This window comes from Chlorocebus sabaeus, chromosome 23, assembly GCF_047675955.1.
Source record: "Chlorocebus sabaeus isolate Y175 chromosome 23, mChlSab1.0.hap1, whole genome shotgun sequence".
In the NCBI taxonomy this organism is placed as follows: Eukaryota; Metazoa; Chordata; class Mammalia; order Primates; family Cercopithecidae; genus Chlorocebus; species Chlorocebus sabaeus.
This window is the reverse complement of record NC_132926.1, coordinates 78,263,266-78,335,354: the sequence shown is the minus strand read 5'-3', so window position 1 is coordinate 78,335,354 and position 72,089 is coordinate 78,263,266.

The window sequence follows — 72,089 nt, the reverse complement described above, 5'->3', positions numbered from 1 at the left end:
GATAATTTGATAACATAACAAAGATTTATTATACATTTTTCTTGAGTATATTACATGTAGTTAAAACTGATATAGAACCCTTAGGATGCATTTGTAGGTAACTAGTTACATATCCAATCTTTCTGTCTCTCTATCTAGTCTTGGAAACTAAAAATACAGAAATATGCACCTTACTAAAGACAAAAGAAGCACAACCATGCTGGAATGCAAGAATTTGTACAGATGTTAAGAATGTGCTTCAGCCTGGTTCTCACATTTAAGAATCAACTGTAAAAAATAGAGAAAATTCTGAAGTGTATTGTCGGGTTCCTAGAATAAAGTATAAAGTGGAGGCAGAAAGGAGATGAAATGGGGGAAATAGAACAGAAGATGAAAATAAATGCCAAACTTGGAGGCATTAAGATAATTCCGTAAGCATATTGTTTTCTTGAGGTTAATTCTCATTTTTGTTAGGACACTTTGTCTTAATAGCAAAGTGTTGATTGATCATTTTGACCCTAATTTCTATCCTGAGCAAATGTCACAACCACAAAGGCAAATCGCAGTTTTTTTGGTGGGTGAAAATAATCCAGATATGGACCAGCATACTCTTGATGCTTGTATTTTTGTGTTAGAATATGTTTGGGGAATGCCTGTGTTTGCGAACCCTATGGATATCTAACCACGTTCTTTGCCATGATATTCGACAATATGTTGCTAAAGATGTCTGTGAACCAGTGAGAATTATCTCATTTTTATTTTCAATGCCTGAGGACAGCAAAGAAGCAAAGATGACTTATAATAATGTTCTGTACCCAGGATTTTTGAAAAACACATACTTAACTACATAATTGGGTGACTTCATTTAGGGAGGAGAAATTAGCACATTTTATTTAAAAAAGAATGTTCCAAGGGCAAACAAGACTTTAATGAAAATTCATTAAAACATTTTTTTAAAGTACTTTAAAACGTATTTTTTAAAAGGTACTTTAAAAAGTCCTTGGGTGGAAATATACTTATTTCCAATACAAGCACCGGGTGGAAATATACTCATTTCCAATACAGACACCTCTCTGGCATCATTACATCAAGACTAAAGGACCATTTGAACCTCTCAACCACTAAGGGGAACAGAGACTTGAGCTGAGTAAAGTGAACAAATCGCTCCACTTTAGCAGATTTTTTAAAAATCAGACTTCTTTCTAAGGTTTTAAAACAAAGTTTCAGAGTTTGTCTCTCTCATGGGTTCCTCTGTAGTGTTTTTCCCCTTTCATTCTTTCATCCTGAGTGAGTAGTAAGTATATACTTTCATAAATCAGTAGTTTTTCACTTTTATGCTCCAAAATCAGCTTTATGTATGACACAACAGAGGAATGAATATTGACTAACACATTAGCATATATCAGCAGCTCTGATTAAAAGCAATCATTGTGTGTATGTGAGAGAGACAGAGAGAGAGAAAGACATTGTTATAAATATTTTTTCTAAGCATTTTAAAAGGGAAAAATCGTGGAACTATTTGTAAAGCATAAAGAAAAGGTCTCAAGAAATAAAGAAGAATTAATTTGGAGCAAATTAATTTGACCCACTTCAACACCATGCTGGTAACTCTCCTCTTGATATTGCTAGCAGGAGAGTCTTTTTCTATAGAATGCTTAAAGTAGGATGTCCTTGTTTTAGATTGCCTATGGTAAGCAAACATAGAATCTATGGACTGATGAAACATCACTGTCTGTGACCTCATCTAAAAGGGTCAAAAAGTTTGTCAAATACTGAATGGAAGATCTTCTTTAGCCATATGGGAAATTCCAGAGCTTCCCCAGCTTTATCTTTGCCTCTTGATTCTGGGGAAGACTTCTAATTCACATGTGTCTCATTTGATAATCCAACCCTCTTTGTTGGTTCAAAAATAGCTTCCATTTATAATATAACTAAATTTGACAACATTATATATATGTGTGTGTGAGTGTGTATTCTCATTGAATTTTCACAAGAACTGAATCATTGCCCTCACTTTAGAAGAGAAATGACTGAAGCTCTGAGAGGTTACTAACTTGGCTTCAATTATACAGTAAGTGGTAGAACCTGGTACCATGCTAGGCCTCTTTGGGACAAATGAAATATAAAATCTGGTTTCTGGCTTCTTGCAATAATCCTCCATCTTTCATGAAAATGGTATTCCTAGTCCCTGCAAATAACCTCAGACTTAATACAAAGAAAGACAAGTACAAGGTTGCAGTAGTAGTAAGAGAAAAAGCAATTTAGTGCTGTGCATACAAAAGACTTCTTTCTGGAGGACGGCTAGTTCTGGTTCAGCATGTTAGAAGCCACCACCTCATCCCACGAAGTTAAAAGCTGAAAAACGTAAAAATCAATAGCTCTTTTTAGACCCATCAGGGAAGTGACGTGCCAAGGAAAAACTGCTGTCCCCCAAATCTGACAGACAAACAGGCAGATACAGACAATCAAAACTTACCTGAGGAGAACCTACTAATAGAAATACAGAGCGAACAATGCCTTGATAGAAAAATCAGAACTGTAATTGACACATTGCTATAGGCTCAGTGAGGGCAGATCTGAAGTTTGAAACTCCAGGGGTGCCCAGTCATAGGGGAGGACCCACACATTTGTGAGTTTTACCTCCAGAGGCTCTACCAGGTTCTCACAGTGGATATTCAAGAACAATACCCTCATAGTTTTGAAAGAAGTAGGGAAAAGTAATAAGTAACCATTTTAAAATACAATAGAGCATTTTGCTTTTCTTAACACGTCTGCTTTCAGGAGAAACTATTTTATCAGAGTAATACTTACTGAGTTTTTAGCAGAGCCTAATCTCCCCACGGAAAGAAAAATATCTAACTCTAGTCACCTGTAGTCATCTTCCTGACCTAAGGGGGGAAAATGTCTGAGAATCATGAGTAACGTTAACAGTCCAGGGTCATAGTCTTAATAAAAGACTGAGACTTAATCTTTGAACTGTAGAATGCTCCCTTCCCTCCTCCGCACCTTACCACCATGTTACTAAAAGCCCATTTATAAAAGTTTCATTTCCCTGTTACATATCGTCCACTTTTCAACAAAAGATTCCAAGGCATGCTAAAGGGCAAAAATGCAGTTTGAAGAGGCTGAACAAGCATCAGAACCCATGTCAGATATGACAAAGAAAGTTCAAATTATTAAATCTGGAATTTCAATAAAAAACAAAACTTTTTTTTTCAATTTTATATGACTTTATCTTCTTCCCTTTCTTGGCATATCAATTATACTTCTTTTTTTCTTTTTTTTTTTCTTTTTTAGGGTTTGTCCTAGAGTTATAAAGGCAAAGAGCAGACTTCAGAGCAAAGAAAGATATCAGGGATTTAGAAGGAAATTACAGACTACTTAATGATAAAGGGGTCAATACTCCATAAAGACATAATGATCCTTAATATATGTGTACCTAACATCAGAGTTAAAATATAGGCAAAAACTTGTAGAACTGCAAGGAGACAGGGATGGATGAATCCACTATTATAATAGAAGACATCAACACCATTTTCAAACCCAGAGGGTAGAAAATCAGTAAGGACATATTTAAACTCAACACAATCAATGGACTACTTCATCTCACACCAGCAGAATATACTTTCTTCTAAAGCTTACACAGAATACTCACTAAGATAGACCAGATTCTGGGTATAAAAGTCAATTTCTTTTCTACAAATCAGCAATCAGTAAGTATAACTTAAATTTAAAAGACAGTACTATTTACCTACTACATTACTATTTAGCACTCCCCTCCCGGCAAATTAAATACTTAGGTATAAATCTCAGGAAATATATACAAAGTCTGTATGTGGAAAACTACAAAGCTAACGAAAGATATCAAAGAAGAACTAAATAAAGAAATATTCCATGTTCACGGATAGGAAGACTCAATCTTATCAGAATGTAATTTCTTCTCAAGTTGATCATAGATTCCATGCAATCCCAGTCAAACTTCCAGCGAGTCATTTTGTGGATATTGACAAACTGAGATGTATAAGGGAATAGAATAATTAAAATGGACATTGGAAATATTTTCATGCCATATACTCTGTAGTGGCATAAATCTCAGTCACAAAATCAGAGGTGATTTAACTTCACTTTACCTTTATAACTTCACTTTACCTTTATAACTTCACTTTTTACAACTTACTCCAAGCCTCTTTTTACTGAGTAATAGAAATAATCTGTCAATGCTAATTGTCATCCCTCCTTTGAAGTTGGTTATAAGTTCAAGGGGACTTTTAACAACTTGAGCAATGCACTGAGATTGGAGCACCCTTTGGTGCTTAATATTTGTTGAGCTGTACATCTCATTTGATCCTTGGTCTTTGTGGGATTTTTTTCAGGCCATTGCTGTTTTATGCCTTAAATTTGGCTAATAGTCCTCATAGGTCCTGCTGAATCCCAATTCTAGGTTTCTTCTCTTCCTGAATCATTCTGTCAGGCAGTGGAAATTGTGAGATTGTCTGAGGTCCATTGTCCTCAACCCATCATGCAACCATTGCTCCTTTGTCATGTCTAGTGTGCAGGGATATTCTGGGGTCTTCCTACCTCTCCAGGATCTACTGGGAAGTGACGTAGTTTCTCTGTAATCTGGACTTCTCCACAACTGTTTAAAATTATTGTTTTGCTCCATTCTGTGGTCTTGGTCTAAGATGAGGAGTGTGGCTAATGTGCAGGCATCTTTCTTAGGGACATACCAGTATCTGAGCTCTCATTGTTTTTTCTCTTAATGGAAGTAGAAAACTTTACTTTTACTTCTTATGTTTGTTATATCCTTGATGCTTCCTAAAGCTTGGGCCATTGACGCTCTAAAGTTTGTTCCATATTCTTCTGCTATGCTAAACTTTTCATGGAGGCCAAGACTACGCAGACCAAATGCAAAATGTTTTAAGAAGTAACAAGGATAAAAGAAATGATATTATAATTTAATATTCTTTCACCATCTTTTACATAAAGATGAGGGAAATGAGAACTGTGGAGATTTGAAAAGGAGGTGAAATCAAGAAGTACAGCTAAGACTAGCAGGTGGGTAGTTCAACTTTTTCTCCTTCTATGATGCCACAGTACCACTCAAACTCCAAGGACAAAAGAAAAATGTTATAGTAACAACAATAATAAAAACAGGTAACATTTATTTATGACTTACTCTGCTGGGAACTTTTCTAATGAATATTTGTGAATTATTTCATTGAACCCTCACAGCTCCAAGAGGTAAATATATTTCTTCATTTTACAGGTGGGAGAACTGAGGCACTAAAAGGAATATTGACGTGCACAAAGAGAGGCAATAGGTGTCTCCAGCTATAATACCATGCTACCCTGGTTGTGTGGTTGTACTAGTTATTGGTGGTTTCTGTTGCTTCATAACAAATTACCCTGAAACTTAGAGCTGAAATCAATAAACATCTTATACAGTTTCAGTTAGTTAGAGATTTGGGAGCAACTTAACTAGATGTTACTGGCTAAGGGGTTTTCATCAAATTGTAGTACGGTGTAAACTGAGTCTGCAGTCACCTGCAGGCTTGATTGAGGCTGATGAATTCGATTCCAGAGTGAGTGAGTTGCTCACATGCCTGATTAATTTGTGCTGACTGCTGGCAGGAGGCCTCAGTTCTTTGCCATATGTCCCCCTTCATAGAGGTGCTTGAGCTTTTTTGTGACATGGTGGTTGGCTTCCAAAAAGAATGATGATCAAGTAAGAAAGAAAGAGCAAGAGTGAGAGGCAGAGAGAGAGGGAGAGAGAGAGCCTTCAATATCTTTTATGATTGCTAGTAACTTCAGGTTTTATCCCTCTCAAATCCTTATATTGGTACCCAAACCTTTGATAGAATAGTATTAGGAGGTAAGGGATTTGTAAGGTAACTAAGTCATGAGGGTTTAGTGTCCTTGTAAGAAGATAAAAAGTGCTAGTAGCCCTCACTCTTTGCCATTTGAAGATACAAGATGTCAGCTGTCTGCAACCTGGTAAAGGATCCTCACCAGAACCTGACCATGCTAGCACCCTGAACTAGAACTTCCAGCTTCCAGAACTGTGAGAAATAAGTGTTTGTTGTTTAAGGCACCAAGTCTATCGTAATAGTTATAGCAGCTGAACTGACTAAGACAATAACCTTGACTAGGAGTTATACACTGTCACTTCTGCCATTTTTATTTGTTAATTTGTTAATTTCACTTAGTTTGTTAGAAGTCAGTCACTAAGTCAAGCATATATTCATGGGTAGAGCAACGAGTCTTCGTCTTTTGAAGGGAGAAATATCAAAGAATAGGTGGGCATATTTTAAAACCACCACAATAGGTATTCTACATTTATCATGAATATTGTAATTTAGTCCAATTTAACTTCTTGCTCTTTACATGTATGTGTGAAAAATATAGCCACATCCAGGGTGGCTATATTATGAAAAATAAAGTGTATACAATTGAATCCACCAACAACTTGGGCTACTGTTGTGGCATAAAACAATAATAGCTTGGATGTTTGCTTTATTGTGCTTGGGAATTGATTTCTTAATTTATAAAGATAACAATTTCCTCTGCTTTTATTTGTGGCTAGTTTTTTTTTTTTTTTTTAGTGTGTGTTGTTGTTATTGTCCTTTTTGAGATGGAGTCTTGCTCTGTCGCTAGGCTGGAGTGCAGAGGTGCAATCTTGGCTCACTGCAATCTCTGCCTCCTGGGTTCAAGAGATTCTCCTGCCTCAGCCTCCTGAGTAGCTGGGACAAGAGGCACATGCCACCAAGCCCAGCTGATTCTTTGTATTTTCAGTAGAGACGGGGTTTCACCATGTTAGCCAGGATGGTCTCCATCTTCTGACCTGGTGATCCATCTGCCTCGGCCTCCCAAAGTGCTGGGATCACAGGCTTGAGCCACTGCACCCAGGCTTGTGGCTGTTTTTAATGGTGTTTTTCATTTTCCCCCTTGAAATATTGAAGTCAGTCTCTGTGGTACATTTGTCATCCTTGAGTTACATTCATAGATAAAGTGCGGTTTACAGCCTCCAGCTCTACATGCATGGTTCAAATTCCAGTCTTACCACTTAAGAATTTTGTGATTTGGGGATATTTAAATAGTTTAAGTCTCAATTTCCTTCTCTGTAAAATGTAGACGATAATCGTGCATATGCCATGTGATTGTGATGAGTAAATGACGTACCTGCATGCAAACTGTTTAGCACAGTGCCTGACATGTAAATGCTCAATACAGGTTATTTGTAGTGTTGTCATTTTTAAAACGTAGAACAAAACTGATATACAATGACTTTTTTTTTTTTTTTTAAGTAACTGACAAATGACATAAGACCACCAACTTCTTTCACATGGGTATCATGATATTTAAATATGTTCCCTTTTAGCAAATGAAGCTTTAAACTTATCAGTTATTAAACACATGATTTTCAAGCACCTCATCTTCAAAGAATTTGTCCATATTCCTTTGGGATCAGGCCAAATGGCTTAATTGATTTCACTATTCCCCCTTAAGGTCACTTGGTTAATGACAATAAAACACTTAATTGTAGTAGAGTTGCAGGTCAAGCTTCCAAGCTCACTCCTGTTTTACTGAGAATTTGCCTCTTGCTTTCTCTTTTCAGTCTTGTTCTCTATTAAGTCAGATCTCAGATGATTGTGTTATCAATCACACTAGCAACACTTAATATTTCCAATAATATGATCAGAAAACAATGTATATTCTTCTGAGATAAACTTCTGCAGCTGTTTTTATTGCACATGGTAAATAAAGCAATATGCAAATACCTGGGTTGATAAGTAGAATGTACCAAGAGGTAAAGTTGACTGTCTTTTGTAAATTCAGGAAGTATTCAAATCACTTAGTTACTGGGCCTTTTATGACTATGATTCTTCCATTGAATCTCTGGAAAGGTAAATAATTTAATTATTTGAATTCAAATCAGGGTGTGCTTGTCTTCTCTTATTATGAATATCATCATTATGTAGTGCCAACACTGGAATATTCTGTTTTATGGAAAGTAATGAATCATCCAGTTATCTATGAAGGTAGAGTATGACAGATGTGACAGTTCACAGAAGATTCCGTCAGGTAATTTGGCTTCAATTTACCTCGACCAGCCCAGTTCAATGCTTAAAACTACTTATCTCTTTAGCATATAAATGGGCATTATTGTCCAAAACAGGTTATGTAACTTTTTCTATCTAGGCTGTTTTTCCAGGGAATATAGAGGAAAGAAAAAGAAGACATTTTCCTTTGGTTGTTTTGTGAGGATTTTCAATCCTGGATGTGCTTCAGAATTATCCACAGGTCTTTAAAAGATTCAAATGCCAAGGCTTCATCTTAGACTTACTGATTTGGAAAATCTAGGGACAGATGCACAAGTTTAAAGATCTCTTTTGCTAATTTTAATACACTCTTAGATTTAAGAACCATCACATATGCTGAAGTTTTAATTGAGAAAAAAACCCAGCAGTCACTTTGCAATTTTCTTTTTCCTAAAAGTATAGATTAGGAATTAATATAATACCCAGTACACACTAAACAAGCTCTGTCATGGTAGATATTTTGCACAGAGCTTCAAAGCTTGTGTTAAAGGAAATAAGGAAGCTGTAACAGAGAACTGTCTGTTCTTATTACTTGGGTTAGAGGAATTTCCGGAAAAAGTTCTGTTCCTAGAGGAAATCTAATAAACCAGTTCTGAGCTGCATTTTATTTTTACTTTTACGTTTTACTTTCCGACAAACTGATTAACATTTCAAGGTTTTTCTCCCCCTCATGTATGATTTTGTAGACTTCATTGACTTATGATTCAAACATAAAGTTGTATGTGATTGCATTTTTGTGATAAACTTTGTGTTTACAATTTACTGGATTCTCTAATCTTTCGCAGGTCATTTGCTAATTTCAAACTGTAAAATCTCAGAATATAGTCTCTGCAAGGTGGCTCAGGTCTGTAATCCCAGCAGTTTGGGAGGCCGAGGCAGGCGGATCACGAGGTCAGGAGATCGAGACCATCCTGGCTAACACGGTGAAACCCCATCTCTACTAAAAATTCCGAAAACAATTAGCTGGGCATGGTGGCGGGTGCTTGTAGTCCCAGCTACTAGGGAGGCTGAGACAGAACGATTTGAACCCGGGAGGCGGAGCTTGCAGTGAGCGGAGATCACGCCACTGCACTCCAGCCTGGGTGACAGAGCAAGACTCCGTCTCAATACAAAAAAACAAAATCTCAGAATATAATCTGTCACATTAATCTTACACTATATTGAAACTTCCCTGGGGGCAGTTACTTACAACTATGTTTTGCTTATAACTCTACATCTAGTTATTATGTTTATATTGCTTAGTATAGAACAATGCCTGGCATATAGTAGGAGTTTGTTTAATATCTACTGAACGAATAACTTCCCCAAATCTGCCCAATTTTTCACCTGTTACTCTATTTCTTTTGGCCTGATAGAAATGATGTGGGGCATGTTTTATTATAGCAGATATGTGTGTGTGTGTGTGTCTGTGTGTTTTTGGTGTGACCACCTAGTACTTTTTAAAAAAGAATTTAAAAAAACGTAAGCACTGAGAATTGAATTCTCCACTATTTCCTTTGCTATATCACATTACAACACCTCCCTGAGATGTGGTTTTAAGTATTGAAGTTGAAATGTTAATTAGTTTGTTTTTATGAACTGGACAAATTCTTTAAAGCCATCGCCATTCTGCTCCTCGCAATAAAAGTAGCCATTTCACAGTTATATTTTCTGATGCCAGGCTACATGTATTTAACTCTGGAAAAACATCTTAGTTTTTGTGAAAGATGGTTTAGAAGAATTAAATATGTGCAAAGTGAATGATAGCAGCAATAAAAAATTATTTTTGGAAAACCTGTCTTTATTAAAAACTAGTTTTTCAGCAGAAAATAAGACACGTGTTTTCTAGCAGTATGTATGAAGCTTTTAATAATTTTTAAGTGACTTTGCATATTTTATCATGTTTACAGCACATTTAATCCTCAAACATCTAGGGATAAACTTGAAACTTTATACTTGAATGATTAAAGAAATGGAGAAAGGGTTGTGACTTTCTTCCTATAGTTAATAGTTTTAATAATATCTACCATTTAATGAGTGATTGTAATATATCATGAATTCTGCTACTTGATTTATACATATCATCTCGTTTAATCCACTCAGCAACCCAATAAAGTAGGTATTATGAATGAAGAAACTAAAGCTCAGGGCACTGGCTTACTGAAGACCAGATCATAAGTGGCACAGTAAGTAGCTAGGTTTGGCACCCAATCCATTGGAATTGAAAGTCCCTGTTCTTAACAATACCACTATGCTCCTGGTGCTTAATTGCAATTTTCCTAATAACAAATACCTTTTTTTCCCCATTATATTATGCTTTCTTTTTATGACAGCAACCATAGACCCAAATCAATGAAGACAATGTAAATGTGCCAACCACATTTATGAATTGTAGATCTTAAACTAAATAAAGCATTATAAATTTTATACAATAAGTATTAATGAATTTTTGATATTTATTATTGATAAATACTCAAAAATTATTATTATTTGATGGGATTTACTGTTTTACTGCCTCCTGGCTTGCAGAACAATATTCTGAGTGTCGTTTAAATTGAGATTTGTTATTTTATAAACTGTTATTCACAGAGGACATACATTCACTCTGGCTAAATAATATCTTGCCTCTCTCAGAAGCATACACTTATTCACAGGTATAATTTTTAAAAAATTATTGGCCAGGTGCGGTGGCACATGCCTATAATCCCAGCACTTTGGGAGGCCGAGAGTGGGGGATCACGAGGTCAAGAGATTGAGACCATCCTGGCCAACATGGTGAAACCCCATCTCTACTAAAAATACAAAAATTAGCTGGGCATGGTGGCATGCGCCTGTAGTCCCAGCTACTCGGGAGGCTGAGGCAGGAGAATGGCATGAACCCGGGAGATGGAGCTTGCAGTGAGCCAAGATCGCACCACTACACTCCAGCGTGGCCACAGAGAGAGACTGTCTCAAAAAAAAAAAAAAAAAAAATTCTTCTGGAGGATGGTGACACAAGTAGCTAAGGTCATGAGAACATCCACAGAAGAACATAACCTTGGAATGGCCAAATATTCTAGTGTTCAAGAAAATCTACCTTTTAAAAACAGTCCTCACATTTATCCTTTACACCATGCATGGCTGGAATTGTAGTGCTTCTGTAAATGTGTTGTTTCTCTTAGTCCAATTTACTGGCCAGATGTCTGTGTCATAAAACCACCATCACCACCGCCACTCCTGGTACTAATTAGCACCCTGTTTGTCAGCCTCAGTCCAGTGGTGGGGATGTGAGTGGTTATAAATACTGTAATACCTTCTCACCTGTGAAAGTAGCCCTTCCAAAGACAAAGAAGAAAGTGCAGCGGGCGGGAAGCCTTCATTATTGCCACCTGAGCTGTTCCTTTCTCTGGACAATTTCAAGCCTAAACATCTGTTCTAAACACTACGTTTATTAAACTAAATAACAAAATACATTCATCTGTATATAATAGTCCTCCCAAGGGATACAGAATGGGATTTCCCTCTTTCTAAAGAAAGTGAAACAGTTGACAGAGTCTTGTGTCTGTTTAATGTCAAGAAAAGCAGCCTGGGAAATGGGAAAGGAACTTATTAGGAAAGATTTTTTCCCCACTTTGACCGTGGTATGACTGTTGCTGAAGATATGCTTATGTGAATTCTCCTACAGTTTTTAATTACTGGGTTAATTGTTGGCAGGTGGGTAAGAGTTCTGTTACATGTAATGTTTAATTGTTTATCCTTTGCTCTTTGTTAGAAATTGAATGCATTTTGGAATGCATTAGTTTGAAAATGAGACTCAAGAGGTCTGCTGTGATAATGTGTTCTTTTCCCTGCTAGAGGACAAAATAAACTCAGATGGTATCGTCCTAATTCTTGCAAGGTCAAAAACTTTCCTTATAAGTAGAAATCGCATGACTACTAATAAATATAGAGGCCATCCACTTAACATTCTTAATAAAAGTAAAGAAAAAGTCAGGTAAATATAGCCATCTTGGGTGGATATAAAAGCCCATTATAAAGCCAACAGAAAGGGTATCAAATATTTTAACTTTTCTCCTCCCCTTTCTTATGACAGTTACAACTTGACCCTTACTCTTTCTCTCTCTTTTCTTTCTATTCCTCCTAGTCTCCTAAAGACTTCATCTTGGCCGGGCGCCGTGGCTCAAGCCTGTAATCCCTGCACTTTGGGAGGCCGAGACGGGCGGATCACGAGGTCAGGACATCGAGACCATCCTGGCTAACATGGTGAAACCCCGTCTCTACAAAAAAAAAATACAAAAAATAGCCGGGCGAAGTGGCGGGCGCCTGTAGTCCCTGCGACTCAGGAGGCTGAGGCAGGAGAATGACGTAAACCCGGGAGGCGGAGCTTGCAGTGAGCTGAGATCCGGCCACTGCACTCCAGCCTGGGCGACAGCGCAAGACTCTGTCTCAAAAAAAAAAAAAAAAAAAAAAAGACTTCATCTAGATTTTGAATGTATTTCCCCCATCACAAGGCTCTCAGCACTCCCATACCCTATAGCCTCAATGCTCTACAGTCCTAAAACTCCAGCAAGCTCTAGACCTCAAAGGAAGTGAACTGGCTTTTAGAAAAGGGACTGGAAGAATGAAAAAGTCTAAAAGGTTTCAGAGAAGTAAAAATAAACTGGTTATAGGTATAGAGAGAAAGACCAGTCAAAGATGCGATTCTAGGTTGGGCATGGGATTGAACTGTTGGTGTGGAGGATAGCACTTAAATGAAAGAAGAAAGCTAAGAAGTGTGGAGGATAGCGCTTATGGAAGATGAGAGATATGTTTGATGAATATTGGAAGAACATATGCTTTGAGGATGTTGATGGAGCATTCAAAATGAGGGAAAGAAAGGAAGGTTTAGTACTCATCGATCTTGTACTTACATTAGTGATGTCTGCACTGCGCCGAGGGTGATTACCAAATGCCTCAGCAGACACATTATTTTTTATTGTGACCCATATATGATTATATATTTCTTATTGTGACCCACATATGATTATACATTTATGGTACACACCTGACAACTGGCTCACCTGTTGAATATCTAAATGACAAACGAGAGCCTGAACTTTTGTAAAAACACACCCTTGGTGTGAAATGCAGCAAAAATACTGTGTCATGTGAATTGCTACTTTGAGTGTGACAAAAAAGACTTTTATTTGGGCATGTTAAACAAGGAGTGCTATATTTCATTTACAAAGAATTTCTAACTATGAGTTTTATGAGCTCAATAAGGAGGCCAAGTTTTTCCGCAATAAAAGTTATTTAGATTGATTATTTGGATTGCTAACCTATTGTAAAGTGGCTTCTCTTTTTTTCTTTGTGACTGGTTATAGATGCAGAGAAAACTTAGATAATCTATCCAGATCTTTCTCCATCAGACCAACATTGACCATTAATTAACATTCCCACATATTTCCTCCTGTTCAGTTTGAAATGTCTCAAGCTCAATCCTTTGGTATCTTTCTCCATAAGTTTAAAGAGCACCTGCATATTATACTTCAGTTTAAGATATTATTTATTGAATCTTCACTTTAGTTTTATTTCAGTTATCACACATGTATGTTTTCCTTCTTCCTAATATAACATGGTATGCATTTGGGTATATCCGTATTAAGTACGATGAATAAATACTATATGAAACTGAACAGGCTGGGCGCGGTGGCTCCCGCCTGTAATCCCAGCACTTTGGGAGGCCGAGGCGGGTGGATCACGAGGTCAGGAGATCGAGACCATCCTGGCTAACATGGTGAAACCCCGTCTCTACTAAAAATACAAAAAATTAGCTGGGCATGGTGGCAGGCTCCTGTAGCCCCAGCTACTTGGGAGGTTGAGGCAGGAGAATGGTAGGAACCTGGGAGGCGGAGCTTGCAGTGAGCTGAGATCAAGCCACTGCACTCCAGCCTGGGGGACAGAGTGAAACTCTGTCTCAAAAAACAAAAAACAAACAATAAAAAAAACTGAACAATGTAGTATACTTTAAAAATGTATATCCAATTGACAAATACCATATATAAAGGTGCACAACATGATGATATGTATACATATTGTGTAGTGTTGCCACAATTAATTAAATTAACACATCCATCACCACCCATGCTGTATCTTAGAACTCTGGCCTTATTTTACAGCTGAAACTTTATATTCTTTGACCAGCATCTCCTGATATCCCCCAGCCTCCAGCCTCTAGTAACCACTATTCCACTCTGTTTCTATGAGTTTGATTTTTTAGATTCCACATATAAGTGAGATCATCCAGTGTTTGTCTTCCTATGTCTGGCTTATTTCACTTGGCATAATGTCCTTCAGTGTCATCCAAATTTCACAAATAGGAGGATTTCCTTTTTTATGGCAAAATAATATTCCATTGTGTATGTATTCACACACACACACATTTTCTTTATCCATTTTTCTGTTGATGAAAACTTAGGTTGTTTTCATATCTTGGCTATTGTGAATAATGCTCCAGTAAACATGAGGATTCAGATATCTCTTCAAGTCATTAATTTTATTTCCTTTGACTTTATATAATACTCTTACCACTTTTTCATTTTTACACAGAAGTGGGAAGGAGAGAGCTGGAAATATTTAGTGAACGAACTCTTGACTATTTCAAATGGGTTTAGAATTCAGGATTTAAAAAAAAATAATTATCTCTTAAAACTTTGAAAGTGTGATCCCCCTAAATTTGCTTTCCATTATTCCTTCGAAGATGTTCAAAGCTCCTTTAATACTAGATCTTTAGTTTATGACTTCTTCCTCCTCTCTGGAAGCCTATAGAATCTTCTTTTATCTCCTGATGTTTGAATTTCAATGAAACATTTTGTTGAGCTGGTCCCAAAGGCCTATTTGATTGGAAACTTGTATTCTTCATTTATGAGAAAATTTTTTGATATATTTCTTTAATGATTTTCTCCCTTCTGTTCTATCTTTCCAGAACTTATATTATTTGGATATTAATAACAGTTTTCTTGATATTTTCCTTACATGGTATGATTTATTTCTTTCAAGTTGATTTTTTTAAAAAATATTATTTTGTTTTCCCTCCTGTTAGCAACTTTTCTAGGATGTCCTTTCACATTTCCAAGGCAATAAAATGCTAATTGGAAACTCTGAACATTTGGATGAGGTTTACATCTGGGTACCTTACTCTAGATTGACTTGGCTGAGCTGTTTTCTTTGGAAACCCCTGATACCAATATCTTTTGGACTCTCCTCATGAAATGTCCAGACTCCCATGACAAGTATCATCTAATTGTCCTCCTGGGGAGTGCAGGCCTGGCTGCTGGTATTCCGAGGTCCAGGTGAGAGAAGAGTACTGTGGTTGAGGAGTAGGATGCTCATTTACTACTTCTGCTCTCCCAGTTGCTGTCAATCATGCTGGTAAACTCTGGGTCCAAAGAGTCCTTTTTTTTTTTAACTCTCTGTGAAAACAAACTTTCAATTTTTTGCAGGGATTGTGGAGAGGCAGTTCCTTGGTTGCACAGAGTGCAGGAGAGGAAAGTTATCTGTGGGTTCTAACTGCTTCTAATATAGATTTTCAGTCTCCTTCGTTTCTTTAGTTCTATTTTCACATCTTTTCCAGATGTAACTAGCAACTCTAATTCCTGAGTTTTGTGGGTTCTGCATGTGATTCTTTGCTTCTTTCTTCTCTTTATGGCCAGCTCATTATTGTCTCAATAGGACTATTCTCCTTTGAAATGGTTATTTTCTTTCAGTTGGACCAACTTTTGCTATATTGTTCTTAGAAAATTAATGCCAATATTCCCTCCTACATTTAACAGTAAGTAAAAAAATTTCAAAAAATCTGCAAATGGAGCTAAACCTGTATATAACTTTGGTTAAATAATACCCACCTAACCTCAAAGTTTTTCTCTAGTTATATATTGTTATATGTTTCAATCCACTGCACGGTTTGGTCCAGCATTAAAAGGCAAGATTGCCCAGCACTTTGGGAGACAGAAGCAGGCGGATCACCTGAGAGATCAGGAGTTCAAGAGCAGCCTGGCCAACATGGTGCAACTCTTTTTCTTTTCTTTTCTTTTCTTTTTTTTTTTTGTTTGTTTATTTGTTTGTTTTTGAGATGGAGTTTCCCTCTTGTTGCCCAGTCTGGATTACAATGGTGGATCTTGGCTCACTGCAACCTCCACCTCCCGGGTATAAGTGATTCTCCTGTCTCAGCCTCCCAAGTACCTTGGATTACAGGCATGTGCTACCACACCTGGCTATTTTTTTGTATTTAGTAGAGACAGGGTTTCACCATGTTAATGAGGCTGGTTGCGAACTCCTGACCTCAGGTAATCCACCCGCCTTGGCCTCCCAAAGTGATGGGATTACAGACGTGAGCCGCCGCTCCTGGTGGTGAAATGCCGTCTCTACTAAAAATACAAAAATTAACCCCGCGCGGTGGCACACCCTGTAATCCCAGCTACTCAGGAGCTTGAGGCTGGAGAATTGGTTGAACCCAGGAGGCTGAGGTTGCACTGAGCAGAGATTGGGCCACTGCACTCCAGCCTGGGCAACAAGAGCAAAACTCCATCTCAAAAATAAAAAAAAAGTAATAAAAAATAAAGGCAAAACAAGATAGTTTCAAGACAGTTTTGACAAAGCTAGGAATTCTAACATATAGACACAAGCGTGCAGGAGTGATAACTGCCAACGATTTAAGAAAAAGAAAATAGCTTAGAATATCAACATTCTGGCATTAAAATGTGCCCCTAGTATACATAAATTAGTAATAACACATTATTTTTGAAAGGAGATTTTATTTAATGAATGCTAACAGGAATTAACTCTCTGTATTTCATTGAAAAAAGTTTCATACATTTGAATTCATAAGATGCTTTTTTCCTTCTTAATTCATCGCTCTAAAAAGATTTTGCAGATATTGAAACTGCTGCCAATGTTATAAATTATGACATACACAAATTAGTATTGCACTGAGTATTTAAAAATGAAAAAAAAGTACAAACACCTTTAAAGTATTAAATTGTTCAAAAAAATTTTTTCATTTGACTCTAAATGCCTGTAAAACTTCATAAAATGTTACCTGAAATTATCGTCTACTTGGTTACTTTGAAGGGAAATGAGTAATTAAAATTGCCTATTTTGTTTGTAAGATATTTTCTATCATAGATGATGTTATTAAATTGTGTGTGTGTGTGTGTGTGTGTGTGAGAGAGAGAATTATTGATACTTGAGAGATTGGAGTTTATTCAAAGATGTTAAATAAACAAACTTTCAGGAATTGACGTTAAAATAGCCTAGAAACTCCTGAGGCTGATGTTTCTCAAGAATTACTTTTAGCATTTTAGAATTCTGAGCCAATATATCTACACAGAAAAGCAATCAGTCTCTGAATTTGGTTCTCTGTGGCCTTATCCTCATTCTACTTGGTTCAAGAGAACAAACTTCTTTTGTTGATCCAGATGGATTAATATGAGTGAACCAGAGCACCTTTTTTTTTCCTTCGGACAATCCCAGTGTGAGAAGAGCTTGGTTTCGTTTTTTGTTTTTAGAAGTTTTCTATTCAGTCATGTCTTTTTATGCATGGGTGGGATGTTTTTTCCCGCTGCAGTTAAGACTCCGGAAAAGGTTCAATGTACAATATTTTCAGCTCAGTGGGGACTAAAACAGAAAAAAAGAAGGCAGTTATTCCCTTGCTTATCAAAGAGTCATTTATCTAGTATCTCTTCTATTAGGATCACAATAGAGAAAGAAGAAATAAATATATAAGGCTCATGGTCTGCCAACATATATTCCTATGTACTAAACTTTATGAATTGTGCTCATAAGAAACCTTCTTAGGTTTTTATAGCAATTGTTTAAGCTTATGTTACAAAAATTTAATAATGTTATTTTCTGATTACCCCACATCTGTTTCAAAAATAAAGAAAGGAAGAGGCAGGTCCAAGAACAGACCCAGGGAAAGTGAAGGGCTTTTGCAGTCTGCAGGTGAGGTAGGATACAGACTGATAATCTCTGTGATCCCTGAGGTCAGACTGCACAACTCAGAATAATGATGATGCAAGGAGAAAGTGGCGATGATGGCAACAATAACAATGGCAATGATGATAATAGTAGTTATTGTAGTAGTTTTAATTTCCTGACTGTTTCTGTGTGCTTAGATTTACTTCACGTGGATTTTCATACTTGATCCTTTTGAAAATGTGTGAAATACATATTATTGATTCCCTTATTTTATAGTTGATGTAACAGATTTACAGAGATGTTAAGCAATCTGCACAAGGTCACGCAGTTAAAAGAGGCAAAGGCAGGATATGCACCCCTGTAGCTATGTTATGCTCTGCTGAATAGATTTCATGTGATGGCTCTGAGTCATTCAGAAAATGTTAAATTGTATGCAGCCCTTTTTGGTTAAGAAGATAGAGAAAACTGTAGTGTGCTTAGAGGAATAAATGTCAGCTTATTCAGAATCACTCATTCTATTTTATCTAAATGCAAGTGCGTGTGAGGGACAACTAAACAAGGCCGTGTGACAAACTTCTCAAGGATAGGGAGGAAATGGCAGATGTGTATTTATTATGGGCTTTAGTCAAGTCAGCAGGGTCTGATGAAGGGCATTTGGAATTTCTGAGATGAGGGCGGATGATGCAAAAACACTACAGACTGTTATCGAAAATTTATTTGATGATAGCGAAGCCTTTCAAAATTGTCTAAGGGGAAATTTGTTTTAAAAAAACAACCACCCTGTAACCATAGATAAGTTAGGATAAAATTCAAAAGCAAGAAAGATACTGAAACAGCCAGGACAATCCTTACCATTGGGTACAGACAGGATAAAACTATTTTTTTCTCCTATGAAGGAGTAATGTCTTGGTAATTAAGAAAAAAATTAGCCAATGTACTCTATCAGGTGTCAATCTCTATAGACTGGGTGTGCAGATGTCTAGAAAACCACATCATAAAGAAGTCTTGCTATTTCAGACTCAAAAGTGGAGTAAGTTTTCTTTGATATAACTAATTTTTATTAAGTTAAAAAATAATCAGTGACCTATTAGATAAAATTTCGTGTATGTATATCAGGATATACACGATTGTTAACAATTTGATTGACAGACATGTTAAATTAAACAGATCATGAAATATTAGAACAGACAATAAAAGCTAGAACCAAGTCAGCTAGTAATAAATGCTTGCAAATAAAGAAATGACCAAAAATTAAAAATATTTCTATAATTGAAAAACGCCTGACTTGAAAAAAATATGTCTGGAAACCTGCCAAAGAAAACTGTAAAGAGAAATAAGAATCCCCAAAGCTAAGATGAAATCCATGTGTGAGTTTATAACACCAAAGATTATTAAACATTGTTAGTTATATTTCTGATGGTTTCATCATTGATGAAGTGGTATAGGGAACCTAAGATTAGAAAAAGACCCTAGTCAGATGTCCAAATAAATTCCAAAAATAATGGCTGAACTAGAACACACAAAGAACAATGTTAAAATCCGAAATATTCACATTTCCTGAATTTTCAAAAAACTTTACTAGATGTCTCTTTAATAATCATAATGTGAATGGTAATTTAAAAATGATTTATTGTTCTAGAATGAAATATAAACTAAAGTCAGCTCTTGAAAATAATTGCACATTCATTTTTTTTTTCTTTTTGAACATGTAGGATGACTTTTTTTCTTTCTGGTCAGGGGTAGAGGAGGGTGAGGGGATCAGGGGGTGGGGAGACAGGATCTCACCCTGTTGCCCAGACTGGAGTGCAGTGACATGATCTCGGCTCACTGAATGTCTGCCCCTTGGGTTCATGCGATTCTCTTGCCTCAACCTCCTGAGTAACTGGGATTACAAGCATGTGCCACTATGCCCGGCTAATTTTTGTGTTTTTAGTAGAGATCGGTTTCGTTATGTTGGTCAGGCTGGTCTCAAACTGCTGACTTCATGATCCGCCTGCCTCAACCTCCCAAAGTGCTGGGATTACAGGCGTGAGCCACAATGCCTATCATAAGGATGACACTTATGCAACTTTTCTTTCATATTTCATACCTTTTTTTCACTGAATTACAACATATTTTCATATCATATGCTGTATTGTAATAGACACTATTGGTTTTTAACGTTCTCAAATTGAATTGTAGTGATTTATCTTCATAGACCAAAGCCTTAAAATATGTAAATCAATACATTTTCTAAACAATGTATGATATTATATAATTATGTCTTCAGTAATTTAATGCATAAACAATAAGAGTCTTATGTGCACTAGAGTCTATTGTATGAAACAATGCAATAGCGGTTCAATAAAATCTATAGTGTAGTATGGCTTTAAATGTCTTAAGCCCAGAGTGCATTTTATGCTAAATGGACTTGGGATATTATTTTTGAGAGAAGCTTAGACATACATTATGACATCCTAAACAGTATCCAAAGTTTGAAAGTAGACAATTGAAGTTTGGGGAAATGTCAGAGTAAGTAGTAGCATATAATACCTATACCCACACTCGTACATAGATTCCACTATCTCATGCTACTTATTTTGTGATGAATGTTTTATTTCTACTAGGCATGTTTATCATAGACAGCTCTAATAAAAGCTAGACTGGATGGGGAATGAACTCAGACAGCTTCTTTTTCTTCAGAAACAAGTAGGTTGATAGTAAATAGAAAGGTTCCTATTATTTTTTATGAAGTTGGATCAGAAAACAACATATGTATGTTGTGTGGACATTTGGATATAGAAATAGCATAGATTATATCCTTATCAGAGACAGTAATATATTTCAAATAGTAGTTCTCAGTTTTATTCAATACATGTTCCCCCTTCTTTCCATATCTCCTACTTATTATCATAAAATTCTTCTTCCCACCTCTAAGATCCCGATACACTTTCTTGCCTACCAACCTAGCTTGAGAAATACTAATTTAAAACATGATTCTGACAACAGTGACTCCATTTTTTATCTGGGAACAGCCCTCCTCTCTCTAGGTCCATATGGTTTGGTTGAGCTTATTCCAACTCTAGCCTGGGGAGTGGGCAATGGCTCATATGGATTATTTATCCCTGGCTGCAGTTCAGAGATTGATACATGAAGAAAGTAGGTACACAAGATTAAATTCCAAGAAAAAAAATTTCATGAGATATTATGAAGGTTTATTCATTTATTTATTTTTCTGGGAGCAGAGGATTGCTTCCTGTAAGGAAAGGGCCAGATTGGAAATGTCAGTACCTGTAATATAGAGAGGTCATACTTAAAATATAGTAATCACAAAACTAAGTTGGACCAACAAATGGAAAATGATGGAATACTGATCATATTGTTTGAGTCTCTGGATCCAACCATGCCTGAAGCTAACATTTCCCCTGAAAATTTTTGTCATATAAAATAGCACATTAGTGCCTTTTTCTCTTGGCTTTAATGAATTGAGTTGCCTTTCTGTCTATTGTATGTAAAAGTATCCTAATACAAAAATGACTCATGGAGATATGCACATTCCAGTAATTATGTATTTATGTATTTATCTGTTTGTCACACATATGTAAAATACAATATAATTCCCCTCTAGCTTGTTATTTCTCTTATCTACAATCTCTCCAGCATCATGAATACTGATTATATATTTAATTACCAGAGTATAAAAATTATTATTGGAGTGCAAACAATCACATGATTCTGATTGGATATTAACAATCATGTTCCCTTAACCCAGGTATGGTTAGCTTATCATACTGTTTAACTGCAACATTTTTATCATTGAAATTGACACTATTCTTTTGTGCTTGGTCTACGGTTTTCCTAATTCTTGACTTTGCTTGGTTTATTTATTTTGTTAACAATTTTCTCTCTATCCCTTTCTTTTTTTTCCAACTGGGTCTCAGGATTGAATTGTTATTTGACTTATGGCTTCCTTTTCTAACTCATGTGTGTGGTATTCCATACTACTATTAACTTATTCCTTTGTCATAATTGCTCAATTGCTGACTGCCTTCCTATTTTTTCTTTTTCCCTTGACCAATTTTAAAGCACTTTCCAGCAGATACTTTTATCAAAGGAGTTTTGTGAGCTAGGCATGCTTGGATTCCTTGGTAACAGTGTCTCAGCACATAGTAGGCCTTCAATATATGCTTACTAAAGTAATATAAACTTACCTTAAGAAAATGCCATTCTTGAGTCTGAGAAAATTAACTCTGTACCAAAGCTGCCTGATTTATGCTCAGATCGATGATTAGACAAAGAGAGAGGTGAATTTATTAATCTTACGTTCTACGTAGAGTGAATTTTGATGATGACTGTTAATCACTCATTGCTATTTGGAAGGTAATAGTAGACATGTCTCTCTATTTCATGAGGTTGGATCTTCCTGAAAATGCTCTATGAACCAAACAATAAGACTTCAAATGATTGTAAACAATTGTTTATTTTTCAGTAGAAGTTTCCATATTATTTCATCCATTTTTTAAAGTTTATGGGACTCCAGGGGGACTGTTAGGAAGGAAAGGCCGCCGTGCCTTTGGCATTGTAATATTGCTGCACTCTGTGTTTCAAATGTTCTCCCACGCTCATTGACTAGAATCTGCCCTCATGGAGACCTCTAATGGCCTAGCTCCTCATTTTCTTCAGTCGTTAGTCCCTCTGACTGCACTTGATCCTTTGCTTGGTCAGAATTTTCATCAGTCACCTTTACACACACCTAGCACTCTAGATTGCCTTGTACCTTTAACCTATAGCCAGATCTGCTGTGTCTGGATAAACCCCTGACCAATTTATCATTTTTTAATGCTCATAGGCTATAGAATATCTATGAAGAGTCACCGGAATGTGTCAGTTTGACTCATTGTGGCCTCTAATATACTTAGTTCACTGCAAAAAGCAAATTTTTTTATTCATGTATCAATATCCTAGTAACACTTCTTCTAAATTTCAGATTACTTCAAACCTTTAATCTCATTCCATTAGCCTCTATCTCGTTAGATAATCTCACGTCCTGTTTTAACTATAGAGTTTATCTCTTTTGTCACTATTTTACTTATCTTTCTTCTTCTCTACTCACAATTACCCTTTGTTTATACTCATCTTTCTTCCTTGCTTCCTTTCTGTATCTGAGGCAGATCTGCCCCTTTCTCTTTCTGGGGCTAATTTCAATCCTTTTCCTCCTCATAGTCTCTGCTTCCTCATTATTTTCTTAATTTAAAACATCTTTAATCATTTTACCTCCAAACCTTTCCTCCCTGCAACCTGTAAACAGGTTGCCAAAATTTTCACTATTACCTACATTTTGGATTCAAAATTAACAACCATTGTGTCTACATAATTATGTACTCTAATTTTAAGCCGCTATTTAGTTAGCATTGCCACCTTTGTGCCTACTGAAATCCTCTCTTTAAATTCACTGACAAAATCTTATTTGCCAAATTCAACAATTTTTTCTCTGTTTATACTCTCTGGACATTTGACTTTGTCTGCTGCCTTGTCATTAAAACTATTTCTCCCTTTGTACATCCTGAAACTGTGTTTTTCTTAACAGTGGACTCTTCCTGAAACTCCCACCCACTCCTATTTCTACTTTATTTGCACTTGATGTCTGCTTAAAGATCTCATATACTACTATGAGGGTCATATTTTATAATACTGCTTTATCATGCCACTATGATGCTTGAAACCAGGACAAGCTCTAAACATCACAGTATGACATCCAAGGACAGCAGCCTTGGCCTAACCTACCTCCCTGTCAGCTTCTATGCCATCCCAGGGATCCTATGCTCTATCCCAGCTCATTTTCTAACTTTGCTAAAATTGTTCCCATGGTTAGAATACTTTCCTTCCATTTCACCACTTGAAATTTCCATGATTGGGAAGAGTTACTTTTAGCAGCTACCACAAAGCTTTTGCTAGAATTTCCAAGCATCTGTGATGAACAGAAAAATTAAGTTACTCCTGCTTGCTTTGAAATATCTCCTTCCTATGTGGGGGAAGTTATATTCATTAACTTCCAGAGGAGATATCTACAGCATATTGGTGTGTGCTAATGAATATCTAAAGAGTGCCACAACTTGGTTAGTCTTAGGGGTTGTCTAAATGAAAAAACATATCCTGTGCTTAGAAGGATTTCACACCTAGCTTGTACATTAGGACATTAAGCCTAGCTTTAGCTCATATCTGAAAGCTTTAACTAGTATGAGTATGCAATATTTATTTTTTATATTAAAGTACTCCTGATTGTGGGAGCTAATGAGATGTTTTATCAGTATTCTTAAAATCATGACAAGTTCACTTTCATTTTTTTACCACAATCAGTGATACTTTGGGGTTAGAATGTGAAATTTAACTGTTTTTCTTGATGTCGTATTTCTTATCCAATTCTAGACTATGGAAAAGTCCACATTAGGTGAGTTTGTAATTAGTTTTTGACTTAATAAATTACTAAACAAAAGTCGTATCCACTCCTATTTAAAGGTTTTCAAAATAGAATCATTGTATTAGCCCATTCTCACGCTGCTATGGAGAAATACCCAAGACTGGGTAATTTATAAAGAAAAGGGGTTTAATTGACTCACAGTTCTGCATGGCTGGGAAGGCTCAGGAAACTTACAATCATGTTGGAAGGCACCTCTTCACAGGGCAGGAAGAGAGAGAATGAGTGCCGGCAGAGGGAATGCCAGATGCTTATAAAACCATCAAATCTCATGAGAACTCACTATCATGAGAATTGTATGGGGGAAATTGCCCCCATGATTGAATTACCACTACTTGGTCCCACCCTTGACACATGGTGATTATTACAATTCAAGGTGAGATGTGGAAGGGTACACAGAGCCAAACCATATCATTTGGCCCCTTGGTCCCACCCAAATCTCATGTCCTCACATTTCAAAAAAAAAAAATCATGCCTTCCCAAAAGTCCCCCAAAGTCTTAACTCATTCCAACATTAATCCAAGAGTCCAAGTCCAAAGTCTTATCTGAGACAAGGCAAGTCCCTTCTGCCTATGAGCCTGTAAAATCGAAAGCAAGTTAGTTACTTCCTAGACACAATGGGAGTGCAGGCATTGGGCAAATACGCCCATTACAAATGGAGAAATTGGCCATAACAAAGGGGCTAGAGGCCCCAGGCAAGTCCAAAATCCAACAGGGCAATCACTAAAACTTAAAGATCCAAAATGATCTCCTTTGACTCCATGTCTCACATCCAGGTCACACTGATTCAAGAGGTGGGTTCTCACAGCCTATGGCATCTCCACTTGGGTGGCTTTGCAGGGTACAGCCACACTCCTGGCTGCTTTCATGGTCTGATGCTGAGTGCCTGTGGCTTGTCCAGGCGCATGATGCAAGCTGTTGGTGAATCTACCATTCTGGGGTCTGGAGGATGGTGGCCCTCTTCTCACAGCTCCACTATGCAGTGCCCCAGTGGGAACTCTGTGTGGGGATCTAACCCCATATCTCCCTTTGGCACTGCCCTAGCAGAGGTTCTCCATGAGGGCTCCACCCCTGTTGCAAACTTCTGCCTGAACATCCAGGCATTTCCATAAATCCTTTGAAATCTAGGCAGAGGTTCCCAAACCTAAATTCTTGACTTCTGTGCATCCACAGTCTCAACACCACAAGGAATTCACCAAGGCTTGAGGCTTGCACCCTCTGAAGAAATGGCCCAAGCTGTACCTTGGCCCCTTTTATCCACAACTGTAGCTGAAGCAGCTGAGACACAGTACACCATGTCCTGAGGCTGCACAGAACAGGGCTGTCCTGGGCCCAGCCCATGAAACCATTTTTCCCTCCTAGACCTCCAGGTCTGTGATGAAAAGGGCTGTCAGGAAGGTCACTGACATGCCCTGGAGACATTTTTCCCATTGTCTTGGTGACTAACATTCAAGTCCTTGTTATTTATGCAAATTTTGGCAGCTGGCTTGAATTTCTCCCCAGAAATTACTGTATTGGTCCATTCTCATGCTACTGTGAAGAAATAACTGAGACTGGGTCATTTACAAAGAAAAGAGGTCTAATTGACTCACAGTTCTGTGTGGCTAGGAAGACCTCAGGAAACTTACAATCATGGTGGAAGGCACCTCTTCATAAGGGGTCAGGAGAGAGAATGAGTGACAGTAGGAAAATGCCAGACACTTATAAAATTGGGTCTTCTTTTCTATCACATCGTCAGGCTGCAAATTTTCCAAACTTTTATGCTCTGCTTCCTCTTGAATGCTTTGATGCTTAGAAATTTCTTCTGTCTAGGCCAAGTGCAGTGGCTCGTGCCTGTAATCCCAGCACTTTGGGAAGCTGAAGCAGGTGGATCACCTGACATCAGGAGTTTGAGACCAGCCTGGCCAACATGGTGAAACCCTGTCTCTACGAAAAATAAAAAATTAGCTGGGCATAGTGGTGTGGGCCTGTGGTCCCAGCTACTTGGGCGGTTGAGGCAGGAGAATAGTTTGAATCCAGGAGGTGGAGGTTGCAGTGAGCCGAGATCATGCCACTGCACTCCAGCCTGGGTGACAGAGTGAGACTCCATCTAAAAAATAAAGAAAAGAAAAGAAATTTCTTCTGCCAGATACCTTAAATCATCCCTCTCAAGTTCAAAGTTTCACAGATCTCTAGGGCAGGGCAAAATGCCACCAGTCTCTTTGCTGAAGCATAGCAAGAGTCACCTTTATTCCAGTTCCCAACACGTTTCTTATCTCCATCTGAGAGTAATTCAGCCTTGACTTCATTGTCCATATCACTGTCAGGATTTTGGTCAAAGCCATTCAACAAGCTGCTAGGAAGTTCCAAACTTCCCCACATTTTCTTTTCTTCTTCTGAGCCCTACAAACTGTTTCAACCTCTGTCTCTTACCCAATTCCAAAGTTGCTTCCACATTTTTGGGTATCTTTACAGCAACACCCCACTACTCCCAGTACCAATTTACTGTATTAGTCCATTCTCATGCTGCTATGAAGAAATACCCCAGACTAGGCAATTTATAAAGGAAAGAGGTTTAATTGTCTTACAGTTTCACATGGCTGGGAATGCCTCAGGAAACTTACAATCATGGTGGAAGGCAACTCTTCATGGGGAGGCAGGAGAGAGAATGAGTGACAGCAGGAACATGCCGGACACTTACAAAATCATCAGATCTCGTGAGAACTCACACCATCACGAGAACAGCATGGGGAAAACCACCCCCATGATTCAATTACCTCCACTTGATCTTACCTCCTTGCCATGTGAGGATTATTACAATTCAAGGTGAGATTTGAGATTTGGGTGGGAACACGGAGTCAAACTGTATCAATCATGTATGCTAAAAGAAAATACAGGTATCCATTTACTCTATTGCCTGATTAAAACACAAACATAGAATTCCTCAAATAGAAGATGTTTATCCAGATATGCAGCCACCATATTTTCTCATCTTTAAGAGATTATTATTAATATGTAGTGTTATATTATGACCTTATATTCATGGGGGAAACAGGAGTACTCACTCTGTTTTTGTGTATCAGACACTAGACATTTGTTATAAATGCCAATAGCTTGCATACCTCAGTTTAAAATGTATACATGCTATCATTTATTAGTTCCTCCAAATGTTGTATAGTTTCCAACCATAACTGAAATGGATGTAGTAAATAGAAAGACAAGTTGAATTTTTTTCTTACAAGTCAGCTACACCTCTTTGTGAAAAGTCATCCTCTGGTGACTTCACATGATTTAAATTATATTTTTACTAAAATCACATTTTATACAGCTGTTTTAAGTTTTCTTGTGTTCTTTAGGTCATTTGAGGACAGTGAAGAATATACATTTTACATATATATTATTTATTATATAACATATATAAATATGATTTGCCTTCTCTTATATTTATCTTAAGGAAATGGTCCAGATTAGTTTTAAATGAACTATGTTTTCACATGAAATAGATTAGGAATTCTAGGCCACTTCATGGCACTATGTTGAGATACCTTCTGTACTAACTCAGAAAGTAATAAAGCTTGAAGAGTTATATGGTGGATCCTAAAGAACCTGAAACAAGGAGTCTTCGAATTTCATACTATTCTGAGGCTGATGAGTGTCAATGTACAAATCACAACACTTCTTCATGGTTTGGCTTCTTTACCCCGTATCTAATGAGAATATTTGTGGAGATAATGCAACCACATTGGCTACAAAAATCTACTGATTTCACTTCTAAGATTGTGAAGAGTTGTTAATCTGTGGTTGGGGCTAGACTTAGAAAATATGCAAATTTTGTGGCCCTTATAAAGCTTAAAGTTCTAACACTTATCCCTTCCTTGTCAGCCTACTGTCCTCTGGGGAATAAATTTAACTTCAAATATATTTTAGTGCAGGAGTGAGGCAAAGCCTTTATGTACTGCAATAGTGACTATTACCTTGGTGTCTCCGTCTCACTAGATGTCTAACTGACTTCCTTGCATCCTACATAAATGCTTTTTTTTAAATAAAATTTGAGGGTCAGTTTTCCTTGATATCGAACTCCTTTGGACAGCAAGTCCTCTGACCTAAACCCAAGGGTCATTTCTTGGATATTAGGAATCTAATGAAGCATTTCTAGTATGTCTGAAAAAAATCCCTGGGGCAGAAATCTTTGAAATTACTATTTCTCCTGATAGAAACATAATGCAAATACATGATTTAAAAAACTGGTCCAGTCTGTAAAATGTCTATTATATACACAGAGGAGACATTTAAAAAGTGATTTTAAAGTCACATTCTCCTTTCTCCCTTGTGCACTTAACTGACTCAGAATAGCTAACACTATCCATTCTGTTCACAGAACATGCCCAGGACTTGCTGAACAAGCAGAGCTAGCAGGCTACTATCCTACTCTACTGCCTGGTATGTTTGTGCAGTTCTATTACCAGTTGGCTTGTATGCTAAGCACAGTGTATCCCCAAAGCATTTGTGTCAATTATTATTATAATTATGTAATTTAATTGATAATCTGTGAGTTAATGTAGTATGAGTGTGAAAAGAGAGTTGTTTTCATGATAACTAATTAGAATGCTCTGGAAAGGCTTGATAAAGGTGAATTGCTAAAAATACTGTTTGCTGTCAAATTAAGTGTGAGCTGTCGAATTAAGTGTTGTTTATATTTGACAATTGAAGGGAACATTATTAGAATGTAGATATTTGCTTTTCAGTAATATTGAAAAATTCTTGCCCTACTTAAAAGACCCTATGTAAAAACTGTTTATGAAGACTTATATATATACGGTTAAAGAAAGAAAATTGGGAATTACAACCAGCAAGTTCACATATTTTTTAAGAAAAGACCTGTTCTACATCAAAAATATTAGATAATGGGTGTACCTTATTTTTCACATAAAATAAAATATTTAAAATTATATATATATGTGTATATGTATATTTCCTGCTTTTTCAACTATTTGAACAATCACTGTTCTGGATAACATAAGACCCCATATAGTGTAAATGCTTTAGTCCAAGTAATTGTCTTTTTTTTTTTTTTTTTGAAACGGAGTCTCCCTCTGTCGCCCAGGCTGGAGTGCAGTGGCAGGATCTCAGCTCACTGCAAGCTCCGCCTCCTGGATTCAGGCCATTCTCCTGCCTCAACCTCCTGAGTAGCTGGGACTACAGGCGCCCACACCACCTCCGGCTAATTTTTTGTGTTTTTTAGTAGAGTCGGGGTTTCACCATTTTAGCCAGGATGGTCTCAATCTCCTGACCTTGTGATCCACCCTCCTCGACCTCCCAAAGTGCTGGGATTACAGGCGTGAGTCACCCACCGTGCCTGGCCTGTCTTTTGCTTTTTATTTTAACTTGGAACCACCAGATCCCCACAGTAGAAAGTAGATGCTTTGCTTGGTCCAGTTTAGTTTCCCTAACATGCTATATTCTTCTGCATGAAGTTTCTACTATATCTTCCCAGAATCCTTTCCCACCTTTTCCACCTACATCTGACAGTAGAGCCATATCTCACTTCCAACTGCACTAATCATGTCATAGATTTCATGCCTCTGATTGCACTACTTGAGATAACATCAGTCTCCCACTTACCTGCTTCATCTGCTTTGTTCCCTAACAAAGTCATCCTCAAATATTCCCACTCAAATATTCACCTCCTTTGTGTAATCATCTCAGCAGGGAACTCCTTTCCTCTTCCAATAGTACTTTGCCCTAGCACTGTTCCTCACAGAGCAGCATTTGTCACTCTCAGCCAGAGTCTAAGCTTCTTTATGGGGAAAGAGTAGGTCTTGATTTTTTTTTTTTTTTTTTTTTTTTTTTTTTGAGACGGAGTCTTGCTCTGTCGCCCAGGCTGGAGTGCAGTGGCCGGATCTCAGCTCACTGCAAGCTCCGCCTCCCGGGTTCCCGCCATTCTCCTGCCTCAGCCTCCCGAGTAGCTGGGACTACAGGCGCCCGCCACCTCGCCCGGCTAGTTTTTTTTTTGTAGTTTTATTAGAGACGGGGTTTCACTGTGTTAGCCAGGATGGTCTCGATCTTCTGACCTCGTGATCCGCCCGTCTCGGCCTCCCAAAGTGCTGGGATTACAGGCTTGAGCCACCGCGCCCGGCCTTGATTTTTTATGTATCTTCAAATTCTAGCAAATGCTAGGTATTCAGTAATGTGTTTAGAATGAAGGAACAAAAGATCAAATTTGTTTTACATTGAAGGTTGAACTAACAACTAGAACCTTTAGAGAGTAAGAACTCCCTCAGATGCGGGTGAATTCCCTCACCATTCTACCTTAACTTACCTTTCTTCCTTTTTTTTCCCACAGTTATTCCTGAATTTAGTGTCTCGACTTTCATACCGCTCATTAATCCTAAGCCCACTTTATCTCAATTTCAGCCCCTGAAGATTTATGGAAGATTTTTAAGAAAATGGGAAACAACCACTGACAGGGGATTCTAGTAGGAATTGAACTATCAGATGCTGGGTTGGACCAGATTAAATTTAAGGCCCTCTCTTGCCTTGATAGTCCATGAATTACCTTTCAGTAACTCACAAATTCATGGTGCCCTTCACGTCCCACCATATGGGCTGTCATCTATTCCACTCTGTAGCCATGACTCTCTTGTGGAGCCTCTCTTTCATCACCTAATTAGTGATACACAAGAGAGAATGGGTGAAGCACTTATTTACCATCTTACCTGCTTCTTAACAAATCCACAGCCATGGGGATGTGCTCTGCACAACCAGAAGTTTGTCCTGGCAGATGGGTAGGCTTGATTACATATGTCCACATACTATTCTTTGTTGTCAAAGGTTAACAAAATGATAAAATGGATAAAATATGCATGTGTGTGTCTGTGTGCGTGTGTGTATGTGTTTCCTGCTCTGTAGCCATAATCTACATAAAAGAGAGAACAGTGTACTTTTCTATGTATAAAGAAAGTATCAAAAAAAATAAGGTAGAGATAGATGTGAACACTATGTCACATCCCATTGTTAAATGTATTCAGAAAGTCTGGAGTGAAGATGGTTCAATGCACCTCTTCTGGTTATAACTGGGCACTAAAACTGGCAGAAGCAGATTTGACTCAGGACTAGCAGTTCTCTAGGACTAAATGAATATGGGAACAACAGGGTCTTGAGAACTCAAGTTGAATGTCGATTTCTGCCACAAATCTGTCACATACTCAAAGATTTCATTACAGTCAAAGAGCAGTAACTTTGTTACTGGTGGGGCATTTAATAGGACTACTAAAATTTTAGATATTACCTTAGTCCCAGTATTTGTAATAACAAATATTTAATTTAATGCCCTGATGCCCCATAGATAATTTTGCTCCTTCTGGTCAATGGGTGATCATTTCATTTCTTTGTTGATTATTTCCTAAAGACATGGTATATAAATACATTGTACCACAAGTGGTTAAAAACTTTGAAGTCTTTTTTCTTTGTGATTATGTGTGGCTGAAAAGTTTATTTCTCTAGAGTTATGTTGTTGAAAGCAATTTGGTTTAAGAGTCAGGACAAAAAGTAGAAATTTATCCATATGACTTTCTGTTGTACTTACAGAAGCAAAGCCACTAAATAAGTTTATACAGGGCTTTGAAAATTTACTTTGAGCAGTGCAAGAAAATAAACGTTTTGAAACAGTGTTCCTAGAAATCTGGTTAATGCTAGTATCAGAAATTGTGTGTATGTGTGCGCACACATGTGTGTCTATGTGAGTGTGTGTGAGAGAGGTGAGAGTGGATAGTAAGAGGTGAGAAAGACCTACAAACAATAAGAAACAAAAATGTAGTTCATCAAACATCTATAAAGTCAAACAGGACATAGACCATAAACAAATGAGCACTTTCATGCTGGGTGTGGTGGCTCATGCCTGTAATCACAGTACTTTGGGAGGCCGAGGCGGGTGGATCATGAGGTCAGGAGTTCAAGACCAGCCTGGCCAAGATGGTGAAACCCTGTCTCCGCTAAAAATATGAAAATTAGTTTGGCATGGTGGCATGCGCCTGTAGTCCCAGCTACTTGGGAGACTGAGACAGATAATTGCTTGAACCTGGGAGGTGGAGGTTGCAGTGAGCCGAGATTGCGCCACTGCATTCCAGCCTGGGCAACAGAGCAAGACTCCTTCTCAAAAAATCAATCAATCAATGAATCAATAAGAGCACTTTCGAAAACTTACTAAAAAGTCCAGTTGAGGGTATGTGGGATTGAAGCACAGTTAGGTATATCCTTCAACCACCCAAAATTGCACTTCATTTCAAGTTCTTGTCAAACAAAGCTGTATATATCAGACACTTAAAATGAAAACTGACATGAGTACCAGCTACTGGATGAAGACAACCCCTTAAGTTTACCTGTTAGCAGTATCTGTAACCTGTCTTTAGCTATAACTGATTCAAGTGTATGTCCTTGGATTAGAGAGCAAAGCATTCTGGTAGAAAATATGAATTGGTAAAATATAGGTACATGATTTAATGCACCAAAAATGAGTCACATGGAAGACAGAAATTAATTTATATTCATAACAAAATTACCCCTTGGCTCATTGACATCAGAGAGCAAAATAATTCTGGGATGGAGAGGAATTCAGGTTAGAGCTGAGGGATTTTGCCAGTTACACAATTACCTTGTGGCCTGAAGGGGCCAGTGTCTTGCCCTAGGCAATGCTATCACTCTCAAGTATTCCAAAGCCCTAAACAATTCACTCAATTCTCTACCAAAATTGTATGCATAGATGATAATCCAGGGGATCTGGGGAGCTCCGGATGCCCTATTATTAATATCTGGCCTCCAATATTTCATTCAGAAAGTAATGACTTTGGTTCCTTGGACCCTCAGCAAGAAACTAAAACAAATGTGACTACACTTTATAATAAGTGACAAATCTCTCCTTGCTCCCTTTTGGTATTCATTGTGAGATCATTAATCAGTGCTGAACTCCTGATAATAAATCTTGATGCTCCCAAGAATGTGAAAATGCATTATTCCCCTGTTGTCCAGTATTCTGTATGCCACACTCTTTGTTATAAACAACTAGAAAGTTCTAGGAAAAGCATTTAGTTTAAATTCAGCTATTCAACTATTTCACTTTTGAGACTATCATGACTACCTTGGGATCTCATTAACTGTGAAGATTGCTTTGTCATTTGTCTATTTTCTCTGGAAGGAAAATACAATTCTTTCTTTTTGATTTTGAACCTGTAGTCGAGTAATGTTTGTTTTTTCAATCTATATACTATGAATATGCATATTTGCCTGTTTTAGTATCCAAGGCAGATGATGGACATAAAAAGAGAGAGAAAAATTAGGTCCATTTGATCCACTTCCTGATGGAAACATTATCCATCTGTTCTTAATAGACCGTAATCAGTCCTATTTATTTTCTTTTTTTTTTTCCTAAAAGAAATTTACAAAGACAAAACAAAAGATGCATTCAGGATTTGAGAAAAACAGTTTCCTCATTATGAATCTCTACTAGATCAAATTCATATTGTGTCACAGATTACATCATGAAAGCAATATTAACAAAATAATACTCTTACAATGTGCAATCAAAACAGGAATAGTTGGCATTTGGTGTATGACTCTCATATTTTTAAATGTATTTTTTAAATCAAAATAATAGTAATATCTATTTATTTTTTAAATTAATGGGTTTATAGAATAAAACTTCAAACAAACGCATATTCTCCTGTACCACACCCAGGTCCTGCTTCCTTAAAGAACTACATTCAATTCTTTTGGCTGTTTTGTTCCATATTAACCTCGTATTTCTAAATTAAGTGGTTTCTATGTGTGCATTCATTTAAACTTTATGTTCTATTTCTTCTAATATTGTCCCACCGTAGTTATATCATACTATTTAATTAAATTAATGTTTACTCACCTTTCCATTATTCTACATTTATTTTGTTTTTCTTAGAGTTGAAAATTGCCTCACTTTTCATAATAAGGAAGATATTTTTCTCTTTAATTATCACTAATTTATTTCACACACTTCCATAGAACTGTGAAACACCTTTTAGTACTTTTTTCCACATGGTAAACTGTATTAGATATTATATCAACTTCATTTTTTAAAAATCAGGAGACATCCGATGTGGAGTCCTCCCAGACTAACTGTATGTAAAATGGATCTTGTGCATTATTTCTGAGCATGGCAGTCTGATCCCCATCAGACTAACTGTATGTAAAAGGGATCTTGTGCATGATTCCTGAGTGTGTGTTCATACAGGCTATGATGTGAGTGGCAGCCCCTAGCCCCATTGTGACCAAGCTGTGCAATGCAGAAGAACTGTGCTTCCTCATGCATCCTACCTAGTCGTTCCAAACTACACTAGTTGTTCTCTAAGCCTGATGCATGACTGTTGTCCGGGGTCTTCCCTTATTCCCTTCATTTCTCTCTGTGTTCTATTTCCTGTTTTCCGGATTTCATGCTTTCCTCTTTCTTGGTTCTCCGCTTCATTTCAGTGGAGCTCTTTTTTAGTAGGTACCCAGAAAACATGCAAGGCATGAAAAGTTTTCAGGTTTGACGGTGTCTTTACTCTCATACTTGTTTGATTGGTTGGTTATAAAATTATAGTTCAGAATATTTTTCCTTAGACTTTTTAGGGCATTTCTCACTGTTACTATTGAGAATTGCTATGTCATATTGTATCATGGTCCTTTATGTACAATCATTTATTTTTATCTACAGAAGCTCTTTATACAAAGTGTGTTGAAATTTTATGTTTTATGTGCCTTAGGGTAGGTCTTTTTCAATTGACTGTGCTTGGTGCTTAAATAGGTTTTTCATCATGGTAACTAACCTTCAGTTGTGGGAAATATTATTTCTTACATAATTTTTGCTTCAATTATTTTTCCATTTTACCAGGAACACTTATTAGGTAGATGTTTGGTTTCTTGTATTAGCCTTTAATTTTCTTATCCTTTTTCCCTGGAGAGTTTTCCAACTCTCTATTCTTGATCTTTATTTTTTCTTTTTTTAATCTTCTTTAATATAAGATTGACTCATATCTTTCAAAGTTTCTATTGAAATTTGTATTTCAGTTATACTGTTTTAACATTTTTTTGTGCTCTTTCTGTTCTTAGGACCCCATTTTAAATAAATTTCAACCTTTTCTTGTTTTTTTTTTTTTTTTTTTTGAATGAAATAGCTTCTTTTATCTTTGAAATAATTTTTTTTTACTGCATTACATTGTCTCTGTCAAGTTTCTTTTATCTGTTGTCTCTTTTCATGTTAGAGGGTTTTCTCAAATCTCTTTTGGTTCTTGGAAATCATTCCAATTTAAAAGTGAAGATTAAAAAACTGATTGGAAACTTTATGGTGTATGCATCAGGTGAGGTGTTGTTTATAAAATGCGGATATAAGAGAGAACCAGATTCATTGTAGGTCCCCCTAAATGTCTTATTGACCTTTTCTCTGGTCATTTCCTCCAGAGATTAATTCACTATACTGTTAGAGTGTCTGGCTGCTAGCATAATAAGAACTCAGATGGGAGGGAAAATTGGAAACTCATTGTTCGGTACATAGGATTTAACTTTATTCTCATGTAGTTCCTCCCTGCCATCCCCATGTTCTCAGCCTCTCTGGTCAATTTATTTAATGACTAAGGCTCTCCCTCTCTTTCCAGAGGGAGTAGTTTGGTTGTCTGAAGTAGACGTCTTGGCCTGAGAAGAGGGATTGTCTAACTAGTCCTCATAAATACTTCTGCTGTCAGCACACTACTCGCCAAATTCTCCACTTACAAAGGTTTTCTTGAGGCTGTTCAGAATTCTGTAGCATAAACTGGCTTCATCTCACTGGTGTGCCCCGCTGCATATGCTGACATTTTAGATGTCTCCACACAATTAAGTACGTTACAACTCAGGCATTTCTTTTCCATCTCCTAACATTTGTGGATATCTCTTGCTCTCTGTTGTTTCATTTTATTTTCCTTATGATTTAAAACTCTATTATCTTGTTATTGTCATTTTCATAGGGGTTCAGAAGAAAGTAGACATAAATACATGTGTAAAATCTGCCATGTTTAACAAGAAATTTTGTAATATAATTTTATATTTCAAAGAAACTGCTCTATTGAAAACATCTATGTGTTTATATATATATTTGTGGATCCTATTTCTGTAGCCTATTTCTGAATCTTTATAGAGAGGATGAAAATCTTTTCCCCAAAAGTGTAGGTTAAAAAATATCTTAAAGATATGAAAGTATTTGCCTCTAAGGAGTGGGTTTTAGTATTATAGCAAATAGATGTGGAGAGGTGAACAGGAAAATTACTATTTTTTTTCCATAAGCCTTTTCATTCTAATTAGACTTTTAAATTAAGTGCTTATATGACCTAATAAAATTTAAAATGAAAAATTAAAATATGCAAACAAAACCATAACTAAATGTAGGCTAGTGCTACCCACCCACCATTTAGTATTACTTTCAATGATGTCCAACAATGAAGTTTAGGAAATGTCTTTGTTGTTGAGTAGACTCACTTAACTAATGAGCTAGCCAGGACCAGCCTGAATTATTAGTATTTGAATAAATTAATTAAGCAATTATGAGAAATTCCCCTCTAGCGTAAAGAACCATGGTAGATCAAATAGGAAAACGCATTTTGAAGTAGATTTTTAAAATTAGACTATTGTTTTCCCTTCTTAATAAATATTACCACATTATCCATGTTGCTCATGTCAAATATATAGGAGTCATTCTCGATTCAATTTTACTGCCTCATTCCTCGTATCCAATCCATCAGCAGGAACTGTTGGTTATACCAAAAATATATCCAGATCTCTCTATTTCTCTCATCACCTGACTCAAGCCACCATCTTCTCACTTCTGGACCACTATAATATCCACTTTACCATTTCCTGGCTTTTATATTTTCTCCCACTCATCCATTCTTTGAACATCAGTCAGAATGATCTTTTTAAAATGTGAGTCAGATTACATTACTCCCCTCTTTAAAACTCTCCAAAAACTCTGTTATATTTAGATGTCACAGGTGGATTCCTTGAGCTACAGGATGTTTATCAAGCTGAGTAGAGAAAGAGAAGCATATTTGGCAGAGGAAAACATCTAAATGTGATGCAGGGCTGATAGAATACTGGTCAAACCCTCCATAGGGAGCTCTAGAGTGAATATTCCCCATCAGAGTTCCCCTCCAGGAGGCTGACACTATTGAAAGGTACTTGCCATGCCTCCCCTGTCCTTCAATGCATACAGTCTATTCTGGAGAGGGTATGGCCTAGGGGAAGGCTGTTGGTTGATCACACTTTTCACAGATGGGCAGTAAATCCTTTCTTGAAGGGGAGCTTGAGTATGATAAAAATATCTTTTTTTTTTTTTTTCTTTTTTTGGGACGAGTCTTCCTCTGTCACCCAGGCTGGATTGCAGTGGTCCGATCTAGGCTCACTGCAAGCTCTGTCTCCCGAGTTCATGCCATTCTCCTGCCTCAGCCTCCCAAGAAGCTGGGACTACAGGTTCCTGCTACCACACCTGATTTCTTTTTGTATTTTTAGTAGAGACGGGGTTTCACTGTGTTAGCCAGGATGGTCTCGATCTCCTGACCTCATGATCTGCCCACCTCGGCCTCCCAAAGTGTTGGGATTACAGGCGCGAGCCACCAGGCTCGACCAAAAATATCATATTCTTATATTCTCCTATAAGGCTTTGGCATGAGGCCCTGGACACTATCACTAACTTTATTTCCTAATGCTTTTATTCTCCATCTCACTGTTCCAACCACACTGGCTTTCTTCTTCCTGCTCCTTGATCACACTGAGCTAATATGAAAGTTAGCTGTCCCCTCTGCCTACAATGCCACTCCATATATATTTGCACAACTATTCCTTGTTGACATTCCTACAGATCAAATGTCACTTCCTCAGAAAGACTTTAACTCCCTGTATGAGGCCATACCTCCAACTCTGGACTCTTTTATATCGTTCTATTTTATTTTCTTCAAAACCTTCACTTATCACTATGTGTTTTAGTCCATTCAGGCTGCTATAACAAAATGTCATAAACTGGATGGCTTGTAAACAACTTATTTATGTATCACAGTTCTGTAGGCTGGGAAATCCACAATCAAGGTGCTGGTAGGTTTGATGTCTGGTGAGGGCCTGCTCCTGGGTGCATACATGGTGCCTTCTCACTGTGTTCTTATGTGGTGGAAGGGCTAGCTAGCTTACTGCGGTTTCTTTTAAGAGTACTAATCTCGGGCCAGGCACGGTGGCTCACGCCTGTAATCCCAGGACTTTGGGAGGCAGAGACAGGTGGATCATGAGGTCAGGAAATCGAGACCATCCTGCCCAACATTGTGAACCCTGTCTCTATTAAAAACACAAAAATTAGCTGGGCGTGGTGGTGCATGCCTGTAGTCCCAGCTACTCGGGAGGCTGAGGCAGGAGAATCACTTGAACCCAGGAGGCAAATGTTGCTGTGAGCCAAGATTGTGCCACTGCACTCCAGCCTGGTGACAGAGCGAGACTCTGTCTCAAAAAAAAAAAAAAAAAAAAAAAAAAAAAAAGAGGACTAATCTCAACCCTGTCCTATCCTGCACTGGAATGCAAGCTTTGTGAGAATAAAAACCTTTAATCTTTTTTGCTCTGGCATCCTCAGCATCTAAAACTGTGTCAAGAATATATATTGAGCACTTAATAAATATTATTTTATCACATATAGAACATATGTGTTCTAGGATATATACACTGAACATGGGATACTGAGAATGAAGGGAAGCAGAGAAGTATTTTGAGAAATAAATGGTTTATCCAATGAAGGAAAGATTCTCCAGATGTAAAGCATAGATACCCAGTGTTCCAGCTGATTGCCCAGGAGCCTTTCTGACCTCCTCCCATGGTTCCACCCAAACTTCATCATGCAATACAGATATCAAAAGATTAAACATAACTTGCAGATAATTTAGAGTGGCAATTTGGGTTTCGATACTGTTTGTATATACTTTAAAGTTTGACAATGAAGCTGAATTTTTCTTCCTGCCAATACTTGATATCAATAATTAAAGAATAACACTACTTTGTGCAGTATTTTTACTTATTTTATTAATAAATCCTCCCATTAACTCTGTGAGTTAGATAGGACAAATGCTGTCACCTACATTTTATGGGTGAATAAATGGAGATCAGAGAAGTTAAGTGACTTGTTTAGGACAAACAGTGTTTAGGTATTTTTACTCTAAAATTTCTGTTTTATTCTACATTCACAAAAAAAAGCATAACAAAGTGACTGCTGACAACCGTAACACTGTGTAACTCTTTTACGGTATGGGTTGGTAGACAAAAGACATAATTTATATTTCTCTGATTATTTTCTGTGTTCTTTCCTTCATCGGAGAAAGTAGCAAGTTCTGCATTTTCTGCCTCAGGGAAGGCAGAAATTCAACATTGCCTGCCAGATGCCTCCTTTTCTAAAAACTGAAGCCCATTAATCAGATTATGCTGGGCTTTCTGAAAGTAGAGGAAAGAGGCTGCCTTTGAGAGAAATATGAATTGGGAGAGTGCGTGCTTTCTCTCAGATTAAAAAGAGATTCTTAGAATATGGACAGGAGTAGAAATGTGTGAGCTCTTCAACCATGGGGCACTAATGCCCTTCTTCCTTGCCATCCTGGGTAGGTGGCAATACCTGAAAAGAAAATGGCTGTTTCTCAGTTTGCCAAAAAGCATTATGCTCCAAGCATAGCGTCAAAGCATGAGAACCACTGTAGCTGAATGGACCAAATGAATGTTACTTTGGCCAAAATAAGCGTGAACGAAGAACTATTGACTTGACACACTGTAAGACTCTGGCACCTGTGAAACATCCTGTGTTGGAAGGGTTACCAGAGGGAGAATAATGATGCATGTTGAATTTCATGCCCTTCTCTCTGAGAGACAAATTTATAGTCACAATTAATTTGATGGAAAGAACATGAAAAAATTTGGTAATATTTATACATCTGATATTGTGGGCTGTATTAATATCCATTTATTGCTATAAACAATGGTGAGAAACTTGGTAGCTTTAAACAACACAAAATGCATTACTTACAGTGCTGGAGTTTAGTTCTAAAATCAAGGTGTTGGCAGGGCTGCATTCCTGCTGGAGGCTCTGGGGTAGACTCTGCTTTCGTGCCTTTTCTATCTTCCAGAAGCTCCCTGAATTTCTTGGCTATTAGACCCTTCCTTCATCTTCAAAACCAACAGGGCGATATCATCAAATTCTCTCTCCTTTTCCTTCTATGACCTTCTATCATCACATCTTCCTCTCCCTGACTTTGCTGTCTCCTTCTTTCCCTTTAAAGAACTTTTGTGATTACATTGGATCCACCTGGGTAATACAGAATGCCCTCCTTCCTCTTAAGATCGTTAACTTACATTTTCGAAGTACCTGTCGTAATGTAAGGCAACATATTCATAGGTTTTGGTTACTACATGGATAACGCTGGCAAGGCGGGGCACTAATCTACTTACCACACGAACTGAGAATGTTGCACATAAATGTCATTTGGAGCAGAACATAATTTTAACTCTAGGAGGAGAGTACCAAAAACAATCAAACAAATAAACAAGATAACTCATGCTGAAATGTTTTATTACTTTTTATCACAAAAGAATCCCATATTTGGCCAGGCACAGTGGCTCACGCCTGTAATCTCAGCACTTCGGGAGGCCAAGGCGGGCAGATCACGAGGTCAGGAGATTGAGACCATCCTGGCTAACACGGTGAAACCCCATCTCTACTAAAAAATAAAAAAAATTAGCCAGGCATGGTGACAGGTACCTGTAGTCCCAGCTACTAGGGAGGCTGAGGCAGGAGAATGGCGTGAACCCGGGAGGCAGAGCCTGCAGTGAGCCAAGATCACACCATTGCACTCAAGCCTGGGCGACAGAGCCAGACTCCATCTCAAAAAAAAAAAAAAAAAAAAAAAAAAAGAGCTCCACACAGTTGTTGGATATACTACAGGCATTTGAAAAAAAATGGAAATAATTATAAAAAGGCATAAAAGAAAATTTGAACAAAGGGAGAAATGTACTATGTTTCACTCATATCCATGTGAAGAGACCACCAAACAGGCTTTGTGTGAGCAACAAGGTTGTTTATTTCACCTGGGTGCAGGCGGGCTGAGTCTGAAAATAGAGTCAGCGAAGGGAGATACAGGTGGGCCATTTTATAGGATTTGGGTAGGTAAAGGAAAATTACAGTCAAAGGGGCTTGTTTACTGGCAGGCAGGGGTGGGGGTCACGGTGCTCAGTAGGGGAGCTTTTGAGCCAGGATGAGCCAGGAAAAGGAATTTCACAAGGTAATGTCATCAGTTAAGGCAAGAATAAGCCATTTTTACTCCTTTTGTGATTCTTCAGTTACTTCAGGCCGTCTGGATGTATATGTGCAGGTCATAGGGGATATGATGGCTTAGCTTGGGCTCAGAGGCCTGACATTTCTGTCTTCTTATATTAATAAGAAAAATAACATAAAATAGTGTTGAAGTGTTGGGGCAACTAAAATTTTGGGGGTAGCATGGAGAGAGAATGGGCGATGTTTCTCAGGGCTGCTTCAAGAGGGATTGGGGCGGCGTGGGAACCTAGAGTGGGAGAGATGAAGCTGAAGGAAGATTTTGGGGTAAGGGGTGATATTGTGGGGTTGTTAGAAGAAATATTTGTCATATAGAATGATTGGTGATGGCCTGGATAGGCTTTGTATGAATTCAAAAACTAAACGGAATAAGAGAAGGAGAAAAACAGGTATTAAAGGACTAAGAATTGGGAGGACCCAGGACGTCTAATTAGAGAGCGCCTAAGGAGGTTCAGCATAGTCCTGCCAGCAAAGATTATTTATTTACTTTAAGAGTTAAGAGTGGCGGTTTGGGATAGCACCAGGAGATATCAGCTGTGATGGCTTGGAGAAACAGTGTAAACTGGCAGTGTAAACAAGAGCAGGGCATTTATGAGTAGTTGAGAACGGTGAATAGGAGTATGACTAGACAGAAGATAGCAGGGATGACAAGTTTTTTGGGGCACAGTCCAAGTTGGTCTGGTGTCTGGAATGAGACTGGGGCCTAATAAAAAGGAGCGTCCATGCAGGAGCTCAAATGGGCTGTACCCTGTAGCATTCCGAGGACAGGCCTGAATTCTGAGAAGGGAAAGTGGTAAAAGTATTGTCCAGTCTTTTTTCAGCTGGTGGCTGAGCTTGGTGAGGTGTGTTTTTAAAAGACCATTAGTTCACTGAATACCAAGAGCCTGAAAAACTGCTTGGGTGATTTAACTAATAAAGGCCAGTCCGTTATCGGACTGTATAGAGGTGGGAAGGCCAAACAGAGGAATTATATCTTACAGAAGGGAAGAAATGACCGTAGTGAACTTTTCAGACCCTGTGGGAAAGGCCTCTACCCATCCAATGAGAGTGTCTACCTAGACCAAGAGGTATTTTAGTTTCCTGACTCGAGGCATGTGAGTAAAGTCAACTTGCCAGTCCTGGTGTGGGCAAATCCCCAAGCTTGATGTGCAGGGAAGGGAAGGGGCCTGAGAAATTCTTGAGGAGTAGTAGAATAGCAGATGGAACACTGAGAAGTGATTTCCTTGAGGATAGATTTCTACGATGGAAAGGAAATGAGAGGTTCTAAGAGGCGGACTAGCGGCTTATAACCTACATGGAAGAGGTTATGAAATGACAACAGAATAGAATGGGCCTGTGAGGTTGGAAGGAGATTTTTTCCTTGGTCCAAGAACCATTTGCCTTGTATGGGAAGAGATTGATAAGTGTAAGTTTCAGTGGGGGAGTAGGTAGGAGTGACCAAATGAGAAGGAGCAAAACTGGCGTGAGGGATAGAAGTTGAAATGCTAGCTGCTTTTTTAGCTACCTTATCAGCATAAGTATTGTCCTGAGTGATGGGATCTGATATCCCTTGATGGCCTTTGCAGTGAATGACTCCAGCTTCCTTTGGAAGTAAAGCAGCTTTGAGAAGCATTTTTGTTAAAGAGGCATTAATGATAGAGGACCCTTGCATAGTGAGGAAACTTCTTTCAGCCCGTATAACAGCATGGTGGTGCAGGATATGGAAGGCATATTTAGAGTCAGTATAAATATTGATGTGTAGTCCTTTTGCAAGAGTGAGGACTCAAGGCAATGGGTTCGGCTTGCTGAGAGGTAGTGGAGAGGGGCAGAGTGCTACCTTCAATGATAGGTGTGGGAGATACTATAGCATAGCTTGCCTTTGCTGGTGAGTGGCGATTAGGCCCGGTGGAGCTGCCATCGGTAAACCAAGTGTGTTCAGGGTGAGGAACAGGAAAGAAGGAAATATGGGGAAATGGGATGAATGTCAGGTGGATCAGAGAGATACAGTCATGGGGGTCAGGAGTGGTATCAGGAATAATGTGGGAGGCCGGATTGAAGTCCAAGCCAGGAACAATGGTAATTGTGGGAGACTCAACAAAGAGTGAGTATAGCTGAAGGAGCCAGGGAGCAGAAAGTATATGCATCAGGTGGGAGGAAGAAAATAGATTTTGGAAGTTATGAAAACTGTAGAGAGTGAGTTGAGCACAGTTTGTGATTTTTAGGGCCTGTAAAAGTATTAAAGCAGCAGCAGCCACTGCACACAGACATGAGGGCTAGGCTAAAACAGTAAGGTCAAGTTGTTTGGACAGAAAGGCTACAGCGTGTGGTCTCGGCTCTTGTGTAAGAATTCTGACCACACTAACTATGCCTAGGAAGGAAAGGAGCTGTTATTCTGTAGAAGGGATTGGGGTTTGGGAGATTAGTCAGACACGATCAGCAGGGAGAGCACATGTGTTTTTATGAGAATTATGCCGAGATAGGTAACAGATGAGGAAGAAATTTGGGCTTGACTGAAGTACTGGGGGCTGTCCGTGAAGCCTTGCGGCAGTACAGCCCGGGTAATTTGCTGGCCTGATGGGTGTCAGGGTCCAAGTGAAAGTGAAGAGAGGCTGGGATGAAGGGTGAAAAGGAATAGTAAAGAAAGCATGTTTGAGATCCAGAACAGGATAATGGGTTGTGGAGGGAGGTATTGAGGATAGGAGAGTATAAGGGTTTGGCACCATGGGGTGGATAGGCAAAACAATTTGGTTGATAAAGCACAGATCCTGAACTAACCTGTAAGACTTGTCCGGTTTTTTGGACAGGTAAAATGGGGGAATTGTAAGGAGAGTTTATAGGTTTTAAAAGGCCATGCTGTAACAGGCAAGTGATGACAGGCTTTAATCCTTTTAAAGCCCTTTTAAAGCGTGCTGTGGGATGGGATATCGGCAATGAGCTGTGTAACGGTGATTAGGTTTTAATGAGATGGTAAGGGGTGCATAATCGGTTGCCAAGGAGGGAGTAGAGGTATCCCATACTTGTGGGTTAAGGTGGAGAGATAAAAGGGGAGGATGTGAAGGAGGCTTTGAACTGGGGGAAAAGGCAGCAATGAGGTGTGGCTGTAGCCCAGGAATAGTCAGGGAAGCAGATAATTTAGTTAAAATGTCTCGACCTAATGAGGGAGCTGGGCAGGTGGGGATAACTAAAAAGGACTGCATTAAAGAATGTTGTCCAAGTTGGCACCAGAGTTGGGGAGTTTTAAGAGGTTTAGAAGTCTGGCCGTCAATACCCACAACAGTTATGGAGGCAAGGGAAACAGGCCTTTGAAAAGAAGGTAATGTGGAGTGGGTAGGCTCCGTATTGATTAAGAAGGGGACAGACTTACCTTCCACTATAAGAGTTACCCAAAGCATCCGTGATGGTCCAGGAGGCTTCTGAGGCAATGGGGCAGCCTCAGTCTTCAGCCACTAAGATGAGAAGATCTGGGAAGAAGTCAGTCAGAGAGTCTTGGGCCAGAGTTCCAGGGCTCTGGGAGTGGCTGCCAGGCGAGTTGGACAGTCCAGTTTCCAGTGGTGTCCTGCACAGATGGGACATGGCTTAGGAGGAATTCTGGGCTGTGGGCATTCCTTGGCCCGGTGGCCAGATTTCCGGCACTTGAAGCAAGTTCCTGGGGGAGGAGGTCCTGGAGGAACGCCTGGCCGTTGTGGTTTAGGCATTTGGAAGTTCTTGTGTGCTGGACATGTGGCTGGGGTTTCTCTCAGAGTGGAGGCAAGGAATTGCAACTCAGAAATATGTTGCTACTTGGCTGCCTCTACTCTATTATTGTACAACTTTAAGGCGAGGTTAATTAAGTCCTGTTGTTTGAGGGCTGGAATTTAATTTTTGGAGTTTTATTTAATGTCAGGAGCTGACTGGGTGAAAAAATGCATATTTAGAGTGAGATGGTCTTCTGCCCTTCAGGGTCTAGGACTGTAAAGAGTCTAAGGGTTGCTGCTAAACGTGCCATGAAGTGGGCTGGGTTTTTCATATTTGATGAAAAAGAGCCTAAATGCTGATTTGGGGGAGGTTGGATAAGGAAAAGGCACATTAACCTTGACTATGCCTTTGACTCCAGCACCTTTTTAAGAGGAAGTTGCTGGGCAGGTTGGGGAGGGCTAGTCACGGAACAAAACTATAAGCCGGACCAGGTATGAGGAGAGGTGATAAAAGGATTATAGGGCTCAGGAGCGGAGTCTGAGGAAGAATTGAGACCTGGCTTGACCTGGCGAGGAGCAGCCTGGGGAGGAGGGGAGAGGTCAGATGGGTCCATAAAAAAGGAAGATTGGAAGGACTTAACGATGCTTAGGGTTGGAACTGAGGGGACAGGTGGGAGGGAAAGAAGGAAGATTAAGGATGAGCTGTATTGGAAACAGAGACTAGGGAGGGACTGATGTGTAAAAGAATGCCTGGAGGTCAGGCACCTCAGACTGTTTGCCCATTTTATGACAAGAATTATCTTGATCTTGTAGGATGGAAAAATTGAGAGTGCCATTTTCTGGCTATTTGGAACCACTGTAGGGTTTGTATTGGGGTCAAGCGGTGTTGCAGAAGAAAATAAGATGCTTAGATTTTTGGTCAGGCGAGAGATGAAGAGGTTTTAAGTTCTTGAGAACACAGGCTAAGGGAGAAGAAAGAAGAATGGAGGGTTAAAGGTTGCTTATAGTGAAGGAGGCAAATCCAGAGAAAAGAGAGGGTAAAGACATGGAGAGAAGGGGTGGGGGGTGCTTGTCCCCCAGGAAAGTGGAAAAGGGGTGGGGACACGGAGAGAAGGGGTGGAAGGGTGCTTGACCCCAGAAAAGCGGTGCTTGCTGGTAAGGGTGAAGGACCAAGGCAGATGTCCCCGCATGGTCAGACACCTCTGAAATGTGGGTGAATAATCAAGCAGGCGTCCCCACATGTTTAAACACCAAGAGAAGACTGTCTTCCCAAGTCCGTGACCAGAGCCGGAGTTTTGGGTTCAAGGATAAAATGCGTCTCCTGTCTCTACCAGAAAAGGAAAGGAACTGAGGATTAAGAGAAGGGAGAGATTGAAAGATGGCACCAAGATTAAAAGAAGACAGAGGTTGAGGGTTAGTGCGAGAGTCTGGAGAAGAGAGTAAAAAGAGGCCGCTTACCCAATTTAAAATTGTTGAGATGTTTCTTGGGCTGGTTGGTCTGAGGACCCAAGGTGGTAGGTGGATCTTTTACACGGAACAAAGAGCAGGAGGACAGAGGATTGATATCCCAAGGGAGGTCCCCTGATCCGAGTCACGGCACCAAATTTCACTTGCGTCTGTGTAAAGAGACCACCAAACAGGCTTTGTGTGAGCAACAAGGCTGTTTATTTCACCTGGGTGCAGGCAGGCTGAGTCTGAAAAGAGAGTCAGCGATGGGAGATATGGCTGGGGCTGTTTTATAGGATTTGGATAGGTAAAGGAAATTATAGTCAAAAGGGATTATTTTCTGGCAGGCAGGGGCGGGGGTCACAGGGTGATCAGTAGGGGAGCTTTTGAGCCAGGATGAGCCAGGAGAAGGAATTTCACAAGGTAATGTCATCAGTTAAGGCAGGAATAGGCCATTTTCACTTCTTTTGTGATTCTTTGGTTACTTCAGGCCTTGTGGATGTATACGTGCAGGTTACAGGGGATATGATGGCTTAGCTTGGGCTCAGAGCCTGACACTATGTTTATTGATGAGAATATGAATTTTAAAATGATGCAAAGTTTTCTTCAAATCACTCTGTACATTCAATGCAGTTCCAATTATAATTCCAAAAGTAATTTTTCCTGTGGAAATTTATAAACTGATTTAAAAATTCATATGAAGAAATAATAGTCCATTCATAGTTCAGTAAGAAAATACAAAAATATGAAGAATGCTTGATAAAAGAAGAACTCAGAAGCAGACTGATGCTTAAATTGAAACTTGATGTACTTGATGTGCAATAAGGGAGGAAAGAAAGATTACTAAATAAATGATGTTTATGCAATTGGCTTTAATGTGGAAAAGAAAATAGTATACCATATACAAATTAAACTATATAAGTTATAGAACCAATGTGAGACAAAAATTCAAAGCAATTAGAAGAGATTATGGGCAGCATTGTTGTACTTCCTTGTAATCAATATTCCTTAAGTGAGACATTAAAAGATAAAGGGAAAGTTTTATCAGTAAAATTTCAAAATTTAATATTCCTTTTCAAAATTTAATATTCTGAGAATGTATTTTCACACACATGGCAAAGAATTACGACCAAAATTTCATGAGCTTTAGCAGGCCCCTGAATTCTTTGAAAATTATGCAGAATAGCAAAATTGTGTCCACATGCATTTTTATAGAGTTTTACCAGTCTTTGAAGTGAATACATATCCTCAACATTAATGACAAGAACCACTGTTCTAGGCAAATTGTTTTTAAACTACATATGCATACAAACATATACATATGCACATCCTCAACACAGCAGGAGAGAGGTGCTTAATTGATCTGTTCTCCAAATTCCAAGATATCTGACACTTGGCTCTTCCATTGCTTCTTGACTTTCAGGCAGAATACATTTATAGCACTCTTCTCATGCAGAATGTGATTGGCTTCCTAAAGGTGTATCTGTATCCCAGAAGATGGAATTCCCTGGCTTTTGCACAAGATCTATGCTAAACTTGTTTTCTCTAAGAATTAAAAATGAGGATTAGGTAAACTCAATAGCTTTGGTACCGTAGCTACCTCTGTGGAAGGGTCCTTGGGAAGAAGAAATCAGGATTGTCTGGAATGAGCTTCATTCTCCAGGATTGTCAGATTTAGCAAACAAAAATACAGGAGGTCCAATTAAATTTGTTTTTTTTTTTTTTATGAACCTCCAATAAATGACTACTTTTTAGTATATTTTGTAAAATATTTTTGATATGATTATATTAAAAATTCATTTATCTAAAATTCAAATTCAACTAAAGTGCCTTAGTGTATCTGGCAATCCTAGTGCTGTTTAGTGTGAAGGTTGTAACTATGTCCCACGTCTAAGTAACTTGAGTAAGACAGAGGTAGCCATTCTATAAACCATAAATGGGATTTTATTAAAATTGCTTATTGACACAGAAAATGCCTCAATTCTGGACTCTTAGATTAAATTTATTGCAGAAGACCAAAACCTCTCATCATTCACTAAGATTCAGAAAAAAAAGTCATACTTTAGTTCACCAAGATTACAAAAAGTATTCAAATCATTTAAAACTCTAATTGAAATCAAGCTTCTAAAATATCAAGAATCATAGAGTCACATACGGTCTTTGAGAATGCTGCTTCTCCCATCTTTACCTCTTGTAGGAAAACAGCCTATTGCCTGGTAAAGGTGACACCATCTTGAAGCAAAACCGCCATGATGACCATCGTTTGACTCCTGCATACCAAGGTGTCCCTGTAGCGTTGACATAAAGAAACAATGCTTATAGTATAGATAACTCCTTATAAAGATGTTTCTCTAACCTCCCAGTGGTTACGAATTTTGCAGATAAGTCTGAGGCATGACCAGTTGCAAGTATCTTTACTGTAAAACTTTGCTCTATAAAGGATACTTTCCGGAGAGTGGGTATGGGAATCCACTGTTTCTAGACAGGCCTGTCACTTCTCTTTGTAAATCCTTGTTAAGTATTTCTTTCTGAGAAACTGGGTTTGTCAGCCTCTTTGGCCTCTCAGTCTCCATTGCCTTTGGGAGTAGGTTTACATATACCTGCTCACTGAGGAACATACCCCCAATCCAATATACCCACATAACCCACATATACATGCACACTATTATTACTAGCAAGTCTGATGTTTGATTTTAAGTTTTATATTCCAAATACATCTTAAGTGTGCATTATGTGAAAATTGGAGAATTAATAAGTAAAAATGAAGCTTACAAAAATCTAGTCAAAATCAAAATTTTAACCATACAATACATTTTGAGTACAATAAATTGAAGGTGTTTTCCAAATCTATGTTTCTGTGATCCATGGCATTTTAGAACATTGGCTCAAATTATGCTTCACAAGGGAATGGATTATTTTTGGCAATCTTGAGGGTCTGTAGCATAATTTTGTGTTTTAGAATCATCCATGAAGTTAAACATAATAAATAATAAATAATCTGGCTCTTTTGAACTTAATTACTATAGCAGTCCGATGTGGGTGTGTTTTCTGGGCCAATGAGAAATATGCATAATATGAAGTCTTAAATCTAGTAATTTCCATTTTGCAATTCAAAGAAAAAATTTAAGGATGGGTGTTTGGTAGGCAAAATAATAACTCCTCAAAGAGTTACTATTGGGTCCTCACACTTGGAACCTATAAATATATCATATTATATGGCAAAGGGAAATTAAAGGTACAGATGGAATTAAGGTTGATAATCAGTTAACCTTCCACTAAAGAGATTATCCTGGCATATCCAGGGAGCTCCATGTAATCACAAGGACCCTATTGTAAGAGGAAAAGAGAAGATGTGTTTAAAGATCTTATGTTTCTGGTTTTCTAGATGGATACCGTAAGTCAAGGAATGCAGATGGCTTACAGGACTTGAAAAAGAAATGTTTTCCCTACTTCCTCCAAAACGAATGCAACTCTCTTGAGATATTCATTTTGGCCCAGTGAAACCGTTCTTGGACTTCTGATCTGCAGAACTGTAAGATAAGACATTGGTGTTGTTTTAAACCACTAAAAATTTTTCTGATAATTTTTACAGCAGCAAATATGATATATAGTCCATATCACACAAAGGATTTTCAATGCTTAGGCTAAGGATTTTCAATGGTTAGGTGTCTCTCTTCAAAGATAATGTTCTGGATTGGTATATTTAATTTTTTGCCACCATTTATTTGGACTGCTATATGTGAGTACCTTTCTAAGTACTTTACATATTTCATTTCATTTCATTTCATTTTTTCCTTAACCAATCAGGTCAGTTATTATTATGTTCCCTTTATAGATGAAGAGACTGACCCTAAAAGAGGTGAATTAATTTGTCTACTTTGAAAAGTGAAATTGAGCTATCTGAGTCTAAAAGATCTTAAGTGTTAAATTATCCATCATCTTCATTAGTGCAAATGGCTGATATGTGATGTGCACATATTTAAAACAAGTAAGTTTTTTTGGAGGGAGAAGGTAAAATGTTCTTAAGAGTATGAAGATTAAGATAATAAGAGAATTTTGCATTAAGAGAAGTTTGCCTGTATCATTTATAATTTTGTAATCTGGGTAGATTTCTAGAGATACATTACCCATTTCCTAGTCTGCTAGTACTGAGAAATATATTTTAAATGAATTAAGAGTTGTACCCTTTCTAACTTCATGCTAAGGTTGGCATTTTGTTATACATTTTGAAGAAGATTTCAATATTAATTCGAGTTATGACCTTAATTTGTGTTGGTTATACTTTTGGTCCTGATAAAAACATGAGTCATGAACATGACCCTGGATGTAATATTGCTAAAACAGAAATCGATGGATGATCTAAGTAATTCACAGCAACCGCTGTCATAGCGGCCTGAATAAGGCAAAATTTAATTTTCCTCAGACTTCACTAGATGATCACGGCTTGTTGATGAAACAAAAGATGAAGAATTTGCTTTACTACTTAATTTTAGAATTGTCCAATACCATGTTTTTATTTTGTTTTATTTTATTAAAATTTATTTTTAAACAAAGAGATACCATGAATCAAATATCTTCTCTTCTATTCTTTGCTGTATCTCCTACTTAAATGTAATCTCCTTGAGAAGTGGGGTATGTTTCATTCTTTCTTTATTCCCAGACAAATAACATGTTGGGCCCACAATAAATGATAAATAAGTGTATTTTCATTATCAGGTGAATTGTGTGTTACTTATAACTGATATTTCCAAAAGTATTAAGATTTGGAGGAAAAATAGAAATTGACTGGAAACTAAGAAAAGCAGTTAATTTTCTCCTATAAATATATTTTTCCTCTTTTTAAAAAGTGAATACAGCAGTATTTTAATTCTGTTTCTTGTACCACGTTGTACTATTTTGTATCTGATGGGTAATGTTCCTATCTATACCAGAGTGAATTTCAAGAAATGTTTGTCTTATCATTGTGAGGCCAAATGTTTTGTCTATTGCACAGGAATGAAAACGTGGGCCAATTTGGCTGACCTTATTGAAAGGTCCTAGAGTGCAACTGGATTCATAGGCTGAAAAACTGTCAGCAGAAGTCAACTTTCTCTCATCTCTTAGCTCTGCATTCTACTGTGTTGGCCTCATTTATCCAGGATTACCAAATTATTAGCATCACAAAACCAATTTTAGGGAGAAGGGGAACCTGAATTTTAGATATTAGACCTTTTGCCATAATTGGTCTAATATGGATCTTGTGACCTTCTTGAACCAATCCTGTGACTGAGCAGTTGCAATATTCTCACTGGCTAAGTATAAATTGTATATTTCATACCTGGAGATGGATTCAGTTCTACTATATTAAAATAGAAAAATAGAATCAGAGTGGAATCATCATTATCACAGGAAGCGGGGTAGATGCTAGGCTGCAAAATCAACAATAATGACTAGGTCTGATTTTTCTTGACCTTGCTTTATATCCAAAGTGTGAGGAAAACAGTTAACACTTGATTATTTTGACAAATGGCACTGGGCACTCTCTTTGCCTAGTTAGGATGAGATGAATTTAGTGTCTCCTTTGAGGATTACGAAAGTGACTTGACCTTTGTAAGTGTAAAAGTAACAACACTGACATCAGCTCAAATGAAACTAGTTCTCCACAATCAGGTAAAAATTTGCTGAACAATGCCTATTTCACAAGCAGATTACAATAAAAGATAACACAGAGAAGAATTAAAGTAGCTGTTAATTTTAGATTCTTGCTAGTTTTAGTTACAAGAAAGAATTTAATTAACTTCAGTTTGGGTAGACAGCAGAATAGAACATCTGCTTTCTTAATCTAGAGGGAGTTAAAATCAAAGTTTTGAGCCATTAAAATAGAAGGGTTGGGAATCCCGATTGAACTTTATAGCAGATGAACAAGTGCCAAAATATTACTTTCCTAAAGCTGCCTAGATGACTAGCTTGAGTTGTTTTGGACTGTTTTAACAGCAGAGTGGGTTTGTTATTAATCAGGTGAAACCCTAAAATCATCTTTATTTATAAGTTCTATGCTATTTAAATTTATGTAGTAAACTTCTAAGAGAGAAAATTGGAGAAAGTTAAGTTTAGTAACTTAGATGAGCAAGTATATTTACTCACTGAGGTGAACTTTTAATCAATTTCTGTTAAATGGCAATGTGATTGGGATCCAAGAAAATGAATCTCGTTTACCACTCACATTATCTTACTAATTGAAGTCAAATGAGTAAGAGTCATGCATTTATATTTGGTGCTCTGATGTGTACAGTTTTCTGGTTTGATTTCTAATCCACAAAACTCATTGATGTGGCAATATGATGCACTGAGAGCTTAGCTAGCTAACAGAAAAACGGTGCACAATGCGTAAGACACTCCTCTGAAATCCAGTTCAATGAAAGATAGTGTTTAAGGCTCCCTGAATGAATTACAGCCTGGTAAGATACTGCTATAAAAGCAGCAAAACCATTAACATAGACAGTAGAGATGCTAGGCTGGAATGCTTTTATATGCCAATTTAATGTTTGCGATTATGCTGCACAGATTCAGTCCTCATAAAACCATTTCTATGGTAACAGGGAAATGTAGAAAGCCCATAACATATAACTAAGACTTTCTAAAATTCTGACTAGTCTAAAGAATATGTTATCTTCTTTTAATGCACAAATTTGAGAAATTGAAAATTACTGAATAACACATGAACTAGAAGATCTGACATCTTATAGTTAAGCCTCCTGAAAGCCTTATTTGATAGCTTATTAAATGCATCTGGTATATTTAAAAGTAAGACTAGAGAATGAAAAAAGAGTTGAATCTGTAAAATGCTTTAGTCTAAATAAGCCTTCAGCACTTTGGTGATAGTAAGGAAATGTAGCCAATCTTCCTGCTGGAATTTACTGTTAGGATCTTTTACAGTTTTTGAATGGGATATTGTGAAGATGCAGCACAGAGATTTCAGGAACAAATAATCAGACAGAAGATAACCCACGGAAACTTTTAATAATCTGGTCGCCTTGTAAATGCTTTCTTCAGAAATTAACTTTGGGGATTTTGGCATTTATTTTCTCATAACAAGGGTGAATCGATTATTGAATGGTTGAAAGCACACAATGCATATTGATCTGTTCATGCATAGCCGCTTTCTCCCAGCAGGCACTTTGCTGCCTGCAACATATTTTTAAATAGGATTACTACTCATTAAATTACAATGACCTGGAGCACTGGCCAAATAAAATAAAAAATTGCCTTGACTCATTGTGGTTTGAAGCATTGCCATGGCCTCTCGGTGGCTTGCTTTCCCTAGTGGAAGATGATCTGAAGGATATACATGAATGACTGCTTCAACAGCTAAAATTTAGTCAAGCAACCCCCCAAATTTTGTAACTATAACTGAAACTTAAACATGGCCAAAGTTTTATATCATAATTACATTTTGAAAGAGTTCTTATTAAGCAATATATATTTTTTAGTCAAAATGGCTTATATTTTGTGTTGCAATCTGTGGGCTACTCATCCAAGAGATTACACTTTAAATTAATTAAACGTTGCAGTGCTGATGTGTACACAAACCTGTATTCTTTCTATGAAAATAGACCATGTTTTGTAATTATACTATATAAAGCAATCTTTTGTAAATCAGTGAGAATACCTGTGTGCCTGAGGTGAAGGATCACTTAAGGCCAGGTGTTTGAGATGAGCGCCAAGACCCCGTCTCTACAAAAAATGTTAAAAATAGCCAGGTGTGTTGGTGCATGCCTGTAGACCTAGCTATTCAGAAGGCTGAGGGTCACTTGAGCTCAGGAGATAGAAGCTTCAGAGAGCTATGATCTTGCCATTGGACTCCAGCCTGGGTGACAAAGCAAGATGCTGTCTCAAAAAATAAATTAAATCGTCTCAAAAAAAATTAAATCAATCAATCAATCAGTCAATCAGCAGGAACAAAGGATCTGCCTCCCTTGATTTCATTAGCTAAGGGGAATTTTTTTCTTTTTTCTTTTTGTTTGTTTAAGGTGGAGAAAGAGTATAGGCAATTACCTTAAGAATTCTCAGAGTATATAAAATGTATATGAATTAAATGACTGTAGGAAAGTAGGAAGAAGTATGATGTGGACATACTAACATTTCCCCAAAAGTTATATATTTTTCATGTAGTCATTCTTGACACCTGGAAAGAAAGATTGTCTAAAGACTCGCTATTCTCTTCCTGTCTGTACATTATTATGCCATGATTTAACCTACATTTCCATTTCACATTCTATCTCGTAATTTCTCCCTTCCTAATCTATTTACTGATGCATGGACACTTGGTATGTGTATCAAATATTTTTCTGAGAAATTCAGGGCCCAAGTTATGATAAAAATTCGGGGGACCCTATGTCCCTATTCAGATGTCTTATAACTTCCTGTCTATCAGCCTCCCCATTATACACTCATTCATTGTGGATTTGTTATTAGCAGAAAGATCATGTAATCTCATTACTTCTAACATCCTGAAGCCAAGTCACAAAAGCTCCTGTGATATAGTGTCAGGACCATAAGGTTAATCACAAGATCTAAATTTGCTTTCCTTTGGGAATCACGTAATCTAACTTCTGTTTTCACTTCCAGAACCATGTTTAGTTCCAGGTTTTCCGTCTCTCAGACATTCCAATTATTGCTAAATATCTTCATTCTGGTATGATTCTGACTTCCATATGTCTGACTGAACTATTGCAACAGTTTAGAAACTGAGGCTTCCTAACACTTCAGTTAAGCCCTTGGTGCTTAGGAATTGAATAGCTACCAGTTTAGAGTTCTCTAATACCACCTTAGTGACCTTTCTACCTAAGTATGATCTCAGTATTTCCATGTCGTCTCTGTATCCATACTATTTCTCTATACTCAGAATGAACCTCAGTTTCCTCTGGTGTGTTAAATAGAACCCTTTGCAACCACCTGATCATCCTATGTAAAGTGGCAAGTTCTCCCTCCATTTGCTTCAGGTATTCCCTGACAAGTCTCTTTGCTTAGATTTCCTTCACAGCACTTATTTGACATATTATACATTTAATTGTATATTTATTGTTGGTTTCCTTCCAATTTAATGTAAGCTTCTTTAGGTCAGGGACTTTGTGCACTGCTGTTTCTCCTGTGCCCAGAGCATCACCTGATATGGGTGCTAAGTAAATATTAGTTGAGTGACTGACTAAATGACTAAAAGGCAGAGTTTTGAGGTCTAAGAATCTCAGTTTCATCACAATCTCATGTGTGTTGAGATTAGGAACATACATTGACAGTGAGATTGCCTCAACTGTAATTCATGGGTCTTCAAGGAAGACATAAAAATGAGAGACCAAACTGGGTCCCTGGGATTTACAAAAATGCTGACAATTATTTTAGCTTACACAGTTTCACACTTGTACTCATTGGCCCATTCTGATAATTTATACCTTAATAAATGGTTGTTGTCTCCCAGAGAAAGACAAAAAAGTGGAAGATGAAAATGATTTTCCAAAAAGTTGAATGTAGTCTTTTGTAGAGCAATGATAATTAATATTGATGGATAAAAGTCTATGTAACAGCTTTGCCTTATTACTGGTGCTGAACTAAGCTATTCACTTCTAATGCTCAACAATGTACCTATTGTTTGGGCATAAAATATGAATGGGTTGTGACCTTGCTAATGTAATGTTTAGAAAACTTAACAGTTCTTTTATCATAAATCCCAGGAGAAACTAGCTCCTGGTGATAGGTTCCATGCAGACTTTTGGTTGAGGTAGTAAATAATATGGCCATTTAGTACAAAGAAGTATCATCATGAAAGAGAGATCATCACTCAATCAAGATGAATTTAGGAATGGGAATTTATAATGTAACAAATAACGTCAGCTGTTTAGGAATAATTGGTCAAATGGAATATTCAGCCTCACTTGAATGATTTTAGATTATGAGCCATGATTTTATTTCAAAAGTTAAATACTGCATACCCCTGTGAATTTTACAGTCTAGTCAATGAACAGAGAAAAAAATGAGGAAAATTAAGCTGGTGAAAATATAAAACATGAACATCATTTAGAGATACGAGAGGACGTGAGCTTCTGGAAGACTTCTGGAACTGATGGTCTTTCCTCCGTGCTATCCATCATTTCTTTCTAAAACTTGTGCTGCTTTCTTTCTTGGATTTCTTCCCACACTGATTTTCCTTCCCAAGTCTTAACCACACTGAAGATTTCCTTCTCCAGGAAACCTTCCGTGTCAGAATTTCTACTAATATTTCTTTTATGAAATCTTGAGACTTTATATTTACAAATCATACCTTTAAACGTTTGTTTTTTTGTTCCTCAACAGGATTTTAAATAACAGTGGGCAAGGTCCATGATAGCTTCTGTTTCTCCTCCTCCTCCTCCTTTTTCTCCTCCTCTTCTTCATCCCTTTTATTATTCTTCCTGTATTTCATTTAACTGCTGGCTCAGTGATAGAGCTGAATACGTTTTCTATTTTACAGTGCTTAATACAGTTTGTGGAACAGGTGGAAAAGTTGAAAGGTTTGGAGTCAGACAGATTTGGCTTTTGATTAATTTTCTGTGACCTGCTAATTCTCTGACCTTGGCCTAATTTCTTCTGTTTCTTTTTTCAGCAACCTTCTTAAAATGATATACTTTTAGTATTGTCATGACAATTAACTTTGATAACTATGTAACCTGTCTGCAATATAGGATATACTCAACCATGTCCTATCTCTTCTTATCTTGATTTTACTCATTTGACATTGTAAAGAATGTAATTATTTGTGTGGGTCATGAAAACTTGTGTGGGAGATTCTAAATGAGACTTTCCTGGCTGATCTGTGCGATGTTACTTTACGGTGTTTGGGAAAGTAGAAGATAAAGGGAAACATTCAAGTAATTGGTCATTTTTAGGTCGTGTCATCATCAAAATGGTCCTTTTGAAAAAGATTTTTTTCCCGCCTTTTTCTTTTTTCCTCCTTTCCTCCCCCGTTTTCCTTTATTCCTACAGCTCTTCCTTTTGAAATGATAACACTTATGTTCAGAGATAAAACGCAATTAAATATCTTTAATATAGTGGTTTATAAAGTAGGCATATGTATACAAGGACAATTCAATTTTATGACATCTCAGACGCAAAAAAATGGTATGTCATGATTTTACATTTTCCTTTAGTTTGACAAACAAGAGTCAGTATGCACAAATACTTTTGACTGAAAAGGTATACGCTCCAAACACTCAAGACTTTGATTTTGAAATGATGGCTAGGTCTGATTAGGCACATCTTGCTATTATTTCAAAATGCTATCTAATTCCAGCCTTTCAAACTGACATTTCTTTCCTATATTTTCCACTGATTATTTACATTTCCAATAATGTACTATATTAACATCAATGTTCCTAAACTGAAACTAATTTTGTTCCTTGCCCATATTTCCTTTCACTTAGATCCATTTGTCTAGCTTCTGCATTCTTGTTCAAATTTGCAATACCACCCAATTTTATGTAAACTGCAAATTTCATGATCTTTCTTCCAAACCATTACCAATGGTGGGAAATGAGACATTTATTTTCAATCCTTATAATCACTTCCCCGTTGAACCCTATTGTTATTATTATTATTTTGTTTGCAGCCTTGAAAATGGTTTTATTCTATAGAACTGTATTTTTATAGAAGTCCATTTAAATTAATTTTATTTATTTATTTATTTATTTATTTATTTATTTTGAGATGGAGTCTCGCTCTGTTGCACAGGCTGGAGTGCAAGGGCACAATCTTGGCTCACTACAACCTCCGCCTCTGGGGTTCAAGTGATTCTCCTGCCTCAGCCTCCTAAGTAGATAGGACTACAGGCCCATGCCACCAAGCTCGGCTAATTTTTTTATTTTTCGTAGAGACGGGGTTTCACCGTGTAGCCAGGATGATCTTGATCTCCTGACCTCATGATTCATCCACCTCTGCCTCCCAAAGTGCTGGGATTACAGATGTGAGCTACTGTGCCAGGCCAATTTAAATTAATTTTTGAGTATGAGACACAAAGTATTTTCAGAATCAGAATGTATTATGTCCACAATATTTCCTTTACTATTTTTTTGTTTTATCAAAATTAAAATTTGAAGAAATTGCAATTTGCTCTTATAACAGATCAAAGTTGCTTTGCTTTTTATATTATTTCTGCATATTTTAAATATTTCTCTTGTTTTTCATTTGATTTTTCCAGAATTTAAAAAATTTGTGCACTAGGAGGCTATAGATAGGATTAGTGTGGCTATTTGTTTTTATTCAATGTTTGGCAATATGTTTAGCAACATCTTTCTTGAGAAAAATTTGTTTTATTTTTATAATAACTACTCTAGTGTAAGGGAGAAGTATTTCTGGGTGTCTAAAATAACCTTGGGTAATTTAGAAACAGTGTTTCTAATTACTGAACTTTTTTAAACTTTGGCAATAATACTTATTTCTAAATTTTTCTCATGTCTACTTATACCCATATAAACTTGTGTTTACTACTGGTTCCATGATCTAATTTTTCTCTCTAGGCCATTTATTTTCCTGAGAAAGAAAAAGCATTTTCAAAATATCTAAGGACCATATTAAATTAAAAGATGTATTTCCACCATTAAAATTTCAGTTGCCCTGCAGTCACTCTCACCTCTCTGTCTTCTTTTTGGTCATTTGGAATACTTTTGCCTAGAGCAAGCTCCTTTTTGTTGCTTACTTGCCAGTACTTAAAAAAATATTGCCATGTGAAACTGGCATTCTTTCCCTTAGAGTTAATGTATATGCTTATGAATCACTGTAAAATCCCAACTTCCTACCCCAACAAGCTCTAATGGAAAAGGAAATACCTGGGAAAGGGGCATACTCAAGAATGAAATAAACATAAAGAGGGCAGCTAACTAACCTTAGTCTCACTATATGGGCATATTTATTATTTTAATTACTGTATGCTAGACTTCTATATCTCTTTGTCATTATTGATTTTTTTTCATTTGGCTTTTATTTGGTACCAACTAAATGAAATATTTTCTAAGTAGCAAAATACTTCTAGATCATTGCAGTCTTGAACAATACAAGCAATATTCAACCAGAGATTTACAATCAGAGATTACTTTGAATTTCTTAATTCCATGGTGTAAATGGGTCCTTGCCTATATTTAAAAAAATCTCTTTCTACTTCTTTTGCTCAGTCTTATTCAATTTTTTTTTTTTTTTTTTTTTTTGAGATGGAGTCTCGCTCTGTCGCCCAGGCTGGAGTGCAGTGGCGGGTTCACGCCATTTTCCTGCCTCAGCCTCCTGAGTAGCTGGGACTACAGGTGCCAGCCACCACACGCGGCTAACTTTTTGTGTTTTTAGTGGAGAAGGGGTTTTACATGTTAGCTAGGATGGTCTCGATCTCCTGACCTCGTGATTCGCCTGCCTCGGCCTCCCAAAGTGCTGGGATTACAGGTGTGAGCCACCGCACCCGGCCAGTCTTATTCAAATTTTAAAATTAAACAAGGTTTTCTTTAAGGCTAGTAATCTCTGGCCGGGCGTGGTGGCTCACGCCTGTAATCCCAGTACTTTGGGAGACCTAGGCAGGTGGATCATTTGAGGTCAGGAGTTCGAGATCAGCTTGAACAATATGGTGAGACTCCATCTCTACTAAAAATACAAAAATTATCCGGGCATGGCGGCAGGCTTCTGTAGTCCCAGCTGCTTGGGAAGCTGAGGCAGGAGAATCGCTTGAACCCGAGAGGTGGAGGTTGCACTGAGTCATGATTGCACTATTGCACTTCAGACTGACTCTAAGGAAAAAAAAAAAAAAAGCTCATAACCTTTATTTAAATCATTCCTTCTGGCTTGTTTACTAATTCATTAACCAGGTACTTTGAGTATTCATTTCTTGTATTAAGTTGACACAGGGATGACAAAAGATGGTTCCAAAATTTTTCTTTCTGCAAAAATGAAACTTTTCCTGTGTTATCTTCCTTTAGTTTCCTGAACCTAGATAGAATAGGCTTCATTAAATTATATGAATTTACTAGTATTACTGTTTAAACTCACCAATATGAGCCTCTCCTCAGATAGTCTTTCTCGTGTCTTACACATGGAGTAAACTTAGAAAGTATGACTTCAGAGTAGAAGAGTAAATTTGGTCGTGTGGTGATATATCATGTTCTCCAAATCATAATTCATCTCTCTATACCTAGTCTTTCCATAAGTAAAATCAGTTCTGTTGAATAGACTTCAGTGTTAGGGGCTCATCTGTGTTAACTGAATCTGATCATGTTTATCTCATGAGATTTTAATTGGTATGATGCATTATGTGTTCAGTCCCAAATTAGTGATAATCTATCTATGGAGTACAATAGAGTTATTGATCATATCACATTTTAACATACTAGCAATTCAATAGCTATTTCTAAAATTTTAAAATTTAATATATTTTAGTATGGATAATCATTTACATGGCTCAAAAATTCAAAAACTCTACAATGGTAGATAGTAATAGTTTAGCCCAAACCAGTGTTTCTCAGCCACCTGATTATTCTCCATACAAGAATCTAAAGTTGGCCTGGGGCAGTGACTCACACCTGTAATCCTAGTACTTTGGGAGACTGAGGCGGACTGATCACGAGGTCAGGAGTTTGAGACCAACCTGGCCAACATAGTGAAACGCCATCTCTACTAAAAATACAAAAAAATTAGCTGGGCATGGTGGCGGGCACCTGTAATCCCATCTACTCGGGGGGCTTAGGCAGGAGAATTGCTTGTCTCTAGGAGATGGAGGTTGCAGTGAACCGATGTCGCACCACAGAGCTCCAGCCACGGTGACAGTGTGAGACTCTGTCTCAAAAAAAGCAAAAAGAAAAGAAATCCAAAGTTATCCCTTTATTTTTATCCTTTAAAAAATATTATAAGCATATATAAGGAAGTACATTACTGTCTTTCTTAATTTTTTAAAAACAAATGGTAGAATATTATAGTCATACATATCAGATGTCATTATTTCATATTATACATAAAGATCTTGCTTACCCTTTTACTATAAATGCAACATATAGATACACCATAGCTTATTTAATTGGTCCCATTAATTGATATTTAGATTGTTACCAAACTCATACTAGTGCAAACAATGCTACATTGGAGAACCCTGAGTATGTTTTTCTCTACCTGCCTGAGTTGAAATCAATAACTCTTCAACGTATACTATTTGACTCTGATGTAATAATTTGGTGCTTTGCCTCATAATTCAGTTTATGAAGGTTTTCCTTTTATTCAGTTCAGTTTGTAAGCACTTCCAATTAAAACAACATTTTTCCCACTGAAAACAAGGACAAGTCTTGTTTTCAGAACTACGTTTATTATTTTTTCTGAACTACTTTCTAAAGATTATAATGTTAAATGGCTGACTCATTTTAAGTTTAAAAAAATGAAATGATTTGATGTTAGGTTTTACCTATTCAACTAAAGTAGCATGAGAATATTGGAAGAAAAGGAATTTAAAGGATAACTTTCTATAGGAAATTAAAGGATCAATGAATGAAAGGAGGAGCTTTCTTCTTAGTTGTACATCCAATTACAGTAGTTATGAATCTGGATATGACAAAGCTATTGGGTTTTCTGCTTCCCACACTTGATGTTGACTATAGGAAAAAAAACAGACATTCATTTGGGGTTTATTACATTATGGAATTATGGATACAGGGACAAAATCCCAACATCTCTCTTCCTATAATTACATTTTCACCTCCTCATGCGGTGCACACCTGTGCCTTGTTGGCAATTGTACTCGATGGGAAGTCACACATCACGTAGCTCCAGTAAGGGAGGAAATTAGTTTCTTGCAATATGTGTCCTTTCAGATGACACTGAGTGTTTCTCACTGAAGATCTGCAAACTAAATAAATAAAAAGACAGGAAAAATCGTTGAATAGAATTTAGTGCCAGAGAGCGTCTGGCATGAAGGGTACAGATCTGTTATGCTATGGGTGATGGAATCATAATGACTTTAGTCAATGCTCATGCCTCAGTTTATTTAAAATTTAATAGCAATTCAAGGAAGAAAGCTTTAGAATAAAATTATGTATACTAACTATGCACTTTGCATGAATTTTCAGGCTGGCTCAGCTGAACAATAGGATGTGGCAGTGTGTTCATTTGCCATATGAGTTCAACATTATCTTCCCCTGCCTCACCCCTGCCCGGTCTTCACTGGAAATGTTTTGCAGCTGTATGACTTTTCCACTGTAGGGTTTTCTCTGAATTTCTTCTTTATAGTCAATTTTATCTTGGGTTTGTGGAGATGTTATTTTGTTAGAGAGTCTTCAACTTCTTATATGTTTTATTTTTTTCATTTTTTGTTTTAACAGTTATTAGTTTTCATGCTACCTTTCCTTTCTGTGATCTAGTTTTACATGTTCACTAGTTTTACATGTTGGACTGTGATTTATTTGAATGTGTTATTCTACTTCTTTAATACAATAAATGTCTATATTTAAGTGGAAATTACATTTATGTACTTATTTTGAAGATTTGGATTACTCAACAAGCAGTTTAGATATATGATTAAGTCATAAGCAAAGAAAGGAAATCACCCAAAATTTTATATGAAGTCATGGACATTTCACATATAAACATAAAAGTAGTCATAATAAGAAAAACGAAAACTTTAGTTGAAATTTTTAATGCTCATTTTATGATTTACTTGTTTTGTTTAAAATTACATCTGAAGGGCCCCATGAAATCTCTAATAATGCTTAATACTTTTAATATTTTCAATCTGATTATTCATATATTCTCTAACCAGTATTTGCTCTTCTTTCCAAGTTCTCAGCTTTTAAAGAAATATAAAACCTATTTTTTAGTTCCCACTGTCTACATTACCTCACCTCCCTTTTTTAGGACAGACAGTTGTGACCAGCAAAGAGAGCTACAGTTCAGAAATCTTAATCTGCATCAAGAGTTGGGAAACTATATATCATAAGCCAAATCCAGCCCACCAATATTTTTATATGGCCTGACTGCTAAGAAGGGTTTTACAGATTTAAATGATTGAAAATAATACAAGAAGAAGAATACTATTTTATGACAAATAAAAATTATATGGAATTAGGAGTCTTCTACTTTCAGGGAGATGGTGTAGATGAAATTTTACATATTCTTCCCATCAAGTACATCTAAACATATTACATAAAAAACAAACACAAGAAGACCTTGAAAGATGGAGAGAAAAAGGAAGAAGAAGGACCTCCAGACCCAAGATATAACACTGTAGTAGGTTCTTTGGGATTTCTTTTTACTTTGTATATTCCATAATTAGAGTGGAAGAAGGTAGGAATCCAGAAATGTTAATGGCACAGACAAAAACAACCACCAACACAATAGCCTACTCTTTCTAGGTAAAACACACGAAAAGGTCAGACTAGCAAAATGAAAACTTTTATACGATAACTGCTATATTCAAGCAAAACACCATAGAGAAAACAGTAGTCTAACTTCTAACCTTGCCAACAAAGACTTGAAAAATAAAACAGAGACATGAAGTACAAACAGGAAACAAAAGAAAATAAACAAATAAAATGACAGACCCAAGTCCCAACCTATCAATAATTACATTAAATGTAAATGATCTAAGTGCACCAATTTAAAGGTGAAGACATTTTTGAAGTGTATTTAAAAAACTTGTCTACAAAAAAACCCTTAAAATATAATAATGTAGTTGAGTTGCTAGTTATATATGATGCAAACATGAATAAAGAGAAAGCAGGAGTGGTATACTAATATCAGCTACATTACAATCTTAAATGTGTATTCACCAAAAAACAAGCTGCAAAATACATGAAGCAAAAACTGATAGAACTTAAAGAAGAAATAAATATACAATTGCCTCAACACCCTTGTTTTAGTTTCCTAAGCCTGCCATAACAAATTATCATAAACTTGGTGGCCTAAAGCAACAGAAATTTATCTTCCCCAAGTTCTGGAGCCCAGAGCCTAAAGTCAAGGTGCTGTAAGAGTTGATTCCTTCTTGAGGCTCTAAGACAGAATCTCTTCCTTGCCTCCCTTCTAGCTTCTGGTGGCTGCCAGCAATCCTTGGCATTCCTTTGCTTGTAGCCATACCACCCTAATATCTGCCCTTATCTTCACATAGATTTCGGTGTCTCAAATATCTCTCTTGCTTTTATAAAGACATCTGTTATTGAATTTAGGGCTTATCCTAAATTCAAGATGATCTCATCTTGAGATCTTTGACTTAATTATATCTGCAAAGACATTTTTTACAAATAAGGTCACATTCACAAATTCAAGGTGATGATATCATTTAACCCATTACAACTCCTACATCAGCAACTGATAGAACGAGTAGACAAAAAATTGGCAAGGACATAGAAGAACTCAACATCATCATCAATCAATAAGATCTAATCAACATCATTAGAACATTATATCCAGCAACACCAGAATACATATTATTTTCAAGCACCCACAGAACATATACCAAGACAGACCATTTTCTGAGCATAAAACAAACCTCATTAAGTTTAAAAGGATTAAAATTATATGTAACTATACAACCTCTGATAAGGAGTTACATCAGATATTAAAATAAACTGACTGTCTGTAGGGTTTATATCTCAGGTAGCTTTCCCATGTTGGCACCACACAGGTATCTGTCAACATCAATACTGCAGCACAACCCCCAGTGTTTTGCTGAAGTATTTCCATAAAGTAGTGTATGGTGTAGCTTCAGCTCCAGCTCTTCCCAACTACACCATTTTTATATACTGGGATGCTACATAACACACTTCAAAATAATTTGTGGTTTAAAAAGAATATTTCAAGGGAAATTTTAGAAGTTGTATTGATTGAAAATTAAAATACAACAAACTAAATTCGTGAGACATAGCTGCACTGCAATCTTAAGTGTGTATTCACCAAACAACAAGCTGTAAAATATTTGAAGCAAAAACTGATAGAACTTAAAAAAGAAATAAACACACAACTATAGTTGGAGGCTTTGATACCTATTTAGTTTTCTAAGCCTGTCATAACAAATTATCACAAACTTGGTGGCCTAAAACAACAGAAATTTATCTTTCCACTGTTCTGAGAGGAAAATTTGTAACATTAAATTAGGTTAAAAAAAAAAAAAAAATTCAGACCAATAATCTAAGCTCCAGTGTCAAAGTCTAGAATAAAAAGACCCGATTAAACCCAAACCAAGAAGGAAGGAAATGAAAGAAAACTGTACGATAATATTCCTAAAGAATGTAGACATAAAAATCCTTTAACAAAATATTAGAAAATAGCATTCATCAATGCATAAAAGGAGTTGTACAACGTGACTAAGAGGGATTCATCTCAGAGCTACAATCCTAGTTCAATATAAGAAAGTCAAGCATTGTAATTCACCATATTATCAGATTAAAAAAGAAAAATTACATGATCATATCAATTGATGCAGGAAGAGAATCTGAAAAAAAATCTTTCAAGAAAAATCTCAGAAATCTAGGAATAGAAAGGAACTTCTGCTTGGTAATGTACAAAAATCCTAAAGATAACACTACACTTCTTTTTTTGTTGTTGTTTCTTTTTGAGATGGAGTCTAGCTTTGTCACCAGGCTGGAGTGCAGTGGCATGATCTCGGTTCACTGCAACCTCCAACTCCCTGGTTCAAGCGATTCTCCTGCCTCAGCTTTCCGAGTAGCTGCGATTACAGGCATGTGCCACCATGCCCAGCTAATTTTTGTATTTTTAGTAGAGACAGGGTTTCACCATGCTGGCCAGGATGGTCTTGATCTCCTGACCTCATGATCTGCCCACCTCAGTCTCCCAAAGTGCTGGGACTACAGGCGTGAGTCACTGCACCCGGCCAACACTATATTTAAAGTGAAAGACTGAATGCTTTCTTTCTTAATTATTTGTTCCTTTCAGAAACAAGGCAGAAATATCCACTTTTACCCCTCTAAGTTGAACATAGTACTGGAAATTTTAGCCAATGCAATAAAGCATGAAAAAGAAATAAAAGGCGTACAGATTTGAAAGAAAGAAAGAAAGAAAACTGCCTTATTTTCAGATGCCATATCTCCTTAGAAATCCCAATAAATTTATCAGAAAACCTCTTAGAACTGATAAGTAAGTTCACCAAAATTTCAGGATAAAAGGAAAATATAAAAAAATAAATTGTATTTCTACATACTAGCAATAAATATATGGACACCAAATTAATAATACCATTTACAGTAATTCAATAAAGAAATGCTTAGATGTAAATTTAACAAAACATGTTCAAGATTTGTGTGCTAGATACTACAAAATATTAATGAAGGAAACTAAATAAATGGAGAGATATATCATGTTCTAGGATTAAAAGATTAAACATAGACGTGTCAATTTCCCCTCAACTGATAAAACAGTTTAATGTAATCCCTACTGAAATCTCATCAAGTGTTTTGTAGATATAGGCAAAATTTCTCTAAAGTTTGTGTGGAAAGCAAAAGAGCTTTAATAGCTAAAACAATTTTTAAAAGAAGAATAACAAGGGAGTAGTTGGTATACAAGAATTCAAGACTTTCTGTATAGTTATAGTAATCAAGATTGTGTGATATTGGCAGAAAGATGGACACATAGATCAACAGAATAAAGTAGAAAACCCAGAAATAGACCACAAAATTATTCTCAACTGATTTTTTACAGTAGTGTATATGCAATTAAATGGAGGGAGGATTGCCTTTTAAACAAATGGTGCTGGAGCAATAACACATCCATAAACAAAAAAATAGAAATTCAACTTTAACCTCCCACCTTACACAAAACTTAACTCAAAATTGGTAATAGACTTAAATATAAATATAAAACCATTAAAGAGAATATAAAATATTTTTAGAAAAAACTTAGGAGAAAGTAATCTAGGTCTACAACAGGCCAATAATTCTTAGGTGTGACACTAAAATTACTATGCCTAAAAGAAAAAAATAATAAATTCGACTTCATCAAAATTTGAATACTTTTGCTCTACAGAAGACCATGTTAAAAGAATAAAAAGACAATCTACAGACGAGGAGAAAATATTTTAAAACCTTGTATCTGACAAAGGATCAATACTTAAAATATCCAGAGAACTTTCAGAATTCAACAGTAAAAGACAACAAAAATGCAATTAAAAACAGGCAAAATGAATGAATAAACATTTCATTGAAGAGGCTATATTATCTTATGTAACTTACACACGGAAAATGTTCAACATCAGTCATTAGGAAAATACAAATAAAAATAATGAAATGTTACTACACACCTATCAGAGGGACTAAAATAAAAATTTCTGATAATACTAAATCTTTTCAAGGATGCAGAAAAATTGGATCACTGATACATTACAGGTGGGAATATAAAATGATACAGCTAGTTTGGGAAAATAGTGCGGTAGTTTCTTTAAAAATTCAGCATACAACCACCAAATAATCCAGAATTGCACTAGTAGACATTTATTCCATAGAAATAAAATTAGAAACAAAAATTTAAGCATGAGTATTCATAATGCTTTATTCCTAATTGCCAAAACCTGGAAGTAATCCAAATATCCTTTAATAATAGTTAGGATTATCCTTTAATGGTTAGACCGGGCACGGTGGCACATGCCTGTAATGCCAGCATTTTGGAAGGCTGAGGTGGGTGGATCATGAGGTCAGGAGTTTGAGACCAGTCTGGCCAAGATGGTGAAACCCCATCTCTACTGAAAATACAAAAATTAGCCAGGCACAGTAGCAGGCACCTATAATCCCAGCTACTTGGCAGGCTGAGGCAGAAGAATCACTTGAACCCAGGAGGCTGAGGTTGTAGTGAGCCAAGACTGAGCCACTGCACTCTAGCCTAGGCAACAGAGCAAGACTTCATCTCAAAAAAAAAAAAAAAAAAACAATCAATCAATTAATCAATCAATCAATGGTTAAAGAAAATGTGGTACATCCCTACCATGTAATACTACTGAACAACAAAGAGAAACAAACCATTGATACATGCAACGTTTGGATACATTACCAAAAAATTATGTTGAATGAAAAGAGCCAATCTCAAAAGATTGTATGATTCCATTTGTATAACATTCTTGAAATGACAAAATTATAGAAAAGGAGAAAAGATTAGTGGTTGGTAGGGGTTAAGTTTAGGGAGGGAAGTAGGTGCGGCTATAACAGGGCAAAAGGAAGGTTCATTGTGGTGAAGGAGATATTCTGTATGTCGAGTGCATTAATCTATATCCTGCTTGTTACATGTACTGTTGTTTACAAGTTGTTACCATTGGGAAGTAAAAGTAATGTGTGTGGGGGAATCTCTTTGTGTTATTGCTTACAGCTTCAGTGTATCTACAATTATCTCAGAATAAAAACATTAAAAATTATAGAAAATTCAAATTTCAAAGTCTATAAATAATGATTTATTGGTACATACTCATTTATTATTTGTAAATAATGATTTACTGTTCTTACTCATTTGTTTATGTATCATCCATATATGTTTTTGTGTTACAATGGCAGAGTTGAATAGTTGTTGAAAAGACCTTATGGCCTGCAAAGCCTAAATATTTACCATCTGGGTTTTCATAGAAACTGACTATGTCATAAAGTTTCTGTATTCGTTTCTGCTTCAGCAGCTGCCATTTTTGCCAAGATTTCTTAACGTTTCCTTGATGGCTCAGTTCTCTTTCTTGCCATTGATCATGTCTTCAGGGAGACAACAAACTTTTGGTCAGTGCTCTGCTGTCAGCTTTAGTCCAGAGCTCATCTTACATTGCAGGTCTGAAAACTCATCTTTTGCTTTATTCCTGAGGACAGCCTTTTGATCGTATCCCACGTTAAATAGGTGATTCCTGGGTGTCTGTCTTGAGAACTTTTTTTTGGTAAGTTTGTTTAATTTTGTTTTTGAAACATGGAAAGTATCTTGTTCTGGATTTCTTCATTCAATGAATATTTATGAGATGTAAGTATTTAGTGTATTTATATGGCCCTAGAAATTCAGGATCAACAGGGAAGAAAGTTTCATACTCTCATACTACTTTAATTCTCATGGGAGAAACAGGCAATATACAAATAAACAAAGAAATCAGATCATTTCAGAAGCTTAAAAAATTTCTGTGAAGAAAATAAATCAGTGTGAGATGATGATAGAGAGGAATTGGAGAGGGGGTTGAATTTAGACTAGGCAGGCAAAGTCGTTCAGTCTGAGAAGGGAACTGTTTCACCATGCCCCCTATGGAAATGTGGAGTCAACAAGAGAAACTCGGGGAAGAGTATTCAAAGCCTTGCTGATAGCAATTATGAAAGGCCCAAGATGCCAATTACCTTTAAAACTTACCTTGTTTGAGCAAGGTAAGAAATGTGGCCAGTGTGCAGTAGGTGGTGTATGAGATGAATTTGAAGAGGTGGAAGCAAACAGATCAGCTGGGGCCCTATAAGCCATGGCAATGAGTTCAGGTTTTGTCAAAAATGCAGGAAAGCCATTTGAACATTTTAAGCAGAGGAGTAATGTAAACTAATTTATGTTTTTAAAGGATTATGTTGACTGCTTTATGGGTAATAGAAAAGTTGAAGCAATGAAGGTCACATCTTTTTTGTTTTTCTTTTTTCTTTTTTTTTTCTGTTGAGACAGAGTCTGGCTCTGTCGCCCAGGGTGGAGTACAGTGGCGTGATCTTGGCTCACTGCAAGCTCCACCTCCCGGGCTCATGCCATTCTCCTGCCTCAGCCTCCCAAGTAGCTGGGACTACAGGTGCCTGCCACTGTGCCCAGCTAATTTTTTTGTTTTTAGTAGAGATGGGGTTTCACAGTGTTAGCCAGGATGGTCTCGATCTCCTGACCTCGTGATCCGCCCGCCTCGGCCTCCCAAAGTGTTGGGATTACAGGCACGAGCCACTGTGCCCGGCCTGAAGGTCACTTCTTTATAAACTTCTTTGTAAGGTCACTCTTGTAGTATTAGTAGTTTGGACAAGGCCGGACACAGTGGCTCACGCCTGTAATTTCAGCACTTTGGGAGGCTGAGGCAGGTGGATCACGAGGTCAGGAGTTCAAGACCAGTCTGGCCAAGATGGTAAAACCCCGTCTCTACTAAAAATACAAAATATTAGCCAGGTGTGGTGGCAGGCACCTGTAATCCCAGCTACTTGGGAGGCCGAGGCAGGAAATTGCTTGAACTCGGAGGGCGGAGTTTGCAGTGAGCCGAGATTGCACCACTGCACTCCAGCCTGGGAGGCAGAGTGAGACCCTGTCTCAAAAAAATAAAAATAAAAAAAATGAAATAATAGTTTGGACAATAGACAATGTCTGTTTATATTTTTTTTCAGACTGGTTTCATTAAGAGTGCATGTTAAATTAATAAAGAAAGGGAAGAGTGGAAGAATGAGAATAAGCATTAGAAAGAGTAATTATTTCAAAAGCTTTCCATAGAACCAAGAACATGAAAACAATCTGAGTACTTTGGTCATTTGATAACCTGAAGGCTGAGAATCCTAGGAAATCAAAAGGAGAGGGAGATTCATGATATCATTGGATATCAAAGATTACTTCCAGAGTAGTATGGTCCACTTGATATATAGTAATCAAGGTTCTCCAGAGAAACAGAACTAATAGGAGGTGTGTGTGTGTGTGTGTGTGTGTGTGTGTGTGTGAATGCGTGAATGCATGTGTATGTGTTTCTATATCTAATCTGTATCTATACACATGGAGAGAGAGAGAGAAAGAGAGTTTAAGGAATTGGTTCACTTTATTAAGGAATCTGCCATATCCAAATTTTGTGGGGTAAGCAGGCCAGCAGCCTAGATACCCAGGGAAAATTTAATATTGCAGTGTAAGTCCAAAGGCATACTGCTAGAAGAATTCCTTTATGCTCGGGAGAAATCAGTCACTTTCTTAAGGCCTTCAACTGACAGGATAAAGCCTACCTGCCTGTGTTACGAAGGGTAATTGAGTCAATCTGCTTTACTCAAAGTCTACTGATTTAAATGTTAATCTTCTCTAAAAAATACCTTCACGGCAATATCTAAAGATGTTTGACCAAATATCTGGGTACTGTGACCTAACCAAGTTGCCACATAAAATTAACCATTCCACCTAAGAAAGTTGAATTCTAGGTACAAATCTCTGAAGAAACAAACTATGTGGGCCATATCATAGGAATCTTAGTAATAATGGCTCGAGACAGATGACCAATGACCAGAGAGACACACTCT